Source organism: Gossypium hirsutum, chromosome D02 (assembly GCF_007990345.1).
Source record: "Gossypium hirsutum isolate 1008001.06 chromosome D02, Gossypium_hirsutum_v2.1, whole genome shotgun sequence".
NCBI lineage: Eukaryota > Viridiplantae > Streptophyta > Magnoliopsida > Malvales > Malvaceae > Gossypium > Gossypium hirsutum.
This window is the reverse complement of record NC_053438.1, coordinates 64,947,362-65,019,450: the sequence shown is the minus strand read 5'-3', so window position 1 is coordinate 65,019,450 and position 72,089 is coordinate 64,947,362. Positions and strand designations below refer to the sequence as shown.

Sequence of the window (72,089 nt, the reverse complement as noted above, 5' to 3'; positions counted from 1 at the left end):
AACATTTCCTGCCAACCACAATCTCAAACAATGAATCTATCCAATCGAGCTCATTATCAAATGTCAACTTCAATTCCGACATTTAGCTTCAATTGCACTTACAAATACTTGTCAAATAAAGGATCGTCTTACGGATTTGAGTACATCGTTTGCCTGGTGCCACGATTTGCTTGAATATTTCACATTGATATAGCTCAGTATGGTTTTCTTTACGGAAATACCATACCTACTTTTCACAACTCAGTATGGTTTTCTTCACTGAAACATCATACCTACTTTTCACAACTCAGTATGGTTTTCTTCACTGAAACACCATACCTACTTTTCACAACTCAGTATGGCTTTCTTCACTGAAACACCAGACCTACTTTTCACAATTTTCCATGGATTCACCATGGGCTTATTCGTCAATTCATCACTGATTATAGAACGTATGTACTCAATCCTGCGTATCCCTTAATTTGAACTAACAATCTTATCTTATTCTCATTTTTACCATAATCATAATCTAACAAAAATATACGAATTGATACATTATATCATTCCCACATTAACAATTAATCATAAAAGTTCAGTCATATGAACTTACCTGAGCCAATTCGTAGAAGTTGTAAAAGTTCAGAAACTAGTTCGATACTTTCTCTTTTCCGCGTTTATCTTCGAATTCCCTATCTATAATATAAAATTTTCCATTTATTAGCTTCTAATTCAATACTAATTTACTTCACAATTTATGCCTTTCAATTTTTGAAAGTACACTTTTACCCCCCAAAATTAACAATTTTTACAATTTGGTCCCTACTCAATTAACCCTTCAATTGATCTAAATTTTCTCAATTAACACCTTATCCAACAACTTTAGACTACTAAACAGACTTTGATATTCATAATTTTAGTACAAAACCCCAATTCCTAACTTTTTCACAATTAGGTCCTAAAAATCATTTTCTACTAAAATCACTTAATAAGATCATAATATAATGAAATTAAAAATTAAAATATATAATAATTCATCATAAAATTCCATAAATTATTCATGGTAACTTAAAAAATAACCCATGGAATCAAAAACTAATGAATACAATAGTTGGACCTAGTTGTAAAAGTCACGAAACATAAAAACTTCAAGGAAAAAGTAAGAATTGAACTCACATGGTATAAAAATATGAGAAACCAGCTTTTTTCAGACCTCCATGGCGTTTTTGCTGATAAATTATGAAGAGATCTCTAGATTTTTCACTTTTATATTTCTTTTATATATTTAATTTGTAAAATTTCCAATTTTGCCCTTGTTTCTCCATACTTTCTTGCTGATTTTTCTTGCCCAACTGTCCAGTCCATATAATTTGGGCCTAATTGCCTTTTAAATCCCTCCTTATTAGTCACTTAAGCTATTTAATCACAATTTAACAAATTTTGCACTATTTTCAATTTAGTCTTTTTTAATTAATTGACTATACAAACGTTAAAATTTTCTAACGAAACTTCTATAATAACTAAATTACACTCCATAAATATTTATAAAAATATTTATGGCTTGGTTTATGAACTCGAGGTCTCGATACCTCATTTTAGACCCAATTTACCTATTAAATTCTTTTTAAATCACAAAATTCAATAAATCACAAATTTCACTAATTAAAAAATTCTTCTAAATTCACACTTGACCCATAATTATTATTTTATTAAATTTTAACTCATTGGTCGGATTTAGTGATCTCGAATCACTGTTTCCGACACCACTGAAAATTAGGTTGTTACAAAACAGGTAAGCACTTTGTGCTTAGTAAGGTCATGTAACAAGAATTATACTTACCTAATATTTTCAATGCAATTCAATAAACATTCATACATCCATTCAATGTATTATTTCCTTAACATGCACAAACTCAACATTCAAGTTTGTTCAATAATTTTCATGTATCAATAATATATATATCATGATTGATGAGCTCATCAATTCCATGATTTCCATTCCCTTGTTATTTTTCCATATTTATCCTGTTGAACTACTTGGAATTTTGATGGATTTTCAAGGGTACACCTAAGTGTACAAATCCGGGTCCGTCAATTCATATTCATGTGTGCACATTTCCATTTCAGAGAGCACACTCCCGCGAACCTCATCCTTACAGCGGGATTACTAGTCCAGGTTAAATCCCCTGTAATATAAACTCATAGAGTATTGTCGGGATTGTAACAGCCTGATTTAGACCCTAATCAGACACAATGGTTTTGGGACCACAAATCCGAGTAAAAAATATTTTAATATTATTTTCTATGACTATTATGTGTGAATTTGCTTGTGTGAAATTTTCGTGTTTTAATTTTATCGTTTAAGTGTCTGATTAAATGAAAGGATTTAATCGCGTAAAATAAAAATTTAAGGGTTAAATTCAAAAGGGCAAATAATAGTTGTTCTTTTAATGTGAAGGATTTATGTGGCAAATAGACCATTATTAAGGTTAGTAGGTGGCATTTGACAAGAATGACCTTAGCATATATGTTAAATATTATTATTAAAGGTTAATTGGTAAATGAATTATAATGTATATTATAATAAAAACAAATGAAAAATGTTAGTGGATTGTTCATCCACCATCACTGAATATTAAAAGAAATAGAAAGAGTTGAAGCTTTGTTCTATTTGGCCTTGGTTGAGCTTAAATTAAGGTTAGTTTTTGATCGTTTTTTTGATAATTTTTACGTTTTTGAGATCGTTGCTTCGTGTTCTTCAAAACCCATGCTTTAAGTTTTGGAATTTATGATGATTTTGTGATGCGCCATTGATGATAGTTTGTGATTTTTGTTGGTTGATGGTAGAAAATAAAAGATATGTAATAGATTATAATGTTTGTTTTTGAATTTTTGATGAATTTGATTATTTTGAGTTAAATTGTAAGAAATATAAAATTGAGGGACTAAATTGTGAAATAAACGACATGCAAGGACCTATATGAGACTAGGAATATTCGGCCAAACTACATTGTGATTAATTTGGAATAATTTGTGTTTTGTGCAATTTTGATTGAATTGTAAAAATGTTAAATATCAGGGGTAAAATGGTAAATTACCTATTTATGTGTTTTTGGATGAAATTGAATGAAATTATGTTTGGATGAGTTAAATTTTAATGTGTTTAGATCAAGAATTAAAGATGCTATAATTTCTAAATAAATATTAGTTATATATGCCGAAATGAAAGTATGCAAATATATATAGCTGAATATGTTTTAGTCGGAAAGTAGAAATAGATGTGAATGAGATTTATCAATATTTAACACTAAGTGTGCGAGTATGGGATAGCTACAGCTATATGAACGACACTAAGTGTGCGAAACTAAAATGACGATGTTGAATAATGGGCACTAAGTGTGCGAAATTAAAATGATAATGTTGAATAACGGGCACTAAGTGTGAGATACCGAGAGTAATTTGGTTAGATGAGAAAGAGCACTAATTGTGCAACTTCATTATGGTCTTGACCAATTATTTAGTACATGATAGGTCAAGTATGCAATGGTTGAATAATACATGATATCAAGGTAAGTTAGTTACTTCAATTGTGATAAGAAAATTTATATGAGGTAAATGAAAGTAGATAAGTATATGAACGTCTATATTCGGCCAAATGGTAAGTATATGTGATATTGTAATTGTGAATTATATGCATCTATATATGAATTAGTATATTTGGTAAAGAGCGGGTATATGATTTGAAAGTGAAAAAAAAAACGCTTTTATTTACATGTATATTCGGCCAAGTTGAAATTGATTCATAGTTACATATTAGATAATTAAATTTTGCAAGCTCAAATTTGTATATATATGAATATGATTGCATTATTCGATTTTGTTATTGAATTATTAACATTATTGAATTGTCTAATTGATTATGACTTACTAAGCTGTGATGGCTTATGGTGTATGTGTGTTTCCTTCGGTTTTATAGATTTTTGAAGCTAGTTACGGGCTCGGGGATCGTCAGCGACGTCAATCACACTATCGTCTGTCCTCGGTATTTATAAAAGTTAAATAATAAAATCTATGGCATGTATAGGCTATACTACCCCTTTTTGAATATATTTTGAATGAAGTGTATATATATAATAAGCCATGCGAAAATGGCTTGTTTATTTTTGACATGAATGGTTTCATGCTTTGATTAAATATTATGGTTGATGATTTGGCTATGTTTCTTAAATGGTTGAGACTAATATAAGTTATGTTATGCTTTGGAGGATTTTGAATTTTGATAATTATGAATATTGATTGTGCTAGACAAGTAAAGTTGATTGATATGATACGGTATAAGTATAAGCCATGTTTGAAATCATGGATGGAAACATTTTAATTTTTGGTAATTGAGATTGAATTTGAATTATCATTTACTATGTGAAAGTTGCATATTGATTTACTATGAATATAGAGTAGTTGAAATTGGTAAATTGCATAATGAGCATTGTTTATGGAATTGGTCTTGTAAATGACCTTTGAAACATTGAGGGATAAATAATACATAGTAAATATATATATATAGGATCGGTCTTGGTATGTTATGCATGGAATTGTTTGAGTATTGATGAATTTGACATTGGTTAAAGCATAAGTATTTAAGCTTAATTGTATTCGAATAAAGCTTGGGAAATTGGCCAAATGAATAGTTATTTTATTTATTTGATGAATAAATATTTGTATGCAATTTGATAAGTAGTTTTGAGTGTATGATTAATAATAAGTGAATATACTATGAAATTATACAAATGCTTATGGCATATTCAGCCCAATGTTTTTATTTGTTTGTATTTATAAGGGTTGATATAGGTACATATGTTAAAATATAATGATTACATGTAAAATAGGTAAAAATTTAAATATGAGTTTTATATACACATTTGTGTCATTGTTGTTTGTAATTGATTTGTTAGTCGAGTAGGCAAAATGAGGTATGACCAAAAGTGGTGTTTGAAATATTCTGCATAATTTTTTTTTAATTATGAGTTATGTGTTTACGAATTTGTTCGATGCATGATATGAAATGACTTGTAATAGGTTGATATTACCTTTTTGATTTATGACTTGGTTGGTTTAGTGGGTTGTACATGTGTATATATATGATTATTCGAATTTGAATTTGGTTCGGTAATACCTCGTAACCCTATTTCTGGCGACAGTTACAGGTTAGGGGTGTTACAGGGATTACCAGTCCAGGCTAAATCCCCTGCAATGACAATTACTCTAATGAGCTTGGATCTGAATTACCAGTCCAGACTAAATTCAGACCCTAATTCGGATTACCCGTCCAGGCTAAATCCATTTTTCACATATTCTTTGGGAGGGCTATATCAGGATAGGATCACCCGTCCGGGCTAAATCCTTTTTACCGTCAATTCCTTTTCAGAGATCCATCGAATTTTCCTTTCATTCAACCAGGATTTATTTTCTCTTTTCATCAAGAACGTCAATACTTCATCAATTATCATACAATAAACATCCAAATCATATTCACATCAAGAAAAATATATTTCAAGCATTTAAGAATATAATTCAAGTTACATGAACTTACCTCGATACTTGTTCAAAAACAAAAATCTACTAATCCCGAACTTTTTCTTTTCCTCGATCTAGCTTCGTATTTTAATTTTCTGGATCTAAATAAATAAATTTAATCATTAATCTAATACATTTCATGTTTATATGTAACATTCTCTATAATTCCATTATTATTTATAGTGCATTCAAAGCTGTCCCATTGAGTCATAGTCACTAAATTATTTATATCTTGAGCTACAGAACTCCAATTTAAGATTTTCTAATTTTTCCCGAAACTAGACTCACATATCTTCTTATCATAAAATTTTCAGAATTTTTGGTTTAGCCAATAAGTACAGTTTATTCTTTAAAGTTTCCCCTATTTCACTATTTGACAGTTCCGACCCCTCTTCACTAAAAATTAATTATCTCCTCATACAGGATTCGGATGATGTTCTCATTTGTTTCTTTTGAAAATAAAATCATTAAGGATTTTAAACGTATAAATTTAAGGCCCTAATTATTTTCCTCCAATTTTTAATGATTTTCCAAAGTCAGAATAGGGGAACCCGAAATCATTCTGACCTTGTCTCACAAAACCTATTATATCTCATGATTTACAATTCCATTGCTTACACTGTTTTTCTATAAGAAACTAGACTCAATAAGTTTTAATTTCATATTTTATTCATTCTCTAATTCAATTTACACAATTTATGGTAATTTTTCAAAGTTAACCTACTGCTGCTGTCTAAAACTGTTTTAGAGCATGATGTTAATTACCATTTTTTCCCTAAGCTTTCAGTAAATGATAATTTCATCCCTGCTCAGTTAACCTCTCAATTGAGCTGATTTTTCTCAACTAATACTTTATTCTATCACTTTAAACTACTTTATAACCTTTGGAAATCAGAATTTTAGCTCTAGACTTTGATTCCAAACTTTTTCATAATTAGGTCCTCCATATCAATTTCTATTGAAATTACCTAATAAAATCATCTCATAAACAAATTAAAGCTTCAATTTCATGTTATTTCATCATAAACTTCCAGCACATATTCATAGAAACTTTCAATTTCATTCATAAAATCAAAAACTAATGAATTTAGTAATAGGACCTAGTTGTAAAAGTCTTAGAAACACAAAAATTACAAGAAAAAGGCAAGGATTAACTCACTTGGTGCAAAAATTATGAAGTACCAGCTTGAATAAACCCCTAGGATGTTTTTTGGCTGATGATAATGAATAAAATATGAAGAGAATTCTAGATATTCCAATTTGGTCCCATTTTTATGTTAGTAAAATTTGTTATTTTCCCATTTTACCCTTATTTCACTAATTCTCTTGATTTTTTCTCAGCTTATGCCACCCAAAATATCTCCTTTTGGATTATTTACAATTTATGTCCCTCCTCATTTAACAATTGAGCTATTTAATCCTTCTAGTAACTTTTACACCTTTTTCAATTTAGTCATTTTCACTTAATTGACTACCCAAACATTAACATTTTCTAACGAAATTTTAATACCATATTACTAAAATTTCATAAATATTTATAAAATTATTTTTGACTCGGTTTTATGAGATCGAGGTCTCAATACCTTGTTTTTATCCAATTTCTTCAATAATTTCTTTTTCTAATTAACCACTAAATCGGTAAAATTTTTCTATCGATATTTTCATAAGATTTTCCTATCATATCAATATTCATGCAAAAATATTAAAATAAATTTCTCTTTAAATTGGATTAGTGGCTACGAAACCACTGTTCCGATAACCTTGAATTTAGGCCATTACAAAGAATGATAAGATTTCTTTAAGAATTTCATGTTTAGTTCATTAAAAGTGCTTGAAAATTATATGTGATTTTTGTTTTGATATTAAATCTTGTATATGTCTGATATGTTAATGAACAAAAAGAGAAGAGAGGTGATCAATAAGGTCTTGATAAGGGAAAAAGTAGCAAAAAAATTAAGTAAAAAGAAAGAAGTTCATCCAAGCACTTGATTTTAAGTACTTGAAGAAGTTTACTTTACCTAACAAAGCCTAAGTGAAAACTTGTTAAATTGGTTATATTAATACTTATGGGATTAATCTATATAAGAAAATGTTGGTGGTGATTATGGGATTTATTTAAAAGTAAAGTTGATAGAAGGTGAACTTAAATAACAAAGTGAATAGCTTATGTGTAGTGCATTTGAAGTAAAAAAGGACTAAATTATAAAGTGTATAAAATTAGATAAATGAAATAAGATAATTAGATATAAAAATTAAATTATGTGTTAAATAATAATGAATTAAATGTCAAGTGATATTTTGATGATTGTTGACTTTTATATAAATAAGGACTAAATTGTAAAAAAGTGTAAAGTTTGAATTTCCTTTAATTGTTGAGTGAATGTAAAGAATTTAAGTTTGAAATACACGTGTAGACAAGATTTGAACTAGTAGGATGTAGATGGAAGGCCATTAGAAAATTTTATGCACGCTAATGACAATGACACTTCGATACAGTTCATTAACTCTACATTTCGGTGTAAGATAGTGTATGCAAAGCCTATTTTTTAGTGGTATCAGAAACGATGATTTCAGAACTCTATTTTTCGATGGTTGAGTCCATGAGAATTATTAATTAATAGTTATGAGGTAAATATTGTATTTTATTGAATTTAAGTTTGACAAAATTGTTAAATAAGATAGTTAGTTAATAAACAAGTGTTTAGACCCTAAAGTCAATGGTGTCAAAAATAGTGGTTTCGGAACCCCATTTTTGATGAGTGAGTCCGTAAATATTATTACTTAATACTTACGAAGTTAGTATGAAATTTAATTAAAGTTTGGTCTATTGATTTTGTCATTTAGATAGTTAATTAAGGTATAATGACTAAATCATAAAAGTCATAGAAGTTAATCACTGTAGATTTTTAATTGTTAAATAACAAAACTTGTAAAGCCCTCCACCCGACCCGGTTCACCAAGTTTGGGTTTCAAGTACTAACAAAATTTTCGAAATAGAAGACAAACTTATTAGTAAAAACATGTCTCATTAGTTTGATTAAAAACTCCGTCTTTATAGAACAAAAGAAGTATTTGAAAATAGCATGTCATATCGGTCTTACTAAAATTTTATTATAACACATAAGTTACAAAAGACAAATTCAAATGGTGTAGTCCTACTAAATGTCAGTTTTTCCTATATGCCTACTATATGCATAGTATCCCCCTTAAGCTACTTCTCTGGCACAATCTTGGCATCGTCTCATCATGAATACTATATTCTATCTTAGGAAATGGAGAGAAAAGGAAGGCAAGAGAAGTGGTTATAAGATGTTGAGCTAAGGGGTATAATTGGGTAGCATTAGAGTCAAGATAATGTGCCAAACTATTATCGTGCTTAACCCGTTTTGTAAAGTCAATTCTTCAACTCCGAACCAACCTAAGCCACAGAACATTACAAGCTGAAAAGTCTTATGTGACCTAAGTGATACAACTCATGGATGAAAATTAAACTAAATATTGAAATTTTTTTCAGCTTGTATTTTTCAAACATAAAAGTATACTTGTGTACTAGTTTAGATGGAATAATATGCTTAACAGTCTTAAAATTGTTTTCGTTGTAACCTACTCTACTAATGTGTTTGATATTGAAAATCAGAAGTCAACTATATATCGTGTTAGAATTATGTGTTTAGCCACATTATCTTATTTATATTGTTCTAAACACGTCCTGTGTATGATGCGTGCTCAAGCACCGCTTAGTTATTTTATTTTCATATTTTGTTGCTTGAGGACAAGCAACGATTTAAGTGTGGGAGGGTTTGATCTACCACAAGTCATTGTGGCAAATTAGAGTCTTTTCGACACTTAACGATATTGTTTTCTAGCTCTTTTACATGTTTTTATTACGATTTTCGTTGTTATTAGTTTATGTTTAATTTTTGCAAAATAAGCGTTTTTACACAATTTTTAGCCATGTGATGACCTAATAGGCCAATACGGGCCTAAGGATAAACTAACGAGCCGATTAAGTGTGCAGGACAGTAATTTCAGGCTAAGAATGAGAAGGACGATGACAACATCGTGACACTAGCATGTGGTGTCGCAACACTAGACTTCAAAGCCTAATAATTCACTCTCGAAAGGTAGTATCGTGACATCGAGCGATGAATTGGAATTTTTAAGTCAAGGATCGTTCGTACAATGAACATTTATTAGGTTTAGGGCTGTTAATTAGCCTAATTAGGTTAGACTATTTTGGCTATAAATAGATGTGTTTAGCCTCAATTTGGGGGGCTTGGTTGATTGTGTAACACCCTAACCCGTATCCATCTCCAGAATAGGGTTATAGAGCATTACCGGTGTTTACAAATTAATTTACAGACATTTCATTTCATCAAGCATTCATATTTAAAATCAATCAAAATCAAAACATTAATGAGCTAACGTTGGCCAATTTAACTCATACATGTCATTATAACCAGAATCAAAACATCCAAAATTACCGATAGAATTAATGGATAGTGTGATAAAAATTCATACATCCATTCAAAGCATTATTCCACTTTTTATCAAATATATCAATGTTTAATCAATTTTCATACAATGAACATTCAAATCATATTCACATCAATAACATACATTTCAAGCATTTAAGAGTATAATTCAAGTTACACGAACTTACCAAACTAAATTGCAGAAATACCAAAAATTCAGGGACATTTTGGTAATTTTCTATTTTCCTCGAATTTCCACCCAATCATGATCTAAATTAATATTTCATTAATTTAATAATTTAAATAATAAAACAAATCATTTCATGCAATCTGGCCACTTTTTGACATTTTTACCAATTTACCCTTAAAATTTTACTTTTATTCAATTTAGTCCCTGAACCTAAAACATGTAAATTAGATATTTTTAAAATAAACTCATATTATCAGAATATTCACATATATTTTTCCTCCTCCTCCACCTAATTCCACATCCTTAATGTATAATATGCTTATTTGTAACATTATCTATAATTCCATCATTTATTTATATATTAATTCAAAGCTGTCCACTTGAGTCATAGTCACTAAATTAGTTCTATCTGGACCTACAGGACTCCAAATTATGCACCATTAATTTTTCCTGAAACTAGACTCATATATATTTTTACCATAAAATTTTCATGATTTTTAGTTTAGCCAAGTGGTACAGTTTATTCTTTAAAATTTCCCCTGTTCCACTGCGTACCGTTTTTGACCTCTCTTCACTAAAAATCAAATATATCTTAGTAAAAAATTATGATGGTAGTGTCATTTATTTCTCTTGAAACTAGACTCATTAAGTAATTTAATAATATAAATTACAAAGTACAATTATTTTTGTACAATTTATAATGATTTATCAAAGTTAGAATAGGGGGTTCCAAAATCAATCCAACCCTGCCTCACTAAAATTAAAATATCTCAAAATATATAAATCTTTTACTTGCTTTGTTTATTTTATGTAAAAATAGACTCATTAAAATTTCATTTAATATCTTATTCACTCTCTAATTCAATTTCCACAATTTATGGTTCAAAGTTAACATACTGCAGCTGTCCAAAACTGTTTTAGTGTAAGATGTTGATAATCAAATTTATAACACCCTCCTTTCCTTTCTCTACAATATTTTCTATCAATTCCTCTTGTTTCCCTTCACTAACATATCAAGAACATAGAACCTTATATAATAAATCCCTACATTAGCATCAATTCCCTACTTTTTCAATAATATCAAACTAAAAAATATATTGAAATCTTAATGTTCTTACCTTGCTCTATTGATTTCAATCTTCAAATTGATTTTCTCTCTTCTCCAGCCTTTATTTCTTGAATCTAACTTGATATTCTAGCTCCCAATAGTCTCCTTATCAATTTTCTCTCTTGGTGGCTATGGAAATTCTTTTGATTTCTAGATGAAAATGGTGAATTTTTGGTGGAAGAACCAAATTGTAAAGAAAGCAAAACTTTCTTTATTTCTCTGTTTTTCTCACGTTGGTGCATGAAAAAATGGTGGGTTGCATGCTTCTTCATCTTCATTTTCTTATAAATATACTAAATAAAATAATAATAATATAATAAAATATTATTTAAAAAATCAAATTAAAATACTAATAAACTAATATTTATTTATTTATTTAATATAAAATATCTCCAACATCATTATTATCTTCTAGATTTCTCTCTCTTCTAATTGACTATTTTGCCCTTTATAATCTTTTAAAATTTCATCATTGAGTCATCACCTAATTTGGTAAAATTGCAATTTAGTCCCTCAAAATTCCTTACCTTTTTCAATTTGGTCCTAATCCATCCATTTTCCTTGGTTTCTAGATCATTTCACCCTTAAAATATTTACACCACTGGTCCTTCAACTTTTTCATATTTACACTTTAACCCCTCCATTTTTCAGTATTCACTCATGGGCAACAAAACTTTTCTCACTTTTGCGATTTAATCCTTTCTTGAACTAATATGTCATAATATACTTCCCAATGTTGACATAACTCTAAAATTTCCCCTTTTTGTCGCTTTATTTCCTTATTTTATTATATCAAAGATAATATTTTACTGTAAAAATTTTTTAATATTACAGATTGAGCCACTTAGTTTAGTTTTAGGTTTTTATCTTAGTTTTTCTTTTTTTCAATATAGTCATTTTATGTTACAAAATATAATTTCTTTCTTTGTTTAACTTGGATTCGATTTCGATCCAAGATTTTAATTAAGTAATTTTTATTTATTTCTTTTCAGTTTTCAATTGCAATAGAGATCTTCTTCGCAATTGTCAAAGGAAATCAGGCTTCCGTTTGCAAATCAATATCGAAACAGATCAATTTCTCTATTCCCTTTTTTTATTTAATTTTTTCTTTGCATATTGAATATGAAATTAGGGGAAATTGCATCTAGATCCATGAGTGGTTAGTTTTCTTAGGGAGGTTAACGATCGAATGTGGGAATAATTAATAAAAGATTTAGGGTTTAATTTTGAGTTAGTTGGCTTAAATAATGTGCGATTAAACCCTAAGACTGACAAGCTTAAGAAGTAATTTAGGATAAACGAGATCAAAAGATACTTTTACCGAGTAAATTGTAATTTATCCCGATCAAGAAAGTGAGGTCGAAAGATATGCAAGTATTGGTCGATTAGTTAATTAGTTATAGTCCAAAAGGTAAGAACTGGTTAATTAATAGCTAACTTGATAAAACCTGAGTTTTGGAGTTAACTAGGAACACTGAAGTGTGTTAATCTTTTGCTTGGTTAATTAAAGTAATTTCGATTGTTAATTTGTGTTATTGACTTTTAATTAATTTATGTTATTTCGGTTAATTACTTTTTTTTTTCATACTTTAGTTTTAAGTTATTATTGTTTAGTCTTGTTAGTGTAGAAAATGAATTTTAGTTTAATTCAACCTCCCTTGGATATGATCCTACTTCCTGAAGTATTTCGTTATAACACTTTATTATATTACAATTTGACTAGTATACTTGCGGATACCGTTGCTTTATTATTTATCTTTTTGCTGTAGTATTTCTAGTTCGGACGTTTGCACATCTGGCGATGGTTAGTGTTAGACTTAGGATAAGATTGGAGGCTATTTATCCTGATTATTTATTGAAAAAGATGAGTTTATCTTGGACAATGCTGATTGAATAAATTGTCATAGTAAGCCTATAAATAGACAACCAATACGCATGGAAGATGCATATTTATAAAGGAGTGTTGTGCTGATTGGATTAATTTATCTTTGTTATTTTCTCTTTATTTTCAGACTTGATTAATAGGCATTCTTTGTGAGAGATTGAACCTTTATATGTGAGGTTTTGGTTGAGTGGTTGTAAAAAGTTGGGACTAACTATTTGGGTTGTAATTACTTCTATGTGTAAGAGTATATTGGGCTTTAGCCAATAGGTGGTTAGATCAATTGTGGAGTGAGGCTCTGCAGAGTAGGATTGTTTCCGAATTGCGTTAATAAACCACTATGTGCAAATTTCTCATTACTTTATATTTTTTTTGTGTTAGCATGGAAGATTCAAGATCATATAATCAAAATAAATTTTGGTTTCATAGAAAACTATTAAAGACAATAATTTTTTTGATAATTTTTTAAAATAATTTCAAAACATCAAAATAAATTAAATTAATTGTTGAAATTTTTATCTATTAATAATATCAATCAATTGCTACTATAATTTTGAATCTAAATATTAAATATTTTATGTATCAAAATCCAATTTTAGAATTTTTGGTAATAGGATAAACATGTACAATTTGACAATTTTTATGTATTATTTTAGTTTTTTTTCGCTTTTTCACTTTAATCCTTGCTTTTTTTACCCTAGTCAATACTTAAAAAAATATTTTTTTGGTGACCAAAATGAAAATGACCTAAAAGTTGGGTGATAAAAATGAAAGTGCAAACATGATACAGCGTGTACAGTTAACTGTGAGAGATTTAATGGTTGAGTAACTAAAATGAAAGCGTCTTAAAAATTAAATGATGAAATTATAAAAAAATTATTTTAATCACCTAAAATGAAAGGATTCTATAAGTGGAGTGATAGGGAATTTACCCTATTTTAAATTGTTCTAAAAAAAAGGGTATATGTTCAAAATAGCTTTTTGGAATTCAAAGTTGAATTTTAAATGCTTAAAAAGATTCACCTTTTAGTGTGCCGACATGATTAGTTGCTTCGTAGGTAAGAATTTCAAATTGATAAGAAACTATTGTCCGTCAAATCAAATCATGAATATTAATACAAGATAAGGTCAAGAATGAAAATTAATGGTATACTAAACTTCTTTCGTAATTTACTTGAAGAAAAAAAAAGTAGTTTAAACTTGTAGAATTTTACAAAGTAGACTTTATATGAAATATGTTCAAGTATGCTAACAAATGTTGTTGTTGATGCTTTGGCAAGTGCCAAGCTACTGGTTAAATGGTAATATGTTTATCTATATGATGCGTTGAAAGGGAAGTGCTCAAACGAAAATATGCTTGTGCTCATGAAAAAGTGATTATCGAAAGCTCGATTAGGTTGGAAGCTTATTTGAGATATATCACACTATCCATCGGTTCTATCGGTATTTTCGAATGTTTTAATTTTGGTAATAATGGCATGTATAGGTATTTTGTTTAATATTAGTTTATATGTAAATTGTTGACATTAGCCACTTATTTTAACTTGTGTTGAATGCCATGTTATAGTTTGTAGATTTGTGGATTTGTGGATTGGTAGGGCTAGGTTAGTAACAAATTGGGTGAGAAATATGGCTTGAAAATGGTTTATTTTCGTCCACACGGGCGTGTGTCTCAACCGTGTGTCCCCTGTTTCTTAAATTTGCACAAAATAGAATGCCCACACGGCCTTAGACACGGACGTGTCTCCAAACCGTACGAGTCACACGGCCTGGCCACACCGCCGTGTGACACCTGCAATGTTGAAAATTTTAAATATTTTTCGAACAATTTTTTGAATCTTCGATTTAGTCCCTATTTGTTTCTAATACGTAATTTGAGCCTTGAGGGCTCGTTTAAGGGACAATATGTATGATTTTGATTGGTTTCTAATATGAATGCTAGATGAAATGAAATATCTGATAATTAATTTATAAACTTCGGTAATACTTCGTAACCCTGTTTTGACGACGGATTTGGGTTTAGAGGTGTTAAACAAAACATACTAATAAACTAGATTTCTACGCTTACTATTTCATCAAAACATTAGTTATAAAGTACTAGCAAAGAAATCATAACGAAAAAAATTTAAAGTCAGTTTACGACACAATACTATATATATACAAGTCTAGGTACATGTCACTTATATCAACTGTAAAGTAAACTTTTTACCAACATTGTTTGAGCTGATCTTCGGTTCTTTGGATGCTCCTAGAACAACCTATCGAATCTAACTACCTGCACACAGACAAATATGCAAAGTGTACGCTGAGCAATTTTTATGCTTAGTGATGCTAATATCATATAAATCATTACAAAAGTATTGAACATAAATTAATTGATAGAAATAAATTAAAAAATGATTATAAATATCATTAATAACATCACAATAAAAGAAAATTCTAATATTAATAAACTTTAATATTTTGATATTGACAAATCAAATAAATAAAATAAGCTTTTTAATCAAATTCAAAACAGCATAATTAATTTAATTTGCACAATATGAAAATTCAAAATTTGTTTTTGCTTTTCTTTCAATTTAAACCTCGTACTAAAGTTTAGGCTCATAACTAGATACACGAATCCACCACCCCAAGTTGGTCGACAACAATAGCTATCAGAGTAGTCCATGACCCTCTGGGAATTGAGACTGCCCACAACCATCTGGGAATTGGGGCTAATAATAATAAAAACTGACCAATTTGACATTTCCTCCCTCGACCCTCTGGGAATTGGGGAGTTCTAAATCCTTTGATATAAAGATTCTATGACATGCCCAACTATATCTAATTTAGTCTAATATAGTGTAACGGGGTAAAAACCAAATTTCATGATCCTTTTCAATTTCATTTTCATATAATTCTCATTTCAATTTCGTTTCATATTCAAATCACATATCGCCTAATGTAAAATTAGGCTTCCAACTCAAAACATATTAAACATTTTATTGCTCAATCATCTAAAATCATAATACTCAAATCCAAATCATAACCATGAATTTGTTATTTAATCATATGAAAAATCATAGTCTTCATCTCGAAACATAATTTTATAATTATTAACTAAAGCATTCAAACTCATCCAGAACTCATAAAAATAAAATAAAATAAATATAACTAGTCATAGTAAACTAAATATTCTAAAGCTTTATGTAATGAAAATAAGATATTAGCATAAACTGAAATTTCAATCACTTTACTCCTCTTCGCCTTTCTCCTTCAAGATTCTCGCTTTGTTTTTAGCTACAATAGTTGCAATTCAATAAGAAACAATGTCATTTATCCATTCTAATACTAAAACTAATAAAAACAAACTGAAATATGCATGGTTAATTAAGTTGACAACTTAAGTTTCCTAGTCCGAAATTTGCATATGTTTCAACTCAATTATCCGTTTTTAATTCCATCTTTACCAGAATACTCACTACTTCACAAGCTATTATTTAGCCTCAATATTACACAAAATGGTCAATGTTCTCTACTTCCCCTTCACCATGGTCAATGTTCTCTATTTCCCCATCCATTTTTATTCATTTTTCACTCCCCATTCATTTTTATTCATTTTTCACACTTCTAATAAGTTAGAACTCATCTTCTAATCATTTCTTATCCAAAAATATACCTACTTCATTTGAGTTTTCTAAGCTTCCATCAATGTCTTTTAATGACAATTTTCAAAATATTTAATAAAATAAAAAATTATTGGTACATATATGTAAAGTAAGCTTCAAAGATTCAAAATCTATGAAAAGATTGAAGAAAAATCATACCTTAAACTTGAATTTGAAGGAAAATAAATAAAGATTTTTTTCTTTCCCCTTTTATTTTCGTGAAAAGAAAGAAAGATGAGAAAGATTTCATCTTTTCTCTTTTTTATATATTATAATATTAATTAATAAAATATTATTACTTATTAAAATAACATTTAAAAGTCATCTCATGAAACCATTGATTTTTTTAAGTAATAGTAAAATTACCATTAAGTCATTTCCATCAAAATAAAAATAGAATACTTGCACTTTAGTTCTTATACTTTCCCAACTTATTCTATTTAGTCCCTAAACTCAATAGCAAATTTTTAACTTGACCACATGCTCCTACTAATAATTCTCTATGTTTTCATGTTTAACAGTTTTAACTTAACCACATGCTCCTATCATTCATTATCCAACTTGACCCACTTCGTTAAAAAAAATTAGGCTGCCATATGGCGCTATAAGAATGCGTCATGTTATACTTGTTCATGGGCTAAGCTACCTAATCAAGTCCGAAGGCCCGCTCGAAATTTGAGAGGGTTTAGGCAAAAATATTATGGCTGAACAATGGATTTAGGCAAAAAAATTAGGTTTGTTTAAATTATGGACCCGTTTTTAAGTTTGTAATATTTTATATTATATTAATTTTATATCTTATGTAATTTATAACACATAAAATTATATCTATAGTGTCAACATTAAAAAATGTTAAGATAATTATATATAAAAATTTAACAAATAAAAATATATAAAATTATTAAATATTGTATTAAAATAATATAAATACATTTTTAAATATTTTTCTTAATAATAATATGGGAGGGCCTAAAATGGGCTTGAGTTAACCATTTGCAAATATGAGCGAACTTTAGTAAAATTTTAAGCCTATATTCCGAGCTGGGCCGGGCTTGGACAAGCATAAATTGTGTTAACATCATGCTCAGGCCTAGCCAAAACCCGACTCGACCCATGAACACATCTACGCCATGTCATGCCATCCATTTTTTTTTAGTTTTATGTATATTATATTGATTAAAAGGTAAAAATGTCATATATATATATAATATAAATAGTTCAATTTTTTTATAAAAATAATATTTTATAGATTTCTAAAATATATAGATATAAATTTTAAAATGTGTAAATAATATATAAAAATTGAAAATTTTATAAAAATTAGAATTTATTTAAATTTTAGAAAATTGCAAACAAACCTTAAAATTTAAAAAATATATATTCTAGAAAATTCGTAATGAATTTTATTCTTTTTTCCAAAAATTTTAAAATTTAAAAATCCAAAACATTAAATCAAAATTTTTAAAATTCGAAAAATTCAACTAAAAAAAGAAAAAGTCTAGAAATAAAAAAAAGAGAGAAAAGTGTAACACTAAAAATTTAAAGAAAACCAAAACGTATAAAATTTTAAAAAATTGAAAGTATGTATATTGAAAAAATATATTTATGGAAAATATTTAAAATTCAAAATTAGTCAACGACAGTCAACAGTTGTTAGTGTTGGACAATGATAAATTAAAGTCAAAGATTTTTTAATATTTAAAATTTTAATTTCCTTTTTTTTTTCTGATTTTTCTACTTTAATTTAATGATTTTAATTTTTAATAAATTTGAATGGCACATGAGATATTTTGATTGGTTAAATGTGTGATATGGTATATTCTAATTAGTCATTCCTTTTTTTTAATGTTGTTATAAAAAATAGATTAAATCAAATAACAGGAAAAAGGTTAAGTATAGTTTAGATGAAGCCGAAAATAAAATACGAAGAATAAATAATTTTCAATGCAAAAGAAAATAAGATTAATTAGCCCAAGAGTATATCGGGTCGACTGAAAACAAAAACAAAACCCAAAATATAAAACCCTAAACCCTACCTTTTCTCCTTCCTTATTTTGTCGCTAACCCCGGAATCCCTCTATTCCTCTCTTCGAAGGTTGCCATTTTGTAGGTATTTCGATCTGCATCTTCCTCTCTCTCTCTCTCTCTCTCTCTCTCTCTCTCTCTCTCTCTCTTTTCCCAAAAGAAAAGTTTTAGGTTATATTTGCTGCTTTTGTTTGCTTAGAAATTTTGGGCGGAAGTGATCAGCCTTTCGGGTGCTAAATTGAGCGGTTTCTTTTCCCCTCTTTGCATTTCTTCTTGTTAATTCGTATCTCTTGGTCAAGGCAGTGCTACCCGCCACTGTCAAAAGCGGCAGCCTCTTTTTCTTGAGAGCTAGATTGTTAGAGCTGTCAGCTTTGAGGGTCTTAGGGCCCTACTCTTTCTCTTTTACTTGTTTTGCGGTTTGATGAAATGACTGGGTTTTGTTGTACTTTTCTAAGCTGTTGAGTGAAGCCCATTTGCATTGTAATTAAAGATAGAGATTTGAGGCATGATCATGCTGGAATATATAAATATATATGATAATGTGTTTGACTCTATACGATTGAAATGAACGGAAAACTTGTTTAAATATTTTACCTTTATAGATTGTTTAGCAACATATTGTATGAGTCGACGTATTTTGGCTGTGTTATGTTCTTTGTGGAGGCAGTATATTGTATTTTCATGACAAGGAAATAGTTTGGGTGCTTAGACATCTTTCCGCTAGATATTGCTTATAATTTCTAATTATATAGGGGGGGAAATGTTTGGGGCCTCTTCTCCTATACAGATTGTAAACATGGATTGTCATATGTGAATATGTGTGTGTTCGGATAGTTTCTTTTTCTGAGTTAGAGTTGCTAAGCTATTTCTCTGACATCTCACAATGGGTTTAATGTTGATCTTTGGGGTCTTCTGCAATTTGACATCTAATGTTTAACTTTTTAGCATTGAGCAAAATGAATCTCAACAACCTCAAAGTTCCTAAGATGCCTGGAGGTGGAGCACTTCCTGCTTTGCTTAAGATTGGAGTCATTGGTGGGCTTGGCCTCTATGGAGTTGCCAATAGTCTCTACAATGTTGACGGTGGTCACCGAGCAATTGTTTTCAATCGGATATTGGGCATCAAAGATAAGGTCATAATTTTACTGGTTGTCATGTTTTTTAGAATGCATCTTCTTCCCTATATCTGTTGTTTGTGGATATTATAGTTCTTTACAGAACTTGCATACTATGGCTTCTATAAGGAATTGATTAACTAGTAGCCTTGTGCTATCCTTTCTTGAATGGCCAGATTTTTTTCTGCTGTCCTTTTGACATTCTTGTTTACAATTTTTTTTCTTTGGGCTTAGCTTCTGTCTAGCCGTATGCCATAAACTTTAATGATTGCGCTGCAGGTTTATTCCGAGGGGACACACCTTATGATACCATGGTTTGAGAGGCCTATTATCTATGATGTCCGTGCAAGACCTCATTTAGTTGAGAGTACTTCTGGTAGTCGTGATCTCCAGATGGTAAATGCTACTTTTCAATTTTCACTTAGACTTTTTTGCTATCATTACCTCGTTGCTTTTTAGTTCTCTAAATCTAAAATGATACTAACCGGGGATTCAAAAATTAAAATATACAAATATCCTTATGAATTTCAAATGCACACTAAATATGCATTCAACAAATCCATGAATTTGAGAAATAATCATAAATGCTATATTTATAGGTGTTTTATTTCACAACTACACTATTTTTTAATCTAAATTTCCAAATACAACCTAAGCATGGGGTTTAGATCCTTAAATTATGAATTTATGTTCTCAGTCAATCAGATGAATATTTCATTACTAGTTGGTACATCAAGGCTTACTAAACAAACAGCATTACTTAGATTTATATATTAATTGCTATATTTTGTGTACATATTAATTGTAAATGTAATCATTTCTTTTCCTTCTATGTCATACCTCCTATCAAGCTTTTAATTTTAAAAGTTTATGTAATGGTTGTTCCATCTTTTAAGAATTATTTATTTGTGTATATTCAACCTCTGATATGGACATATGAGCTATGAATACAATATATGAAATTTGCATTCTTTTTACGCTAAGTGAAATGCTTACATTTCATCTTATCATTTTAAAAGGTTCCATAACAGAGTACCCGTGAGGCATTTTTATGCTTTTCCCTTTCTTGTTGATGCTACAGCATACATGCATTTGCAGAGTTATATTAGGTAGAAACTTAAAATAGGAAAATCTTGTGGGAAGTAATGCCTTAATTAGACACTAAACCTGCTTCTGAACTATATCCTCTGCAGGTCAAGATTGGGCTTCGAGTTCTCACTCGCCCTAAGTCAACTCAGTTAACTGAAATTTATCGAACCCTTGGTGAGAACTATAATGAGAGGGTCCTGCCTTCAATCATTCATGAAACTTTAAAAGCTGTTGTTGCTCAATACAATGCTAGCCAACTCATTACTCAGAGAGAGGTAGATATCCTGTCATACATTTTAGATGCCCCAATAATAGCATAGATGGTTTGGATTAACTGTCTGAAGTTGAACTGTTGTGCTTTTAGAATGTCAGTAGGGAAATCCGGAAGATTCTGACTGAAAGGGCAGCTTACTTCAACATTCAACTTGATGATGTGTCCATCACAAGTCTGACTTTTGGGAAGGAATTCACTGCTGCAATTGAGGCGAAACAGGTGGCTGCACAAGAAGCTGAGAGAGCTAAATTTATTGTGGAAAAAGCTGAACAGGACAAGAAAAGTGCTGTCATCCGAGCACAGGTGAGATACATAAAATAGACCCACACTCTATGGCCTTGGTAGTTATGGATGTAAGGGGGGAAACGAGGAAGTAAAATTAAGGACCAAAAAAGAAGTCAAGGTGCTGAAATGGATGAGTTTTTTTATAATATTAGATGATAAATGCAGCTTAAGGGAATATCAAGTAGATCTGGTAAAAAGGATACCTTTCTTATAAAGGGTAGAAGATAATCTGAAACATACGTGAATTTCAGTTTCAGCTTCTCTCAGAAAATTCTGATATTTGGCTTAATATGATAAAATGGATCTTTTTTTCTCTTCTGAAGTAATTTATTTGTTTTTCTGGTTTGCAGGGAGAAGCCAAGAGTGCCCAACTCATTGGTCAAGCAATTGCAAAGAACCCAGCATTCATTACATTGAGGAAAATTGAAGCCTCTAGAGAGATTGCACAGACCATTGCAAATTCAGCCAACAAAGTCTTCTTGAACTCAAAGGATCTGTTGCTGAACCTTCAGGAGATGGATCTTGAATCCCACCCAAAGTAAAATGGTTACCTTTATTTCACACTCGGTTCAATAATTCCATTGTGAGAACGTTAAATACAAACTTGAAGGCTTTGCTGTCGTCTCATGGATTTTGGAAGGATTTATTGTCTTTAAGGATCAGTGTTCAAACATCATATCAGTTGATCCATATGGGGCTGTTTATTTGAGGTAGAGAAGAGCTATTGGATATATGGTAGTGGGCAATTTTATCTTTTATTCAAATTAATACCTTACCCAATGGAACTAATGGACCTGTTGGATGTGGATTTATGTAACTTGGATTAAGGTCAAGGTCGAGTTGTGGAATGATAGGAATCCCATGGTGTTTCGGCTTTGTCTTATGTAATTTGCTTCAACTATTTGACCCTGCCAAATAGACCTGAAACAGCCCCGGATAGTTTGATCCGGTTTATGGTTTGGTTGGCCACCCCTAGCCTAGACCTGTACTCCATTGTTTGTTCTTGTTAAACTAGTTTGAATTGCTTCAACTAAAATTAGCTCCCGAAATATCTGGCCGAGGCTACCAGAATAGTGTGTTCATACGAACAATCTTGACGGTGGCAGCCAAAATCATGTGTCTAACAATGTCGACTCTTGCAAGTTGTAAGATGTCTCCTATTATTGATTGACATCGGCAATGAAGTCCCGCATTTCGTTTTAAGAGTAATTTAGATGTGGTGTGATTAGTTGTACATAAGCAGTAAGGAAAGAGCGTCTCCCAAAATTTAAAGTTTGATCCGTGTGGTATTGTTGAAGAAAATCAGTTTTTGAGGATTGAATAAGAAAACTTTACCAATGAGGCTATTTTGACCAAGGTAGTCAATATTGTTTCGGATTATATTTTCAGTGCTATTGGTATGCATAGATAACAATATGTTTTGGTGTACTATTTCGTATTTACCGTTGTTTTTATTATATAATTACTGGTTAAACTTTATATGTAATAGTAAATATATCATATTATGTTTCATATTATTTTTTAGGATAAATTGTCTAATTAGCCACTCCATTTTTTGGATGCTTTCATTTTGGTCACTCGAACGAAAATGCTAGTAATTTAGTCACTATTGTTACTATAATTAAACATTTTAGTCACCGTTACATATTTTTTTATTATTTTTTACCCCTGGTTACTGTTCATCTTTCTTGACGCTTCCACATTCTTCTTCTTCCTTTGCTCCCTGCTTCCAGCTGCAATCTCTTACCCTTAATAATGGGTTTCGCCTAGTTTCAGAAGACAGTCAATCTGTTTATCAGGTACTGTACCAAATACTATCAAATATTTCATTTTCTTGCTTTTCTCTGTTGTTCATGTAATGTTTGCTTTGTTTTCTCTACTTGTCTGAGAACATCGAGAAAGATTACATATGATAAGCCTCGTTAATTTTATGGTTTGTTCACAAAAGCAAATCCACTGTTGTGAATTATTAGAAGCTAAAATATCATATTTTGTGGATAACAGGATGTTTGGTTTTAGGATTATATATTATGTTGAATTGTTTGATCACTTTCAGTGGAAAAAGAACTGAACTTTCTTACTACCATTTGGTATTTTCTGTTTTAGCAACTCTTGAGAAAGAAAGCAAATGAAAAATAGCCAAAAGTAAAAATCAAATGAAACTGTACCAGGTTTGAAATTTCTCTGCAAGGAATTAAATTATGGTTTTAAACTTTTTTAAGGGTGTCGATGTTACTATATTTTACAAGCTTTGTAGTTGGAACTCAGTTGCGAGTGTGCAATATGTTTGATCTTGTTGAAGTTTTTCCATGTCACTAGAGGAGTATATCCCTATTTCGAATATGGGTATTTCAAAAAAGAAATAGTTGGAGCAACATAACGATGTAGTTGCTATTTGGAACTTTTCTTGTCTTGGTGACATCGATACTTGTTGGATACATCAAGTTGCTGCTTTGGTTCGGTATTAATGGCCCCTCTTGTGTTCTGAAGGGTATTCAAATCAAACTAAAAGTAGCGAAAAAGAAGTAGATAAGTTAATAAAGGTTGAACCCCACGGAAGTGGAGCATGTGGGGGTAGCAAAGCTAGACTTCTCAGAACCCCAGTATCTGGGGGAGGGCACAGTACAACTTCAGCGCATGGATTACCTCGGTCGGCCTTGGCTGTCGTAATCTGATGGAACAACTATGGTGGAGATTGAAGGTAAATATGATATAAATATAAGTAATAAAAGAAATGGACCAACCCTGAAAAAAGATCTTTTCAATTACAATTCTTTAATATCATAATTTTTTTTTTGTTATACTTTAAATTGTCATATTTGTGTATTTATGATCTTTTAAGTAAATAAGTCATCTTAAGTTGCACATACAGTGGATTGAACCAGCTAAAAAATATTGATAAACAGTAATTGGGGTAAAAATAAGTCAAAAATGATAATGTGGCATGCGCCATCAATAGTCGTTAGGAATTTAATAATTGGGTGACTAAAATGTTTAATTATTGTAATGATTATGACTAAATTATAAGTATTTTTATTCAGATGACTACACGTGTTATGTGACTAACTAAATAGTTTAACCTATTTCTTACTAATAATAAATGTAATAATATTTTTTATTATTTATTCATTTATTAACATTTTTAACTATTATCAATATAGATATTTTTTAAAGATGGAATATAATTCTTATTTAAATTAAATTTTTAAAATTTATCTGACGTGATGTTTTGTTTTACTTATTCATTTCAACTTTTTGAATGTTACTTTTTTTCTTTCCATACCTCAATTTTTGAGATTTTAATGTTTATTGTATTCTCTTTTTTATTTTCTTTTCTCTCTTCTATTTTTTTTCTGTTCTCTTCTCGCAGCTGGTTCATTTTTTTCTGTAGTTCTTTTTCTTTTCACTCACAAGTTTTAACTCAAGTTTCACCGGTACATCATTTTTCGGAAACAAGTCGAAATATGTCGATACATGCGGGATAGGTCGGAATTTGAGTCAAAACGAAATCTATATTATATTACTTCAGTTTATGTCCGGAACGAAGTGTACCGGCTGATACAATTGGTATTGGAACAAAATCGACCACCATGCTTTGACCCTTCTTCCATGCCATTTGAATGCTAAAAGAGTTAAGGCCGTGGGTAGTGCTTCTGTTTTGATCGAGGGTTGTATTATAGGCCGCGAATCAAATCTCATAACCATTGTGTACAAAATCGCCCTTAGAGGTTAAGTAATTAAACGAGGTTCATTTGACCCACTTGAACTAGCACGATTTGTGGAACACATGAAGAAGTTTATTTATTTGAACCATTGGCGGTTTATTGAAACACTCCAGTAAAATTAGAATTGCTATGGTGAATATTGTAATTCCTAATGGATAAGATTGTATAGAATTCAAATCTCTTAGGATTCTCATATTGTAGATATGCTTTAATCTCAACTGCCGATGTAATTCAAATTGTATTGTTGGATTTGAGGGAGCTCAACTATAAATGGAGGCATTTCCCTTCATTAGTAATCACTCAGTTGCAATTCTTCAAAGTAATAGAATGCATTGAAAGCATTTACTCAAGCACTTGGTAGTGCATTTGCTTTTTTTGTCACTTTTTTGTTTGTTTGTTGCTTCTTTGCTTTTGAGAGTTTGCTTTTGCTTTATTTTGGTGCCTTAGAAATTTTTTTGAGAGTTTTTGACTTTTCGAGAGAGAAGTTGATTTAGGCGAATTTGAAGCAAAGGAATTGTCTAAAGCTGCGTGGTTTGCCAGACTATATTTCTAACCTCGCGACTATTGGTATTAGGAGCCAGTGTTCGAAAAGACGTCGATTGAGATGATGAAAGGAGTAGATGAGTAGATTGAGCCTATGGTGTAACACCCCTAACCCATATTCGTCACAGAAACAGGGTTACGGAGTATTATCGGAGTTCACGAATCAATTACAGACATTTCATATAATTTTACATTCATATAAAAAATCAATTATAATTAAATCATATTGCCCCTTATATGAGCCATCGAGGCCCAAATTATGCAATAGAAACAAGTCGAGACTAAACTGGGTACTCAGAGAATTTTTCGCAAAAATATCAAAAATTTTCTAAGGTGCAGGGGACACACGCCCGAGTGGTCAGGCTGTGGGTCTCACACGGTCAAGAGGCACGCCCGTGTCTCAGGTTGTCTGGGCATTCAAAATAGGGACACACGGCCGTGTCTCAACCCGTGTCCAAATTAGGGTGATCACTGACTTGGGTCACACGGCCAAGCTACACGCCCGTGTGCTTGGCTGTGTGAAAATATCTGAGCATTTCGTTTTGAAATTTTAATAATGCAGGGGACACACGGGCAAGCCACACGCCCATGCGTGAGACACACGGCTGAGACGCATGCCCGTGTCTCTGCCCGTGTGGACGAAAATAGGTCATTTCCAATGCCACATTTCTCACCCAAACTTGGAATCAACCTAACCAAACATCTTTGGACATCAATAGACCATAATAAGACATTCAACCAACCCAAAATCAAGCTTTATACTTAACATCTTACCACACCCGTTCAAGAATCTTTACTTACCGACTTGACCATATATATATAAGCTCATTTGTACCAAATTTACCAATTTCAAACCAACCATCAATATTTTTATAAGTTATCCATCATTCAACCATACTAGCACACATTAAGTAAATTCCACATTCGTGTAACAACTAGTTCATGCTTCATTAAATCAAGTAATATCATTTCTATGTATTTTAGGTGTATACGGGTATAGTTCATTTTAAATTCAAGTTGTCTCATGTCAGAACTTTGCCCGTTGAACTATTTAAAATATCGATGGATACACGGGTAGCACACACGAAGTGCACAAATCTGAAATCCGTCAATTCATATTTGGGAATGCTCATATGAGCACATAAACGGAAAGCTCTCATTCGAGCCATGTAATAGGAAGCTCATGTGAGCCATGTAACGGGTAGCTCCGAAGAGCTATTAGTTGGGAAGCTCATGTAAGAGCCTTTAATTGGAAAGTTCAAGCGAGCTAATATCGGGAAGCTATGAAGAGCTAATTATCGGGAAGCTCATAAGAGCCATAAATAGGAAGCTCGCAAGAATCATATAACGAAAAGCTCGTGAGAGCAAAATATCGGGATACTCATGAGAGCTAATAACGAGACGCTCTTTTGAGCTATAGTGTGTCCGCAACACATGCAAGACCACAACCAATTCGGGAACCCGGTATCCATCGAACTTCATTCATCCATACGGGGCTTAATGCTTTTCAGACATTATTGGATATGTGATTGATTTTCATACATGTCAATTACACAATTCACATACATAACATTCAATTCAAACATATAAATTCTCAATTTAGTTACACGAACTTACCTCGACAAGTGTTCGTGTCCGCAAAATCTACTAATCCGCTACTTTCTCTTTTCCTCAATCTAACGTTGTATTTGATCTATCTGGATCTATACGAATGGATTTAACATCAATTTAATATAATTCATATTCAATTCAGTCCAATTCATATCTTAAGAGAAATTACCATTGTCGAAACCACTTTTTGGAATCAAAAAATAGCGTTGACTTAAAAAATGAAAATTGGAGTCGCCACCAATCTTTTTTATTGAGGTGTGATCGGATCACCTCCTAATTTAATCACTTTAATAAAAGTTTAAATTTACTGAAACGATAATTTTTGGTCTACAAAATTTAGAAAACGGGTTTGGGAGTCAGTTACGCACGAAGAAGGATTAGCACCCTCGATACGCCCAAAATTGGTACCTAGTTGATTAATTAATGTCATAATATCGAATATCGAAAACTCAAAAAGATTAAAAATACGATATTTTTATTAAAAATCTTGTATAAATCAAAATGCGTGCTAAGACCCCCTTTATTTCGGGAGATAGAACATCACATCCAATGAGTTAGGATGTGATGTTTTGCATCCTCGAAAATGAGCTTGTCTTTTGATTTTTAAAACTCATGCAGTGAAGTTTAAAAAGGATATTCAATTGTTTAAGTCAAATGAAAAATCGAAGCCCAATACATTAGGGCATAATTTCTCAAAATTTCAACCATTAAATATTGCCTTTATTATTTTTTGGAAAAAATCCTCATCTCGAGAAAACAACATGTCATATCCAATGCGTTAGGACACAACGTATCGAATTCCCGAGAATGAGCTTTTTATTTATGTGTTTTGATCAAAGAATATTCTCGATTATTTAGATTTAACGAGGAAAATTGGAACCCAATACGATAGGGCTCAATCCTTTCGAAGATCCCAAATACTGAGTATTGCGTAATCTTGAAAGCTTTTGAATAAAATGATTCCCAAAACTTAAACCATATTAAACATAATTTTTGAGCAAATAAAACATGATGGAAATGATAATATGCAATGCGAGGTAATAATTTGTAAACCAAAAAAGTGCTCTAATGGATGACAAATAATCGATGAGTACAAATAAGCAATACAATACACATAAGGGCAATAGTCACATATTATGTAAATACAAACATTAATCTTTGCGAGCTAATCTAAAAAAAAATACCAAACAAATTAACAAATATGAAATGTGACAAGTTTTTGAAATAACTAAAAAACAAACAACGTGCAAGAAGGGAAATTATAATCAATAAATTATACTTACAAACATGAAAATTTGAAATAAATCGAAATAGCATTAAAAATAAATACCACATAAAATAATAGTATTTAAATAAATTTTAAAGTAAATTGTATAAGTAGAAAATCAAAATAAATAGTACACAAAATAACATACATTATATTAATCTAAACAAGTAATACATGAAAACATAATATAAATTATAATGTATGCATATAATAATTTATATAAAAAAGTTGAGACAAACCACGTATATGATAAAATAGGGTTTTAAGATACAAATCATGTATAAATAAAAATAGGTTTTAAAATTATATATATATATATATAAACACATTTGAAAGAAAACTTAAAGTTAACAATTATAATAATATGAAATCAATAATATATATATAGATAAAAATACTTTAATATAAATTATACATGTATATAAAATAATATAATAAAAATATTTTTATATAAATCTTCAAAACATAGAAATATATAAAGTGATTTTTTAAAAAAATACATTACAAAATAAAAATCATTAAAAGTATATATATTATATTGGATTTTAAAGAATAATACATTATAAAATATAATAATAATATATGAAAATAATATAAAAACCTATGGTAGAATAAAATTACGTATATAAAAAGGTTAGATTAATATAAAAATATAATAATGATACTAATAATAATAATAAATTAATATTAACCTCATTAATTTAACAGCAAAAATCACGAAACAATGGACTAATTTGTAATGAAAACGGAAATTTAAGGGCAAATCTGAAATAAATGAAAAGAAAAGGATCGGATCGGATCGAATCGAAACACGCTATACTAGCGGAGGGACCATTTGCACAAATATCCCCCTGAAGTAAAAACACGCGGATCCTTCCCCTGGGTCGGGTCACCGCGTGGGTCAAAAGCCACCACACGTCTTTTTGGCGCTATAGACCTTAGCTCAAAACGGCGCCATATTATACTATTATTTAAACAAAACCTTTTTTTAAAAAAACATTTGCAGCCCATTTTTTTAAAAATTTGCACTCTTCCGCTAGGGTTTTTGAAACCCACCCTCAGGCCGTCACCGACAACCAGGCCGCTCTAAGGCCTCCGATCCTTACCCGATCTCCGATTGCGACGGAGTGGGCAAAGCCAGGTAAACTGCTCGTCCTTTAACTCTTTTTTTCTTATATATGTATACGATAAAAAAAAGTAAAAGAACAAAAAAGAAAAACGCAAAGAAGAAAAAAATAGAAGGAAAAGAAGAAGGAATCACCTTCTTTTAAAATTTTTTGATTTCTTTCGTATATTTTTTTATTGATTTCGTATTGTCCGTGTAAAAAAAATTACAAAGGTCTTCCCTTTTGTTTTATAGCCTAAAATATCCGAAATAAATAAAAAAATACAATATATGTTTTTTCTGTGTTATTTTTTCGTCCTATTTGCAGGTACGGAGGCCAGTTGGCGGTGTACGGAGGTAGTGGCGCAGCACGCTCTTGGCTGAGGCGACTGGAGGCGTGCGGTGGCTAGGTCTGCTGTGTAGTTTCAGGGTTTCTGTTTGGGGTTTGTCATTGGATTTTGTTACTAGGCTTGGGATAGTGTCTGGGTAGTTTAGGTTAAAAACGATTTGGGCCATGTTGGGCCTATGTATTTGGACTGTGGACTATTTAAAATTAGGTTTTAATGTTTGTTCAATATTTGGTTTGGGCCCCGGGAAAAATGGGCTATTACAGTCATTTTGCCTCTATCCTTTTAATTAATTACGATTTCATCCTTAAGCTCGAAAAATGAAATTCATGCAATTTAATCCTTATTCCAAGCCAAGCCAATTTTTACATATAACATTAGCAGCCCATGTATGTCATAAAATTTAGAATTTTCCATGAATTTGACATCTTTTCAATTTAGTCCCTAAATCATAATTTCATCAAAATTTCATTTACAAAAGTTGTTTATCTATCAACAACCTTTCATTTTCTACCATAAAACTTCATAATTCATGCATACTCATCCATGGTAAAACCTTAAAACTTTGATAACTTTGCAAATTAATCCCTGAGATAGCTAGATTAAGCTATTACGATCTCGGAAACATAAAAATTATTAAAAACGGGACAAGAATAATTACCTAATTAAGTAAAATAAGTTGGCTTGAGCTTAGGTTTCCATGGCTAGTATTTCCATGTTTTTAATTTAGGAAAGATGATGAAATAAGATGATATTTTCTTATTTAATTAATTTATCATCTTTTATTATTTTATTTTTCCAATTTAGTCCTTTTCTTTAATGAATTTTCCATTGATTAATCACCATACTTATCTACTAACTCTTCTAAATGGTCTATTTGTCATATAAAGACCTCAAATTTTGATTTTCAAAGCTATTTGATCCCTTTAGCTACTAGAATTCAACTTTTGCATGTTATGCAATTTGGTCCTTTTTTATCAATTAAACATGTAATCGGTAAAATTTTCTTAAAAAAATTTTTATACAATATTTCTATCATTATGCAGACCGTGTAATAATATTAAAATAATTATTTTTGGACTCGAATTTGTGGTCTTGAAACCACTGTTCCGATTTCACTGAAAGTAGGTTGTTCATATGGAGACCCGAGGTGGGGGCAAGAAAGTTAATAGATCGAAGGATAGTTGTTAGCTTTAGAAGGTAAGGTTGTAACAACCTATTTTTCAGTGTTGTCGAAAACGGTGGTTTTGGAACCCTATTTCCGACGAGTGAGTGAGTAAATATTATTATTTAATATGTACAAAGTTAGTTTATGGCTTAATTAAATTTTGGTTTTATAATTTTGTTAATCAGATAGTTAATTAAGATAGAAGAACTAAATTGTAAAAGTGGTAAAAGTTAATCGTTATAGATTTTCAATTGTTAAAAGACTAAAATAGTAATTAAACCAAGGCCTAAAGTGAAAAGTAAACCATGTTAGACATTAGTGGACAGTTTGGTATGTTTTAAGTTAGAATAACGTTAATTTATAATTAAATTATTATATGTATAATAAATAAAAGAAAAGAAAAATATAGTAAAACCTCGATAAATAAATATTTGATAAATTAATAATCTTGGTTAAATAATAAATTTTTTTGGTCCCGACTTGAGCCAAGGGTCTAAAATAATAATCTCACTAAATGTATAAGATAATAATTTTTAGAAAAATCCTTAAGAGCCCAAGGAAAATATAAAATAATAATTCATTAAATATGCTAAAAATTTTATATACAATATATAAAACTAAAGTATTTTCTAGACAACTTTTATTTTTTTTCAATTTTATTCTTTGCTAAAACATGCATCTATAGTTAAATGCTTCTTCTTTGCATGTGAATCAAATACAATTTTATCTTTAACTTTTTGAAGGGCTTAAACCATATTTGGTATATTCTTCTCGTGTTATATTAAATAATTCTTCAAGGTATCCACAGCTAGAAAAACCTCTTTTGGAGATACATGTGGTAAAACACTACTGTCATCTGGATCTTACTCGTCATCAGTTGGCACATCCATTACTCCTTGAATAATTTCTTCATCCGTAGGTGACTCCATCAAAGATTCTTTTTCACTTGGATAATTCAAAATTTGCTCAACATCCATGGCATTTCTATAGTGTAAATAAGAAATTACTTCTTTTAATTTATGAATGCCTTCAACATCACCAATTTCTTGTTTGAAAGGCATATCCTCCTCGGGTCGAATTTTGCAATGTCGGAAAAAATTTGCAAGTTGTAGACTTCACATCAATATTCCAAGCAACATTAATAAAATGTATTGCATCCAATACATTAATCTTTTCAAGATCTATTTCTCTTTTCTCGTAACCTTTCAAGATGCTAGAATAAAAACGACGTCGATAATAAATCTGAACTGCTCTAATAATTCTAGCATCATATGATTGAATTTTTTATGTTGAATTTGGAGGCAAAAAGAATAATTCAACGTTTCTCAAGCTTTCAATAACCTTGAGATGGGCTAGGCAATTGTCTACTATAAGTAACACCTTTCTACCAGTCATTCTAACATCAAACTAGCGAACAAAATCCTGAAAAAGTAATCCAGTCATCCATGTTTTGTTGTCAGCTCAATAATGACAGTTAAGATTGTCAATATTCACATGTTTAAAGCATTTAGGATTAGCAAACTTATTAATAACCCAAAGAGACATTTTATCTGAACTATCTCCACTGCAACAAACCACAACAGTAAGTCTTTCATTGTCCTTTTTTCGTCCTTCTAATTGCTTTGTAGCCAATGAATGATCTACTTGCAAATGATAAAATAAGCCTTTTCATCCATAATATAGATATCCTTCCGATTAAAATTTTCCAATTTAGCTCTTATTTGAGGTAAAGCATCTTTAATATTCTCCGTAACAACTTAACCACTTTCACCAAATCTTTTATAAGACTTAATCTCATGCCTTGCCTTGAACCGTTCTAGCCAACCAATTGAGAAGTTAAATTCAGAATTTGCATCACCATACATATTCTATAGAAATTCTTTTGCTTTAATTTGAATCATTTCTCCAGTCATGTTAAGTTTCTCTTGATATTGGAGAAATCACTCATACAATACATTCTCTAATTCAGAATATTTGGCTGATTTGTGCCTTTTAACATTGATATTCTTTATCTCTTTTGATAAATATTCAGATGACCTTTTAAGAGTATTTGATATTGTTGATTGGCTAACAGAGAGATCAAATGTTTGTTGAACCCACTGTTGCTAATTAAATGCTAAAAATGCATATTTTATGTAATTAAATTGGTTAATTTATGATAGTGCACCACTGATTTTTCCATGTTTATATTGAATTTTATATAGGGGTGCAATTTGGGGTCAAAAGAGAAAACAGAGAAGCAATTGGGCTAGATTGAAGAAAGGAGCAAAGAAGAAGGGCCAAAGCAGAATTTTTCTAAGATTTAATTAGCTGAAATTTTATGTTGACTTAGTGGGATATTATGAAGGGATTTTTATATCATGGAATATTTTATTTCCTTGATTTTCTATTGCTAGTGGCTCTTAATTTGGCAAAGCCACTAGTATAAATAGGGGTTACTATGTTCATTCATTTATCAAGTCATAAATCAAGTTTTCATCTTTGGAATACAATTCTCCCTTCCTACTCACGAAATTATTTGTTGTTTTTAGTTTCCTTTACTTTCAATTCATTAATTTACAGCTTGTTACCAACTCAAACCATTCACAATTTCTATTTCAAACATTCTTTTCATTTCCAATAGCCAAACCATTCCACTCTTATCCCCAACCAAAATTCCAACCCCCATACTTAAAACACGCCACCCATTCTTTTTACCTATTTTAACCTCATTTAATTCATCCAACTCCAACATGCCCCAAACCTTAGTCAACTAAACCCATTTCAACATTAGGTCGGTGTTAACTTCGTCAAGACCCGTGAGTTACGAACCCGAGCAATTTAACTTCTAAATTCCAATACTTATTATTTCTCCGGATTAAGAGTATGATTTTGTTAACTCACAAAGTCAAATCAACACTAAGTCAAAAAAGACATCATTTGAGTTAGTGTGGTCAGACGTACAGTTGGGATTACGAAAGGATCGATTGTCTAATCGGTTTTCCGTGAACACAGTGGCGTGCCAAGTGGGGATTGTTGTTTGGTTCCGTCAAGGGAAGTAGTAACCGGATTTAAATGTCCCACGCGGTTAAGGGCATTGGTTCGAGCTAGGCTCTTCTAGAACGCAAAGCTGTCGGCGTTCTAAATCACAAACGTTTCGTAGGTTGTTCGATCGGTAAGGGTTAGTTATTGGATGTTCCATAACTAATTTACACAATGAAGAGTTGGTGTCCGAGGCGTCCTTGGTAGCTATAACTAGCTTATTGGAAAAGAGGAGTTCATCTAATTTTGAGGATCGGTTCAAAGACGAGGAAAAACCTTTGCCTAAAGCTGAGCCTAGTTTAATTAAATTTTCGTCAGATTTATTTAATTGCTTTTATTATTTTATTTCCAGCATTTACTTTTCATGCATTTTTTTCCTGTTTGTTTCAGGTTCCATGTTTTCAAATTTTATCCCCCCAAATTTCTTGGGCACAACAACTGCCAAGACATGAATCTAGTCGAGAAAGAGCAACAATTTTCAGTAAATCCGGTCTCTGAGGGATCGACCCTACTCCCTATACTGCTTAATTTACAAGTTAGACGTAGGTTTATATTGGTGAACTCGACACCCATCAGTTTTGGCGCCGTTGCCGGGGACTGGCAACACTTACAATTGTTTAAATCATCTTCATGACCAGGTCTTCATCCGGAGATCTCGAATACGACCCAGAGATCGAGAAATCGGCACGAGCACGACGAAAGGAGACAAAATCTCTTAAACGTGCAAGTAAAGCAGAAGTTGAGCTAAGTCAAGGGATCCTAGAATCTGACGTCGAAAGGTTGAGCCAAGCAATTAGTACAGAGACAATTCGACGTGGGAAACAAGTCGAAGTGGTTGAATATGAGACCGAACCACTTTTTGAAATAAAAGAAGCGGAAGACAACCTCAGTGAACCAGAAAGGATGGCAAACCGAACCATTCGTCAACTAGCCGCTGCTCCCAACGAGCAAATACCGTTATGTATCAATTATCCAACCGAAGAAACCCCGTTCGAGTTGAAGTTAGGCTTAATTCACCTTTTACCCACTTTTCGAGGGTTGAAGAACGAAAATCCACACACTCAATTGAGAGAATTCTACATGGTCTGCTCAAGCATGAAACCTCAGGGAGTAACCGAAGATGAAATTAAACTTCGGGCCTTTCCTTTTTCTTTAGTTGATACAGCAAGAGAATGGTTATTTTACTTACCCCCGGTTCTATTACAACGTAGGATGACTTATCTCGTGTTTTTCTTAACAGATTCTTCCCAGCATCGCGAGCAGCTGAACTTAGGAGAGACATAGTAGGAATTCGTCAAATAGAGAGTGAGTCGCTCTACGACTATTAGGAGCGATACAAAAAACTATATGCAAGTTGTCCTTAACACAGTTTGACCGAACAATCACTTCTTCAATATTTCTACGAGGGTTTGCTCCCTATGGAAATAATGATGATTGACGTTGCTAGTGGAAGGGCGCTCGTCAATATGACTCCTCAAAGGGCAAGAGAACTGATATCCACTATAGTGGCAAATTTTCAACAGTATCGACCGAATTCGAAGCCCACAAGACGGGTTAATGGGGCAAACTTTTCATCCTTAGAAGGTAAATTGGATAAGCTTACTAATATTGTTCAATGTTTGCTTACAGAAAAGAAGAATCTAACCCAACTGTATGGAATTTGTACTATGTTTGATCACCCGACGGATTTGTGTCCAATCCTTAACGATAATTCAACGGCACATGTTGATGCTATAGGAGGTCTTCTAGGACCTCCGCAAAGACGCTATGATCCTTTCTCCAACACTTACAGTCCCAGGTGGAAGGATCATCCTAAATTGAATTACGGAGCTAATCCCCGATATAATCCATCATACCAACCAAGACCTCCGTAACTGCCATCCAAGCCGAGCAAATCTCTAGCAGCTGTTATGGAAAGACTTGTCGTCGATGTTACAAAATATCAACAGATGACAAACACATCAATACTAGAGTTAACTAATCAAGTTAGTAAACTCTTGATGGTAGTTAATCATTTGGAGTCTCAAGGTAAATTACCTTCCCAGACAGAGCCGAATCCTCGGCAGAATGTAAGTGCAATATATCGGAAAGGTTCTAGAAATAGTTTCAGATAAAAGTCATGGGCAAGACAAGGAACGAGAAAAGTAGATCTCTGATCCAACAGCCAGACCGGAATCAGAAATTCGAAAACTAGTCGTGACGCCACCTTCTTTTCCAAGGAGGCTCGCAAAGGATAAGAAAGTGAAGGAGGAAAAAGAAATCCTCGAAACATTTAGGAAGGTGGAGGGAAATATCCCTTTGCTCGATGCTATCAAACAAATCCTTCGCTATGGAAAATTCCTCAAGGAATTGTGTACTAACAAAATGAGGTTAATAGGTAACGAAAGAGTAAATGTAGGAGAAAGTGTCTCCGTAGTACTACAAAAGAAACTTTCGCCTAAATACAAGGACCAATGTATGTTTGCTATTTCCTGTGAGATAGGTAATGTAGGCATTAAGAAATCCATGTGTGATTTAGGGGCTTCCATTAATGTTATGCCTTATTCTATTTGTAAGTTGATTAATGCGAGTCCCTTGAAAAAGACAGGAGTAATAATCCAGTTGGTAGACAGGTCAGTCGTCTACCCTGAAGGGTTTCTTGAAGACGTCATTGTTAAAGTTAACGAATTAGTTTTCCCTGCAGATTTCTACATTATTAATATGGAGGATGATAACTCAACTAATTCATCTGAAATTTTGCTTGGAAGGTCGTTCCTAAGTACTGCAAGCACAAAAATTGATGTTCAGAGCGGAACACTGACAATGGAGTTTGATGGTGAAATCGTGAAATTCAACGTCTACGAAGCTATGGGTCATCCCAACTCACTATCAAATATTTCTAGTATCGATATTATGGATTGTTTAACTCAAACTTATTCTGAATATCATGACTTTGATGAGTTGAAAACTGTCATTTACAGAAGCATTGACATGGATGTTTTAAATTATCTCGGGGAATTAGCAATTATAGAAGAACCGTTGCGAGAAATTATCAAACACTTGGAGACGCAACCATCATTGACAAACCGAGGTAATCAATTTGAACTATTACCTTCCCAAACTAAAATGTTTCCTTCGGTTTTGCAACCACCAACCTTGGAGCTTAAAGCATTACCAGACCACACTAAGTACTTTTTTTGGGAGAGAATGACATTTTATCGGTGATAGTGTCAAACAAACTAACCAAAGATAATAAAGAAAGTCTAGTTCGAATTCTGAGGAATTATAAGGAAGTTATTGGTTGGACGATAGCCGATATAAAAGGGCTAAGTCCATCCACTTGTATGCACAGAATTTTCGTCGAAGATAACACGAAACCAAAGAGAGATGCTCAGAGGTACCTTAATCCACCCATGATGGAGGTAGCAAAGAAGGAAATCCAGAAACTATTGGATGCTCGAATGATATACCCGATCTTCGACAGTGATTGGGTTAGCCCGGTTCATGTCGTGCCCAAGAAAACTAGCTTGACAGTGGTGAAAAACTCGTCAGGAGAGTTGGTCCCTACTCGGGTCCAGAATGGATGGAGGGTTTGCATTGATTATAGAAAGTTGAATGCAGCTACTCGAAAAGACCATTTTCTACTTCCCTTCATTGGTCAAATGCTCGAGCGATTAACTGGTAAGACCCATTATTGTTGTTTCAATGGGTACTTAAGATTTTTCCAAATTTCGGTGGCACTAGAGGATCAAGACAAAACAACTTTCACGTGCCCCTTCGGAACGTTTGCATATAGACGAATGTCGTTTGGACTCTGTAATGCTCCGACTACTTTCTAGAGATGTATGGTAAGCATATTCTCCGATTATGTTGAGAAAATCATTAAAGTCTTTATGGATGAATTCACGGTGTACGGTAACTCTTTTAACGAATGTCTCGATAATCTTGCTAAGATATTACAAAGATGCCTAGAATTTAATCTTGTTTTAAATTATGAAAAATGACACTTCATGGTTGACAAAGGATTAATTTTGGGTCATATAGTTTTCTCGGAAGAAATTAAGGTCGATAAGGCAAAAATGGATATTATTAACTCATTACCTTACCCCACATATGTGAGGGAGGTTCGTTCGTTTCTTGGCTATGCAGGATTTTACAGAAGATTCATAAAAGATTTCTCGAAAATCGCTCAACCGCTTTGCAGTCTGTTACAAAAGGATAAAGAATTTAAATTTGACCAGACTTGTAAAGACGCATTTGACGTATTGAAGAAGAAATTGGTCTCTGCTCCCATAGTGCAACCACCAAATTGGAACTTCCCGTTCGAAATCATGTGTAATGCAAGTGACCGAAGTGTGGGAGTTGTTCTTGGCCAAAGAATAGGGAAAGAGCCTCATGTTATCTATTATGCTTCGAAGACTTTGGATGTTGCGCAAAGCAATTACACAACCACTGAGAAAGAATTATTAGTTGTTGTGTTTGATTTAGATAAATTTAGATCTTACCTATTGGGAACTAAGGTGATTATTTTTTCTGATCATGCAGCTTTGAAATATTTAATAGGGAAGAAAGAGGCAAAACCTCGACTGATTAGGTGGATTCTAGTCCTAAAGAATTTTATTTTAAAATTTGGGATAAGAAGGGATGCGAGAACTTAGTAGCCGACCATTTGAGTCGATTACTGATTCCAGTAGATGACACACCATTGAAAGATAACTTTCCACATGAAAACCTATTTTCAGCAAATGCGATTCATCCTTGGTACGCAGACATAGTAAATTACCTCGTTATAGGTACTGTTCCTTCGGAATTACCAATGTCTAAAAAAGATAAGATAAAAAAGGATGCTCAATGCTACATTTGGGACGATCCTTACCTTTGGAAGTATTACTCCGATCAGGTAATTCGACGGTGTGTAGCAGAAACAGAGGTGCAGTCAATCTTAACTTTTTGTCATTCTTATGCATGTGGAGGACACTTTAGATCTAAACGCACTGCACATAAAATTCTCGACTGTGGACTATTTTGGCCAAACATATTTTGTGATGCCTTTTTATTCTGCAAAACATGTGAAATGTGCCAAAAATTCGGCAACCTTATTCGTCGAAATGAGATGCCCCTTACTCCTATTCATATTTGTGAAATTTTTGATGTGTGGGGCATCGATTTTATGGATCATTTCATTTTTTCTTTCGGTAATTTTTATATACTCTTAGTTGTTGATTACGTTTCTAAGTAGATAGAGGCGAAGGCCACTTGCAATGATAATGCTAAGACCGTAGTTGACTTTCTTAAAAGTTTTATCTTTTCCAGGTATGGCACTTCACGAGCATTAATCAGTGACAGAGGAACTCATTTTTGCAATAAGCTCGTAAGTGCACTGATAGAGAAATATGGAGTGACTCAACGAATTGCCACTGCTTACCATCCACAAAAAAATGGGCAAGTTGAAGTGTCAAATCATGAAATCAAGTTCATCTTAGAGAAGGCTGTTAGACCTAACAGAAAGGATTGGAGCTTGAGACTAAATGACGCACTTTGGGCTTATAGGACAGGTTATAAGGGACCAATAGGCATGTCACATTACCGACTCATTTTTGGTAAACTGTGTCATCTCCCGGTCGAATTAGAGCATAAAGCATTTTGGGCCGTTAAGCAGTGTAATATAGAGATGGAGTCTGCAGGAAAGTCTCGAAAGTTGGACATTCAAGAACTCGAGAAAATTAGAAACGATGCATATGAAAATGCTCGAGTTTATAAAGAAAAGACGAAGGCGTTTCATGATAAGTTGATCATCAGGAAGCAGTTCTCAATAGGACAAAAAGTTCTCCTATACGACTCCACCTTGAAAATTTTTGCTTGTAAGCTTCGATCCAAATGGATAGGGCCATTTACTATTACAAATTTATTCTCGAATGGTGCAGTGGAAATTCAAAGTGAAGAAACCCAGAAGTGCTTTAAGGTGAATGGTCAACGACTGAAACCCTTTTACGAGAATTTTCAAACGCACACAGTTGAGGAGATTGTTCTCGATGAGCTTAGAACTTGAATAACAGGTCGTCGAGCTAACGACGTTAAACAAAGCGCTGTTGGGAGGCAACCCAAATTTTTCCCTTTATGTAAATAAAATTTTTGGAAAGTAAAACGGAAAGAGAAAATGCATGTCGAGGATCGGTTCTGTCTAAGGAAATACTTGGTACTTAAGAATGTCCATTGTGACTCACCTCTCTTTCCTGGGAACTTACCTGGTGCATTTATCATTACTACTTTACTAAATCTCATAATCTTGGTTTTTAATAACTTAAAGCATAACATTAGCTAAGCTATAAATTCGAGAAATAAAAATTACACCTTTTATTTTATGTTATTTTATTTTATTTTGCAGGCAGACCTTCCAAGACAAAATTGAAGTCCCCATGTCAACCGACAAAATTCCTTCAATTTCAGCCAAGGACCCACCATTTAACACCGTGGACACACCTACGAGGCCATCCTTCACGACGTTGAAATACATGGAGAGTTTCTCTCTCTCTTTTCTACTTATCTTTACTTTTTATTCTTTAAATTACATTGGGACAATGTAAAATAAGTACGGGGGAGGGGAACATAAATTGATTCTAATTTGCTTATCCGTTGTCGCTTTTTGTATGTTTTCCGTGAAAGGTAAAATTTTTCTTTTGATAAATTGGGATGGAACACTTATGGTTTGACCTATTTAGCTATTTAGTTCTTTACACATAAACTTTTCAATAACCTAGACTTAGTGGGTAAGAATTTTTTTAGGAATTATGAGTTTGTTTGACTGCCTACCCTATATCACATTTGAAAAAAATAATAATAATAATACTCCTCTGGTACGAATGTTAAGAGTGAAAATTGGAGTTGTACACCGGGCCGAGTAACCAGAATGTGGTGCTTGGGTTGTTATTACATCTCACGTAAAAAGGTTCGTGTGACTGTCTAATTTCTTTGCATTCTCTCCGCTAACAAGCTATCACGAGTAGGGCGAAATAACCTGCTTAGAGACATCCAAATCGAGTAACCGGAACATGGTGCTTGGGTTGTCATCATGTCTTGCGTAAAAAAAATCGAAAATGTCCTAAGTATACAAAAATTATTATTATTATAAATAAATGAGGGGTAGGTCTATCAAGCTCTAATAAATTCTGAAATATATTTACTTATTTCTTAGGCTAGGTTATTTGAAATGTTACTATGTAAGGGCTAAATTGTTGAATTGTGCAAACCATGGGGGACAAGTCCTATTATGGAGGAAATTTTTCCTTTTGCAGATACATACAAAATGCTCGAGGACTAGCATGAATTAAGTAGGGGGATTTGATTAAAAGCTAAAAATGCATATTTTATGTAATTAAATTGGTTAATTTATGAGAGTGCACCACTGATTTTTTCATGTTTATATTGAATTTTATATAGGGGTGCAATTTGGGGTCAAAAGAGAAAAAGGAGAAGCAATTGGGCTAGATTGAAGAAAAGAGCAAAGAAGAAGACCCAAAGTAGAATTTTTCCAAGATTTAATTAGCTGAAATTTTATGTTGACTTAGTGGGAGATTATGTAGGGATTTTTATATCATGAAATATTTTATTTCCTTGATTTTCTATGGCTAGTGGCTCTTAATTTGGCAAAGCCACTAGTATAAATAGAGGATACTATGTCATTCATTCATCAAGTCATAAATCAAGTTTTCATCTTTGGAATACAATTCACCCTTCCTACTCACGAAATTATTTGTTGTTTTTAGTTTCCTTTACTTTCAATTCATTAATTTACAGCTTGTTACCAACTTAAACCATTCACAATTTCTATTTCAAACTTTCTTTTCATTTCCAGTAGCTAAACCATTCCACTCTTATACCCAACCAAAATTTCAGCCCCCATACTTAAAACACGCCACCCAGTCTTTTTACCTATTTTAACCTCATTTAATTCATCCAACTCTAGCATGCCCCAAACCTTAGTCAACTAAACTCATTTCAGCTTTAGATCGGTGTTAACTTCGTCAAGACCCGTGAGTTACGAACCCGAGCAATTTAACTCCTAAATTCCAGTACTTATTATTTCTCCGGATTAAGAGTATGATTTTGTCAACTCACAAAGTCAAATCCAAACTAAGTCAAAAAAGACGTCGTTTGAGTTAGTGTGGTTAGATGTACAGTTGGGATTTTGAAAGGATCGATTGTCTAATCGGTTTTCCATGAACACAATGGCGTGCCAAGTGGGGATTGCTGTTTGGTTCCATCAAGGGAAGTAGTAACCGGATTTAAATGTCCCACGCGGTTCAGGGCATTGGTTCGAGCTAGGCTCTTCTAGAACGCAAAGCTGCCGGAGTTCTAAATCACGAACGTTTCGTAAGTTGTTCGATCGATAAGGGTTAGTTATTGGACGTTCCATAACTAATTTATACAAGGAAGAGTTGGTGTCCGAGGCGTCCTTGGTAGCTATAACTAGGTTATTGGAAAAGAGGAGTTCATCTAATTTCGAGGATCGGTTCAAAGACGAGGAAAAACCCGTGCCTAAAGCTGAGCTTAGTTTAATTAAATTTTCTTCAGATTTATTTAATTGTTTTTATTATTTTATTTCCAGCATTTACTTTTCACGCATTTTTTTCCCTGTTTATTTCAGGTTCCAGGTTTTCAAATTTTATCCCCCCAAATTTCTTGGGCACGACAACTGCCCAGACACGAATCTGGTCGAGAAAGAGCAACAATTTTCAGTAAACTCAGTCTCTGAAGGATCGACCCTACTCCCTATACTGCTTAATTTGCAAGTTAGGCGTAAGTTTATATTGGTGAGCTCGACACCCATCAGTTGCAAATCTTTTTTACTTGAAGAGGGATGCTCATTTTTGTACTCACATAATGCTTTTCTCATCTCATCTATCAATGTAGACATTTTTACACCTTTCAAATGGGAAGCCATGGAGGAAAAGATTATATGAATTACAATATTTTGATACGTACATGTGTTTATTTATAATAATATTTTTAATCTATCTAATGAATATATACATATTGGATTTTGAAACCATTAACTCTTTTTTCTTTTTGGTTACATTAACCAATTAATTAACTCTTTTTTTTGTTACATTAACTAATTAGCTTTGATTCATTGCACCTACATGCATATTTGATTTTGATTAAAAAAAACTCATGCATAAAGTATGAAATATTCTTTAAATTAATATTAATTTATCGATAAATTAATAAAATATTCATTTATCAATAAACTAATAACCTCGATAAAATAATAATTTTTCGGATCTCAAGGGTATTATTTTATAGAGGTTTCACTGTAAAGGCATTTTGCTCATTCATTATTTCATCTCCCTCGCGAAACTAAAGAGAAAAGATAGGTTTCAATGTTTTCAATTTTAAGCTTTAAATTGGTAAGTGATTTTAGTCTCTTTTTTTTGTAATTTTTATGTTTCTAAGATCCTCTGAGCTTGATTTAGTTGACCTATGTACTATTTTGCAAAATTGTTAAAGTTTACAAAAGTTTTCATTGATAATTTATTGAAGCTTTTGGTATTAAATTGTTAGGTTTTAAGCTTAGAAGTGAAAATAACTAATTTGTAAAGTGAAAGTTGTTAGTTTTGAACATAAAGACTAAAGTGTAAATATTTCAAAATTGGTATGAAACTTTTGTAATTATTGATAATATAGGGCTGTAGAAGGATGGAATTGAGATCAAATTTGAAATCAAAGCTCAAATTTGAAAGCTATAGCAATTTGTGTTTTAGGGACTAAATTGAATAAAATATAAAATTTTAGGGATCATCTGAAAAAAATTGAACTGCCATATGCATTCAATTAGAGGTTATAAGGTATTTAAAATTGATAAACTGGATGAATTATTGTATAAATTGATAGTTGAATAAACCGAAAGATACTTGCAGAAAAGGAAAATTGCACACCTTGCCTAACATGAAATTAATTACACTATAATAAGATTTTAATTTGACATTTTAACTCGATTCAATTCGACTTGACTTGAATTTCATTTCACTCGACTTGATTTGAATTTTTTCAAATCGAGTTAAGATGATAAAATAAGACTCGATTAACTCGAAAAAAATTCACTTAATTCGACTTGATGTGATCGAACGCTCACCTTTAAGCACTGTGACAGTTGCAGGTGCTAACGAAATAGTGCGTGGATTAACTCTAATTGCATATCGGTACTAGTGCGGCAACATCAATCTAAAAACTGAGAATTGTAGCTTACCTTGAAGCAGAGGTGAAATTGAAATGCTTTCTTCATCGTAGAAGCTAGTTAAGTGCTTTCTTCACGATACTCCTTCAAACAACGTGTAAATGGCAGCTCAGAAGCGTAGCTTGGCTTGCTGGTTGGGACTATTTGGCCAATTATCATTCCTAACATACGAATTTAATTAAAATATTACATGTATAGATGAATTAGAATTAAAATTAACAATTAAATAATCGAATCATTTTACATCATAAAAATAACACCAACTACTTTTTTTTAATCAAATCGCTCTTATAATTAATATATGAACACATGAGTTATTATGTAAATAGCATAATTACGATACAAATATGTGGGTGTGTCATCATTTACATGAAAAAATTATTATAATTTTATAATATTTTAAAAAATAAAATGCATACTTTATCTCTTTTAAAGAAAAAAATCTTCCATGCAACGTGGCAAGCCAAGGCAAACTCAGTTTCTAAGATATAAGAATTAGATTGGGATGGGGATAGATGAATCACATGTTCCAAAGCAATCACGCTTTTTTTTTCTTTTCTTTTGTACAACCTTAAATGCAAACATGGGTTCACTTCCCCCCACTGCCCATAACACATTTCTGTGCTTCCATAACTGTCAGATATAGGTACTGTGTTTTAATTTATTTTAATTAATAAATTATAATAATAACTGATATCAAATGATGTGAATGTTTAAGCGAAAAGACGAAGTTCTCAACATTTAAATAAATGTGAACAAAGATAAAAGATGTAAAGCTAAGGGTGCGTTTGGTTCGCTGTATTGGATTAGAGATGTAATAGCAAATCAACTGTTTGGTTGAATATAATTGAATAGAGGCGTAATAGTAATCTTGTGTTTGGTTGAATGGAATAAATGTGTAATAGCATAATGGAAAAAACTAAAATGACTAGAATACCCTTAGCATAAATTTGTTTTGGTAAATGATTATTATTATTGTTATTTAAATTTTAATAAGATTATTATTATCAATAATAAATATTTTAATCATATTTAAACATAATTATTATTAAATATATTTTAATTAAAATATATAATTTAATAAAATTCTTAATAATTAGCAGAAATTTGTTTTGGTAAATTATTATTGTTATTGTTATTTAAATTTTAATAAGATTATTAATATCAATAATAAATAATTTAATCATATTTAAACATAATTATTATTAAATATATTATAATTAAAATATATAATTTAATAAAATTTTTAATAATTAATATTCTTATATGAATTTACTCAAATCATAATATATGATACTGTAAAATATAAATTAACATAATTATTATTAAATATATTATAATTAAAATATATAATTTAATAAAATTCTTAATAATTAATATTCTTACATGAATTTACTCAAATAATAATATATGATACTGTAAAATATAAATTAACATAATTATTATTAAATATATTATAATTAAAATATATAATTTAATAAAATTCTTAAAAATTAATATTCTTATATGAATTTACTCCAATCATAATATATGATACTATAAATGAAAATTTGAAATAATTAATATTAAATATATTTTAATTAAAATATATGATTTAATAAAATTTAAAATAATTATAACTAATAAATTATATTTTATGAATTTGTATAATTTAAAATAATAATTCTTACATATAATTTAATAATTAATATTAAATTTCATAAAATTCTTGATAATAAATTTTCTTATATGAATTTATACAATTTAAAATAATTAATATTAAATGTAATTTAATAGTGATATATAATTTCATAAAATTCTTAATAATACAATGTTCTTATATCAATTTAGTAAAATCAATATATAACTTGAGAATTATATTCTGCATAAATATAATTAACTTATATTAAGAAAAGGTTAGATGAAAATGAAATTGTACATCATAATCAATATGTTATATAGTTTTACAACATCAAAAAGTTTGAACATTGATATTTAATGGTGAGAAAGAAATCTTCTGACCCATTCCAATCGGGCAACAGAAGGTAAACTAAAGAAAACGATCATTTGAGTTGGATGATCAGGAATTTTACTCAAAGCATCATACCGCTGATCGTCGGTTAAACCTTCAATTGACCATAAGGCTGAATATAAATTTGAAGCTTTCTCTTCCATCTTTTGATGTTCTTCTGACTTCTGCTGAACTACCACCTCGGAGGCAATACTCCTACTGATTTGATCGCCAACGGCCTGGATTTTTCCCCCAACAAAGTGGCAGCCTCATCAAATGAAGAATACACATTATCACAAGCATCAGATTTCTTCTTTCTCTTGTTTGAAGATGAGGAACCCCCTTGGTCTCTATCTCCTCACGATCTGTACCAGAAACATCCATGTTGTCTAAAGAGACGTCGGCTTCGCAGTCATAGAATGTGTTTCTCTCTTCATTCATATCTGTAGTACGTTCATCCTCAGCATGTATTTCTTCAAGAACATCAGCAGCTATTTGAGCGTCTTTCCCAGTCGCCCGATCTCTTGCGTATATGGCAGTAAGCTGGTTGTAGTAAGGGAAAGAACGATGTCTGAAATGAGAGGCTTCTTTGTGACTCTAAAAAAAATGAGGAAATCATATTAGTTATAAGTTTTGTAAAAAAACAAATAAATACTTGAAATACATTTTACCTTTACATAGGATTCCCAAACTGCATCTTCAGCAACAACGAGCTGCCTCTGCTCGTCCCAACCAAAACCGCTGTTGTTTTGGCCATTAAGCATGTCGTAGACGACTGACCATTCCCTTTTTAGGCACCTAATCCGAGATTCAATATTTGGCTTCGCCTTCAACATTGCCCTTGGTAAAGCCTTTTCTAGCATTTTCTCTAGCTCGTTCAAATAACCGGCTTTGAACCCGGTATCAGCATTAAATGTTCCTACATTGTGCAAATCCACCATGCAAGAAACCAAGGCTGCATCTTCTTCTGGAACCCATTTTCTTTTGCTTCCTCGAGAAGCTTGAGAAGAAGCATGTGATTGTGGAACACCTGACATATTTATCTTAAGAAAAAAAACAAATTAACATTATTTAATATTTTTAATATCATGAATCAAAAGGTGAACAGTTTATAATATTATATCGTTAGTTTGATATAAATTTAAATTTATAACACATCCTGAATGAAAAGATAATTAAATTATAATTCAACAAAGTTTAGTACAATACAGAATTTTAATCAAACACCACCAAAGTTTCATAAACTAGATACCTAAAGTAACATCAACAAATCAATTCAAACTCAATTTGTCCCTAAACCTAACTAATTTCTAGATGTTTGCCATTCATCAAACATTTGGTTGGCCAGTTCCATCCTCCAAGTAGCCCAAGCATCCGATGGATGAATATTTGTGATATTCAGTTCATCGTCATCAACCACATTACTAGGTAATCCTTCTCCCACCTCCGTTTCAATGGGATCAATACTCATATGGGTTCGAATAAAATTATGGAGCAAACAACATGCAATAATAATTCTATTGTGCACCCTAACAGGATAGAACGATGGACTCCTAAGTATTCCCCACCTAAGTTTTAATAACCCCGAAGCATCTCTCAATAACATTACGTGCTGAGGCATGTTTCATATTAAAAAACTCTTGCGGAGAACTTGGCTGATAACCCTGACGCCACTCGTTCAAATGATATCGCTGTCCTCTAAAAGGTGTAAGAAATCCCTCACAATTTGTGTATCCAGCATCAACTAGATAATAACAACCTATAAAATAAAATTGCTACTTAAAATGATTAATTCAGCAGAAAAAGTTTGATCTTAATGAACAATATCAAAGTCCTCTAACTATCCACTTTACCATGAGGAACTTGTAGTCCATGTCTTCTACTGATGGCATCTCGAAGAACCCGTCTATTGGCAACTGAACCTTCCCAACCAGGAAGAACATAAACAAATTGCATCTCAGGTGTACAAACACCTAGCATATTTGTTTCTATGTCACCTTTTCGCGTTCGATATCTAGGTTTATCAACTGTTGGAACCCTAATCTTGATGTGGGTTCCATCAAGAGCACCTAAGCAATTCTATATCACATGATATAAAACTTTGTGTTAGAATACTAATTTAAATCTAAATCAACTAAATGTTGTACAACCTATATATAAAACTCAGTCCAATACCTTAAACCATTTCCACCTTGTGTCAGAAGAATCGGCTGTAATTGGCTCCGGCTTTTTAAATAAGACATCTTTCAAGCGTATGACAGCATTTAAAACACTATGAAATGCTCTACTAACAGTTTCCCCGGACCTTCTAAAGTGATGCTTGATAACTCGATTTTTCAGGTGATGGGAGATGATATGTAAAAACATTGCTACTTGCTTATCAACAAGCATGTTTCTTGACGACTTCAATCCCCCTATCGATTCTAACATCTCACATAGTTTAAAAAAGGCAGTTCTATTCATCCTAACTTGTTCAATAAAAGTCTCGTCACTAGCATATACAAGCCTTTTCACATAATCCCGTTTTGCATAAAAATCTAAGGTATATGACCTAATCCTTGGTCTATAAGTCTGTAGGCTAAGGCTGGCACCCATTCTAAATAAGAACCAAATCGCAATTCTACAGATTTCCAACCATATTGTCAATGCAATACCAATCTTTTACGCCTCTCACGTTGTGCAATTAAAGGCAGACGAGCCATTACTACAATTAGACATTATCAAATGAAAATAAACAATATTAATTTAGAACACACTATCAAAGAATTGAAGCTGCAAATTAAATTTTATAAAAATAATTTAGAGTCAAACAAATTAAAAATGAGAGCAACTAGGTTATTAATTTTGGGGGAGTTGATAGGATTATATGGGGGATAAGAAATTACAGGAAGGAACATTGAATCTAAAAGAATCAAGATGGCACGTGTTTATTTTTAATTAGTAAAATTATTAGTAAAAATTTGCATAAATGATTGATAGCTACTAACAAATTTAATATTTTAAAGGTAAATAGTTAATAAGAATATAGTAATAAACTTTATCATTGTAATTATAAAAATCTATATAATATATTGATTCAGCAGAAAGTGTATATATTTTTATAAATATTACCTAATTGAAAATGAATTCTAACTTAATGTCTAAATGTAAATACATTATTTTAATTAATAAAATATTATAAATTCCACATTTTTGAATAATTCACGTAGATAAAATTTATTAAATAAATAAATATTAAATATGTTTTTATATTAATAATAAATTTTAATTGTTATACCATGTTTTATTTATATTTTGGATTTAAATGTATAGTTTTATATTAATATTATATAATTATACAGATTTTAATTATATTTCAATTAAAAATATTATATAATCAAAATGATTTTAATTATATTTTAATATACCTTAAATAACATAAATAAAATTTTTATTTGAGCTTAAAGTTAGCACAATTTATTTTAATAATGTTTACATTTGAACGAGATCTTTGAAAGTATAAAAATCGTTATATTTTTATCATAATTGAAATTAATACAAGAATTGGTACTAAAGTTTGATGTCCTTTTTAAATTATAACGATCTCATCATTTTTTGATCCATGTAGTACTCACATTTTTTTATATTAATACAAGAATTGGTACACCATTATCTTTTTCATGAATTGGTACATCATTTTTTGATATTAATCCTTTTTATAAAAGTATTCTGTCCGTGAATTTCCTTTTTTTTTGGTCAGCAAATAAAAGTATTATTAAAATCCAATGAGTTAAAAATTAACCACAAAGTTAATAGAACACACTTGAAACACATACCAAAAATAGACAACTTAAGCTCCTATAAACCCACCATAAATATTCGACAGTTGCATGATAACTTTTTCATGATTGTTTGGAAAGAAAGGAAGTACAAAAGTAGAACACTAAGCTGATTCAGAATATATGTTGGAATGAATCAAAACAAAGCAGCAACCATGTGTTAACTTTTTCATGATTGTTTGGAAAGAAAGGAAGTACATCCACAATTGAAAATTGGGTTAATGTTTGATATTTTGACAGATTATTTAACGAGAATAAATGGGTATATATATAATTTACCTTAATGGAATCCAAATTCAAAGACCAAATTGGAAAGAAGTTATCAAATTCCAAGAATAATGTGAACCAAAACAAAGGTTATGTATCAAAGTTGACATAGTTGCCAAGTTCAACAGCCAAAACTTACATTAACCCAACAAGTTAAAGTATACTCCAACTCCCTATACTCTTTTTACATTTGAAATTTAATCCCTACTTTTATTTCAAACAATTTAACCCATACATTTTTCAAATTTACCAATGTAAGTTCAATTGTTACTACAATTGAGAAACCACTTCAGGAAAGCTTAGGATCAAGAGAAACACTTTATAGGGTGAAAACAAATCCATATTATAACAGCGGGTCCATACCATGAATGGTGTTTCATCATCCTCTTCATTCTAGAACAAAGTGGCACAAACATTTTTTACTACTTTACCCTATTTCAGTTCCCAAGCTCCTTCAATTTTCCATGTAATAATTTAATAAACTTTAGGAGAATTCACAGTTAATAAGCTAAAACTACAGAGATGAAGCCCTCCTAAGCAACAACTATCAAATTTAACCCATACACTTTTCAAATTTACCAATGTAAGTTCAATTGTTACTACAATTGAGAAACCACTTCAGGAAAGCTTAGGATCAAGAGAAACACTTTATAGGGTAAAAACAAATCCATATTATAACAGTGGGTCCATACCATGAATGGTGTTTCATCATCCTCTTCATTCTAGAACAAAGTGGCACAAACATTTTTTACTACTTTACCCTATTTCAGTTCCCAAGCTCCTTCAATTTTCCATGTAATAATTTAATAAACTTTAGGAGAATTCACAGTTAATAAGCTAAAACTACAGAGATGAAGCCCTCCTAAGCAACAACTATCAAATAGAAAAAAAGACTACAGGAATAAGAGCTAATATCATACACCTAAAATACACAATTTACCTCTAATCCATTAAGGTAAAGTACATCCACAATTTACCTCTAATCCACAATTGGATTTCATGAATCTCTGTCTACTTACGATTCATTCTGAAAACAACCACCGAGAAATTTTATGGCAACCAGGACTATTTTGTGGACATTTTAAGCAGTATGCTGTCATTCTAGAGCTCATTATATGCATGTTAAATTGCAATAGTCATGACAGAATTCTCAAAAAGCATACAAATCCAAATAGGACATGAGCATTCATAGTCATTTGTTTTCATTTCTGACTGATCAAGCAGATGGAGCCACTACAAATAAATTATATACCCACTGCAAACAATTGTAATGGGGGGAAACTAACCTGTAATGAGGAAATCGGAGAGGAGACCGATGAAGAACTGCTGGAGCAACGAACCTGTAATGGTCAACAACCAAACAAATAATGAAAAAAAGAAAACCATAACCGGCAAGAAACGAAATGCCAATTTGCCAAGAACTGAAACAATCGCATGCAGAGAGGAAAGAAATAGGTTACTCAAAGGCGGAGATTACTGATTCAAGTCGTCCGGAGATCTGACACCGTCGAGTCGGAGAAAGATGCAAAGTTGAAATCGGGATCGGCTGGAGGTTTGGTTCGCTGGGAGGGAGAGGGTCGGCTGGAGTTAATTTCGGCAAGGGGAGGGTAAATGAGACACCGATTACCTAATCTTTGCTTTTGCAAGGGATTAGAAATTGGTGGTGAAGCAGCCAAAATGCGGAATCCGTCCGCAATGGATTAGGCCCGTATTAGGGCAATACAGCTAACCAAACGCTGTATTCAGTGGGGCCACCGATTCGGGGTGTAATGGCTAATCCATTACACCCAACCAAACAAGGCCTAATATTTATAACTGTGTGCGACGCATTCGGAGCCACTATCATCTTTTGTGTTTTCATCATACGTGGCGAAAATCTACGGACGATGCTGCCACAATTTCCTTACGCTTAGCCTACTGAGATATGGGCCTAGTTTTTTTAAGGAAATGGAATATGAAGGTTTCCTTTTCCTTTTAACTTGCTCAACAATAAGTGCTACTTACTATTCAAGTGTATTGAGTTGATTCACCTTTAACCGAGCCACCAATTATGGAAATATTTTTTGTAATTTTAAAAATTATATTGTTCGAGAGTATTTTAATATTTTCTATTATAAAAAACTAATTAAAATATACATATGGTGAGATTTAAACTTATGTTAATTGGATTATTAAGACCTTAGATTTACCCATTAGCCGAAGTTTCATCTCAATATATGTTTAGTTTATTGTTGTATATATTTCATGTATTATTATAATTAATTAGTTTTAAATCATCCATTTCATTATTTATTGTATGCTACTTTTAAATAAATATGTATGTATTTAAATCTGTAGTTTTCATAAATATACGTGCGTGATAAAATTTATAATAAAAACTAAAAAGTTAGTTCAATTATTAAGTATTAAATTATTAATCTCAAAATCAACAGTCAAACAAATTCATATATTTAGTAAGAACTAGATTAGCTTTTTAATTTTCGAACTAAATTCTAAAAAAACTAAATAAAAGAAGTAAAAAAAATTAAAAAAAGATAATTATAGGAATATCCATCTCCTTTTCTAGTCATCATTTGTAACCACCCATAACCCTTTTTGTTTAAATTATTTTAAATAACTTTTTCACTAATGATATTACTTATTACTTTATTAGTTAGAAAAAAAAGGAGGAGGAAAGTTTGATGGAGAAAAGTGTGTGCAAAAAAGTATATTTTAGCTTGGGATCTTTCTAAGTGTTTATGATGAGGGGTCTAAAATTTTAGATTCTGCAAATAAGATTAAGTTTAATAAAATATTTTAAAAAATACATAAATAATTTTATAAGTTTAATGATAAAATAAAAATATATATACTGTGAATATATCAAATACGTAATTTCTTTTTTATGTTTATATTAATTTCAGTATATATTATAATTAGAAAAATAAAAGGAAAAAGGCATAAATGTAGCGGCTGAGATCTCTCCAGATCAGTAAATGGAAGGTGACCAATCCATTCGCTCTTCTAAATCCATGGTGTAACCCATCGGCATCGCGAATGCCATCAGATCAACACGACAGCCCACAGACAAATATATATATATATATATAAACACCTGTTTGAATTTAATGGTTTTGAAGAAACAGCTTTCCTTCTAAATTGGGTTCTATAGTATATCAATTTATAAACGAAACCAAAGAGGTGAAGTTGGCGGAGAAATAGTGGTGGATGGCAAGAACCAACAAATATACCTCCATTAATTTCAACCATGTCCTCGAGAAAAATCTGACTCCTTCTTCTTCCTCATCTGGTTCCAACAAGAATCCCCAATCCAATCACCAAACCCATTCCTCTTTTGCTTCTTATTCATCCGCAGGCAATGTCAAAACCCATGGCCGTATGCTCGTCCTGACCCGTCCTTCCCCTAAGCCTATTTCCACTCCTCCTGTCGTTTCCCCAACACTTCCCCAACACCCCCAACCTCAACCTCGTTCTGTTTTAGTCCCAGATCAACCACCTTCATCTGATCAGATTTCTTTACGACCCGGTTCTGGGACATCAATTCCCGGTCTAGAGAAGGAGGAGAAAGAAGGTGTGCCCGTTTCTGGACCGCTGAAGCCAGATCGATTCGTTCCGCCTCATCTTAGGCCGGGTTTTGTTGGGAGAGAGGAGAAACCCGAACCCAAGGTTTTGCGTGGAAGAGAACAGGGGTTGAAGCATTTTGGGTCGTCGGGTCATTATGGTGAAGATAGGCGGCCCAAATCTGGCGGTTACGAGAAGATCAGAAAAAGCGCTGAATCAGATTTGGGTTTGATTCCCCATCCCAGATCCAGTGGAAATCGCCCTAGTTCTAGTGGATGGTATGTTTCCTTTCTCCTTCTAATCCCCTTCCTTGTTGGTTATGATATTGAAATCCAATGTCAGGTTAATTTTAGGGGAAAAAAAACAATTTGTTAGCTTTCTAAACTACGAAAAAAGAAAACCCAAATGCCTGATTTCAGTACAGATACTCGTTTGCAGGGATAGCTACTTGTTAAGGTTTATTTATATGTTTATGCATGTACGTATATGTCCTTTTGAACATAATTCTATTGTAAAATGAAAGCTAGTCTTTTACATTTATTGTTTTTCTTTTACTCCCGATATGTACTTGTTCTGATTTTAATCTTTGTACTTGTGAACATATCGCTTGGTCTCTGGTCCCCTCTCTAGATTGAGTCAACACTGAAGTAAGCAACCGGGGCTGTATAATTTCACTTTATAATGCTTTAATATAGGGCTGTGTTTGTGTAATCCTTATTGTTATGACTGATATGGATTGGGTTATTGTTACTGGTCAAAATGGATTTATTAGGATTGCATTTAGGGGCTGATTGTAGCATTTTCACCTCATCCTAACGTAAAACATCAAAAAGGGTGTTAAACAGAAAAAAAAAAAAAAGCCTTGTTAATCTTCGGGTGTTTGAGTTTCACGTTTTGGTCCTTTTCTAAGACTTGTGGAAAAACAAACAATAAATTGTTGGGAACTTTTTCTAAAGGAAAATTTGTTGTCACCTCCCATTGTTTTCTTTTCTTTTTTCTTAATTATTGCTCAGATTTGAACGTAGATGTACGTCTAAGGATCTACAAGGTTCACCCCTCTTTGAAACAATTGAGCCAAACATGCTAAAGCATTTTGATCCTAGATGTTTTTAAAATTTCTGGGTGTTAGAATGCTTAAGTGTTTGATGGGGTTGCTGAAATGTTGTTTCACTTCTTACCAAGAAAAAGGGTAAAGATAATAGGTTCTGTCAGTCAAGTACTTATTATATTTTTATCATTTTTACTTGAATATAGTTGTGAATATACATTTTATTTATACATATGCCACTTATATGGAAACTGCATACCGAGATTTTGAATTGGTGTGAAAATATTTAGTAATTCATATTGGCGCTATAAATGCTATTATATGATAAAAGTTATTATTGGATGTCAACATCTGACTTGAACCAAGGCATATGAGGCCGAATAACTAAAAATGAATTGGGATCCTGTTTTATGGTTGTGGGGCTTGAGGTTTTATGGTAGCCAAATGAGATGATTAATGGTGCTTGAAACTTTAAATGAATTGAAGGGAGGGTTATTTCATATTTACCCCCATCCTTTGAACAAGTTTGGGGATTTGCCATCCTTCTCAAGCTGTGTAAGATTGACATTATTACTCTTCTTTTTGTTTTTCTAAATTTTGCCTTCAAATTGAGTTGCACCTCTTGTTTGTTGGTACATGTGGCTGTGATTGGAGTGAGATTTTACTTGGTTTATGTCTTCAAATTGCCAACTAAATGAGTGCCCTTTTTTGCAGAATTGGTGTGAAGAAGTTGTAACTTTGTTGAAGGCATAGATGGATGCTGTATTGAGAATGGCTGCCGTCTGTGTCCCTTAGTAAATTGCATAATTTTTCAGAAGTTGGATAGAATCTGATTTTGTGGAAGGTAAAATTACAGATAGGGTGGGCAGCTTTTGAGGAACATTCATGGCTGTCCTATTCTAAAATAATAATAAAAAAGGTTTTGAGGACCAAACTCCCTTGAGAGCTCAGAAATTAGGTGACTGTTTAAGAATTTGAGAGTAAAAAAGGTTGATATGGAGTGTAGAATGTATTTATGTTGTTTAAACTGTTCAATCATTTTAAGTGTTGTTTTGGAGGAGGAGGGGTTTAAATGTTGCCTCTCTCCATGTTCTATGTCTTGGCTGTACTTTGAACATCCTTTGAATTCCATAAAATTCTATTCAATGCTTCTTGAAATGACTGACATGATGGCCTTGTGTTGTGGTAATATGGTTTTATAATTTACTACTTATTATTCAAAGATGGAGCAGTGCTTCACAAATTACTTGACTTCCAATATAAGTATTAGGTCGTGTCCCTTCGAAATAAAAAAAAAATCTGTGAGATGGCTCACTTTGGGCTCAATATATAGAATTTGCTCTCCGTACAAAATAATTAATGAATTGTTGTAGGGTTTTTTACCTAAATAATATAAAGTAGTGGAGGGACTGTCACAGGCGGCATCAATGGTGTCAGTGGCAAATGGTGTCAGTGGCAGAGGCGGCACCAAAGGTGCCACTGCCACAGGCGGCACTCTCTCTTTATTCGTATTTTTTTATTTTCGTATTTTTTCATAAAAATAGTATTAAAAATAAAATACCGAAAAATATGTTTATGAAAAAATAAATACGAAAAGAAATAAAAAACGAAAACAATAAATTTACGGAAAGTAATAAAATTCGAAAAAAAAGAAAAATACGAACAAATGGCCAAAATAAGGGTTTTTCACTAATTTTTTTTATAAAAAACACACTAAAATAATACATTTCAAACATTATTTACTAAAATAATATAAAATAATAAAATACAAAAATAATATATTTTTTGAAAGTAATAAAATTTGAAAAAAAAATAGAAAAATACGAACAAAGTGCCAAAATAAGGACTTTTTACTAAATTTATATAAAAACACACAACAATAATACATTTCAAACTTTATGTACTAAAATAATATAAAATAATAAAATACAAAAATAGTATATTTTTTAAAAGTAATAAAATCCGAAAAAAGAGAAAAATACGAACAAAGGGGGTGCCGCCTATATAAAATAATATAAAAATTAATACACTAAATTAATACATTTCTTATTTTCGGATTTTATTACTTTCAAAAAATATACTATTTTCGTATTTTATTATTTTATATTATTTTAGTACATAATGTTTGAAATGTATTATTTTAGTGCATTTTTTTTATATAAATTTTGTGAAAAACCCTTATTTTAGCCCTTTGTTCGTATTTTTCTTTTTTTTCGGATTTTATTACTTTTAGTAAATATACTATTTTCATTTTTATTTCTTTTCGCATTTTATTTTTCATAAACATATTTTTTTGGTATTTTATTTTTAATACTATTTTTATAAAAAAATTTGAAAATAAGAAAAATACGAATAAATGGGAGGTGCCGCCTGTGGCAATTGCAACTTTGGTGCTGCCTCTGCCACTGGCACCATTGGTGCCGCCTGTGGCAGTCCCTCCACTACTGATTGTATCATTTTGGTAGATAATAAAATGCTTGTACTATTTTAATTTTTTTTTTAATTTTTTTGTATTATTTGAGTAAAAAACATCATTCAGGCGCATCCAAAATAACTGGAAGTATGCATTTCAACAATATATTGCTATTATTATTGATAATGTTGTCTGTACATGCATATTAAAATAATGATTGTAGCATCATACATATCACTGCATAATAGTACTTACGATTTCCATTAAATTAGTGTTTCTAAAATAAGTCAATACGCCTTGGGTCAATTTAGATTTGAATCAAAATTAGGATTTCTTTTTTATGGATAAATAATGGAATAAGAATTAACATGTCTAAATGTTACCCGTACTCGTATATCTGAAAATGGCAGTGAAAGTGAAGGGTAGCATAATAGGAAAAGGAGCACCCATTCCAGACAGGCCAATGCAACTCCTTTTCCGTATCAGTCACTCACCTGGGCTTTGCATACGTTAAAACCAAGCAGCATTGGAAAGCAAATGAGCACCCATTGATTTGTACATATAAACTAACTAGAAGGGCGAGTGTGAGAGAAAACAATCCACTGCTTTGGATTAATAATAAACTGCATCAAATATTAGGGAGAAATTAACATGTTTCCCTACATAAAATTTTCTTCATCTACAATTTACCATTTACCTCCCTCCCCAGTTTAATATAATAAAGGTTTCCGCTTACTCTAACTGTACATAAACACCATATAAGCAGTAAAAAAGCCACCAAGCAGCAACTGAAGGAATAAAGGAAAAAAAGTTCTTTTAAGAAAATGACACTGCAATCTTTGGTCTCTATCTATAGACCAACTACAGCAAAGCTTGATGCAGAATAACACTGGATGCCAAATGCACAACTAGTCAATTTTCTTCTTTCAGAAACATTATAACCATAATTCACCTCGTCAGTCTTACCGCTCATCTAATCTTGAGCAGAATTAACATTTGCCGCTGCAGCAGCAGCCGTGGCCGCTTTCTTGTTTGCCTTTGTCTTGCCCTTACCAGGAGGTTTGTCATCTCCAGGGACTTCAGCAGTGAGCCTTCCCATTTTCTTCTGTAGATCAGCAAGCGAATCCTTTGGAACTTTTGCTTTGGGACTCTTCTTTTGATTCGCAAGCTTCAGCTCCAGTCTATATAAAGCAAAAGCATCACAACCATATATCTCATATTCGAACAAGTGCCATTCATATTTGCCAGAAGGTTGCGGGTCCATGTAGTATGACCTCTTTTGGCCCGCAAATTCCTTCATCACCTGCTTCCTCGATTCATGCCAACCACGTCCAGAGTAATCTGGTAATGACCTTTGCTTTCTGTTTCCACTCTCAAATGCCCTCCTAGGCTTATCAAAGAAGAGCCACTCCCTGATTATTTCACCCTCGAGTAAAGAAAGATCAAATAGCTCTGCAATAGAAGAGATAGGCTTTCTTATAGGACATATAATGGCAAGAAAAAGGACAAAAGAAAGCAAGGTTTTTATTTTCAAAGCAAATACGCAAAAGCCAGAATTACCAAAAGCAAAGTTGCACAGAGAAAACTTCACACTATTTCAGATATGTAGCCGCAAACCACATCATACCACATTATCCACTACACTTCCAAGATAACAATGAATATTCTTTTTTAAGAAAAGAAAAAAGAGAGACAAAACCATGTTAGCTTACCAGTAGCATTCCAAGGAGATTTCATGGTAGCGGCTCCTTCACATTGAGGGATGCCAACATTCTTACCCTGTGCCTTTGCTCGAACTGCATCAAGTAGTAAATTATCCTTTAAACTAATTCCACCAGGGCGTAGAATAGGAGTTGTGCCAGGGGGGTCTTCATTCAGAGCTAGGGTAGCATGAAAACTGCTACAGTAGTCCTGAAACCAGTCAGATCCTTGAGCAGGCCTTGTACAATCCCACAGTGCACACTTCGGACCCATGAAAGCAGATGGTGGAGGAGAGATATTTGGCAGCATGTTGGAGTTAGCATCCTTCACATAATCTTCAGTGCCATTGGCATCGAGGAGATGCTCATGGTCAAAATCTTGTTGTAAATCAAATGGATGATAATCCAATTGATAATTTATGTCAGCATTAGCCGAGGTAGAAACTTTGCATAAATCAAACCCTTGAAATGATTGTTCTTGTGGCTCATGAGTCACAAAATAGTCCTGAGAAAGAAAATGTGTTAGTCTTCATCGCCAGTTCCAGGCAAACATTGGGTAAAAGATGAAACAGGTCAACGTTTTATGCTCAGATCAATGTGTCACTCAAACAAATCTATGTTTCATACTTTGGCTTTAAACAAGTATGACAAAGAAGCATAATGAAAATTTTACTTAATTGGATTTAAACAAGTATGAAACAGAAGTATAATGAAAATTGCACTTAAGTTCAGCTAAATATCCAAAAACCAACGCAATCATCACCTAATTTACTTTTAATATAAAATGGCTAGTATTAGGAGAAAGAAAATCAACATGCAAGAGCTACCTAAAAGAATATATATTCAACAATAATGGGTTTATCAAATGAAATTAAAATTTTGGCACATAGACTCTCCAGTGTCCGCCAGAGTAGGATATCTACACTCACTTTTACTTTATAAAGAAATAAATATATATTTATATCGAACCAACAATAAGGAAAAATATTATAGAGTAAACCCAAACATAAAATACTTTAACATAAATTTTAATTTACATTTAATTTCCTTTCTTTTCAGAGTAGTAGTGTTTTAGTAAGAAAAGAATGGAGAAAAGAAAACCTAAAGCAAACGAGTTAGTCTTTCTCCATATTAGCATCACATTTGGGGATCAAGGTCTCACCTCGGGAATTACAGGTAAAGTACTGGGATTTAGGCTTTGATCATCAATCTCAGGCTTCAGCACAGCTGGCTCCTTTAATGGACTAGTGGCATCATCTTCCTCCTCGTACAGTTGCAACAATCGGTTTATATCATCAGAGAATGATCCAAGACTACCCTACATAAAGTTCATCAAGGTCACTTCACGTTTAGGCACAGAAACACTATCCAATATGTTCAAAAACAGAGCTTACCCCCATTTTATTTACAGGTAGATTGATGCAAAGAGTTTAAGCGGTGTTGATAAAATAGAAAGATACAAACCAATAAAGAAGAGGCCGGGGATGGTGTGCAGAGCTCAGCTTTCCACTCACGAAGATTCTGATAAACTTGCTCCTCTAACACTGCAACATCACCGGCTCGACCTTCCTTCCTAGCTGCTTGAAGATCAGTGAACTGTTCTTGGAGAAAATTTAGCCGGTTCTTGGCATTGTCCACCATCTGCTGGTGAGATGCAGATGAACATTTGTTCTTTGATGAATTATTCTGCATTGCCTCCTAACACCAAAACCCTATTAAACCACAATGGAGGAATTTAGAAGACCTAACATATCTAAGAATTTCGACCCTTAAATCACTGAACACAAAAACACACACATACACACAATTTACACTTAAATAAACAAAACAATGAGAAAACTGAAGATAAATCTTATAATGCTGTTTTTACACTTAAAACGGAGACATAAATAAGAACCCTTTTCCGTAGTGATCCCAAATCCACCTAGTTTTCACAGTTTCAATCCTACCCAAAAACCCTAAAACATAACAAGAACTTTTCCAAATCGAATACTGAAACCCCTAAAACTTAAAAAAAGAAGAAGAAGAAAAAAATCAAGTCAAAGGGACGACTTAAAGAAGAGAGAAAAATGGGTTACGCATTTGATCTCACAAATGTTATCCCAAAATTACAACCTTAAATAAATAAGTAAAAAAACAGAACAGAAGTAGAAAACAGAAAAAACAAAAGGGAAAGGGAAAAAAATACCTAAAAAGAAAAGAGAAGAGATGGAAGAAAAGAGGAAAATATTACATGCAATAGGAAAAGGAGGAAGAAGAGAGGAGTGAGGGTCCAGCGCAGTCTCCAGATAAGCAGAGGGGCAACCGCGACAAATACGAAAAAGACCGCCCCCAACTATTTAGGGCACGTTTGGTTCGCTGTATTGGATTAGAGTTGTAATGGATTAGAGGTGTATTGGAATAGAGGTGTAATAGCAAATCAACTGTTTGGTTGAATGTAATGGAATAGAGGCGTAATAGTAATCTTGTGTTTGGTTGAATGGAATAGAAGTGTAATAGCATAATGGAAAAAACTAAAATGACTAGAATACCCTTAGCATAAATTTGTTTTGGTAAATGATTATTGTTATTGTTATTTAAATTTTAATAAGATTATTAATATCAATAATAAATAATTTAATCATATTTAAACATAATTATTATTAAATATATTATAATTAAAATATATAATTTAATAAAATTCTTAATAATCAATATTCTTATATGAATTTACTCAAATCATAATATATGATACTATAAAATATAAATTAACATAATTATTATTAAATATATTATAATTAAAATATATAATTAATAAAATTCTTAATAATCAATATTCTTATATGAATTTACTCAAATCATAATATATGATACTATAATTTACTCAAATTCTTATATGAATTTAATAAAAGATCATTTGAAATAATTAATATTAAATTAACATGTAACTGTTTGTTACTCATTCTTTGTTTCTTATTCTTTTTGTTTTGATCATGTATCAATCATTTAAACCAAATGCTTGGTTGTATTGGACAGTGTTTTATTACTTTATAAATGCATGATTTTATATACATAAATACATATGTATAGGAAAATTATCTGAATGAATGGTTAATATTTATTATCAGCAAAACTTAGTATATACACACATAAATTAAGGTAAGATAATTAACTCGATATCTAGCTTGAGCAGCTCGAGTTTGTCTAAACAATACATCAAAACTTTTTATTTTGAAGCTTATAAACTTAAACAGCTTAAGTGTCTTATTTTTCATTATGCTATAAAGGGAATATAAATAAATACCAGAATTTTGATACGAAAAATTGCAGCAAGCAAAGCAATATCCTGCTATTAAACTCACTATAAAATATGTAATATAGCAAACAAAGATCTCTCAACTGATCTTTAATCTTTTTAATCATTTGTAAATAAAAGAAAAAATTACAAAAAAGAACAACCTGCAGAATGTTTGATGACAAAAACTAACAAAAATCCATGATTCAATATCAAATTCAAGATGCATTCTCCTTTTTCAGCTTAGCAAGTTCTTGCTTGATGACTCCAGACCTCTGTAAAACCGTATTACAGCTCGTCAAGCTTCGATTGAAGTTTTGAGGAAGTGCTTTCAAGAAAAGAACTCTGGTATAAAACGGGTAGACACAATAGGGGGTGTATCGGAAACTGACCTTGATCTTAGCCAACATAAGCTTGAACCTATCAAAGTCGTTGAGAGATGCTCTTCTCTTCTGGACAATCAACTTTCTACCCCACGAGCTACTTTCCCATTTGTTCTTAACATCTGTAAGTTAACATAAGAGTGATAAGAAAGAAAACATATCTTCAAGAAACAACATTACAAATGCTGGTGAAAGCTGTCGTCGTCCTTACCAGCCTTCTCCATAGCTTCGAACCTTGGCATCCTTATCCTTATGAACAACTTATGAAAATTGTTGTAAATGCCATAGCATTTATGAGTTCCTTATGAACAGATTTACAACAAGTATTACTCTTATGACCAAGAATTGGAAACCACTCTCAGTTAATCTTGGAGCTTCTTTATCTCTGTAGAAATAGACATAAATACATCATGACACCAATCGTGAGATATAGAACCCTCAATATCTATTGCATAAAAGAAATGAAGCTAAAGTTCATGGCATGATATAACACCTCTGACGCAAAAGACTACGCTGAAAAATTCTCATCATGGAAGAGCTGAAGCTCGTTGATTTTTCAGCTTGTCCTGAACTTATAAGTTGTAGCAAGAAACACTGCTTAACAAAGCTGAAGTAAGAAGCAGCTCAAACATAAAAACTAAACAGTTGAGCAAATTCAAAACTAATTGCATAATTCCGCATCACATACACTACCATTAAGAACATAAATTATGCCAATGACAGTTCTAACTTTTTCCCTATAAACATACTCATGCATATACAGTATCTCACAAAGGTTCTCTAAAAAATATTTATTGGATGGGCAAAAGCGGATAATAAGTTCTAATCCTTCCGATTAAATTTAGAAAACTTAGCAAAGAAAAAGCCTTTTGACTGATATTTATTTGACCAAGGGCAATCAATACCATTAAACCATTTATGTCTAATATATTGCAATGTAAGAAAATCTATACCCCAGCATGAAAGGCTGCATAAAATTTAAATATTTGATAAGTGAATGGCTAGTAAGACCAAATTTGAGAGGTATGTCCCCAGAACAGAAGGTGAAAAAAGAGAGAAAAAACTGACAAAACATAAGGTAACCTATTAATCGTATTGCAAGGCAACCTGGAAAACCAATGGTATGAGATGAATGAAGAAACAAAACAGAAAATACTATATGGTTTGTACTCACTCTCAAATTTGATTAGAACAGCCATTATCCACCAGTGATATCTTGAACTAAAGTAGCTCAGAAGACTACCAAACGAAGATGACAATGACAATAGAAACAAAGAATATAAAGGTAATAAAAGACATTCATGCTCGACACATTGTAACGCTGGAAAACCAAATACAGCACAAAGAAGCACTAATCAGGAAATGGAATCGCATTCCCCCTTTTTTAGAAAAGAAAAATGAATAAGATTCCTTAAACTCGTTTACAGTACAGAAACAAATTGAAGAAACAAATCTTCAACCCACAAGCATTATATTTTCTTAAAAGCACAAAAATAATTTTCCATTCTTCTTTAACAGAATCATTTCTGCAATTCCAAACATTACAATCACAAATTTATATCACATGCACAAAATCATTAAATTGTACCTGGTGCAACATTTTTATACTTGCTGCTCCACATGTATACATTAGAAATGTTCGACAACCTCCACATATGAGTTGAGCCATTTCCATCCCTGCATGCTTATTTACAAACTTGGTGATCAAGCCATAATAATTTGATTCAACTTATTTACATATCGAAACACAAGGAATATTACTGACCACCCCATGTTTAATTTTTCTTTCACTTAAATTTTTTATTTCTCTAATAAATTCTAGATAACAACACCATAATTAGCATTAACAGATGGTTTCGAACTATCTATCAACAAAGGAAACCGACATGAAAAAGGAAAAAGAAGATTCATCAATTGAATGCCGAAATAAGAGAACTTCCCAACCAAATAAAAAGAAAAGAAAAATACCTGCGTGAGTGATTTGGTGTTAGAAAATTGATGGAGGTGAGAGAAGAAGAGAGTCGTGGTGAGGCTCTCACAATTGCAACAATCCTTCCAGTCGTTGCATAATTACTGTCCAAATCAAATACCCAGAATCAATACTTTATCACTCTATCCTTAACATTAACAAAATATAAACAGATAAAAGAGTATTGAAAAAGAGAGAAAGAGGTGAAAGTAGCCATAGATTTGAGTGAAACAAAACAGCAGCCTTGAGAAGAGAAGATATGCGACGGACAAAGCTAAGGAAAATTGGAAATAAAAGATGAAGAACGGAAGAAATAGAAGGAGGAAAGTTACCTGGATGAAGAAGGAGAAGAAGATGAAGAACGCAATAAGGAGAATGAGGAAAAAATAAAAATTACCTTAAATATCTAGGTCTCCTCTGCAATCAATGGAAAAAAAGGGAAACGTAGAGATGGTTGGAAAGAAAGTTACAGAAGCAGAAGATGAAGCTGAGGGCAAAAATTGAAAAAGAAAATCAAAACAGAGACGTAATAGCTAATCTTTGTTTTTGGAAGGATTAGAAATCGGCGCTGAAGCAGAGAAAATGCCGAATCCGTCCGCAACGTAATAAGCCTGTATTACGGCAATACAGCGAACCAAACGCTGTATTCAGTGGGGCCACCGATTCGGGGTGTAATGGATTAGCCATTACACCCAACCAAACAAACCCTTATATTTACCCGCATGCATCACAACACTGACTAACTCTTTCTTTTAATATATACTGCTTTTTTTTTTTTTGGCTTTGCCAGCCAACACATTTTTCCCTTTAAGTCTTAATTTTCCAGTCAATAAATAAAAGAATAAATTACATATAAATTATGGATAAATTTTTTTTGTCATTAAACTATTTGAAAGTTTTTATTTAAGTTATTAAATTATTTGAAAATTTTATTTAAAACACCGGGCTGGTAAGTTTTTTTTATTTTTTTAAAGTTCTATTAGGGACTTCCAAGCAATGATTCGACAACTAATACCGTGGATTAGTACCCATCGATGAGTAGAAGAGCATATCTTAGATCCAAGTTGATCTGATAGTCATTGTCGGAGATCGAAGAAAAAAATTGTTTGAATTTTTATTCATAGATTCATGACGTCTAAAGTTATTTCATGAAAAAGAATCGAATTGTAGAAAAGATGAGAAATAGAGTTTTTGATTTGTGTAGACAATACGAACAAAAAAAGTCGTATAGTATCGATTTTAATAACGTAGTGACTTAAATGAAAACTTTTGAATAATTTAGTAATCAAATTATAATTTTTTTAATTAAGTGACAAAAAAAACTTAACCATAATTTAATGACTAATGATATAGTTTATCCTAAACAAAATTTTGGATGAGATTTTTTTAAAAGTCTTTGTTGTAATTTGAATTCAAGATTCGAGGATAACTAAAATCTAAAAGATATGATTTGATGTTATATAGTAAAAAATAGGAAATTGTTAATAAAAGTAATTATTATTAATAATAAAAAAATTACTAAAAAATAATTTATTAATATATAAATACTAGTAATAAATAATAATTTATTGATTTATTAATAAAAATATTTAGAGTCTGTTTGGTAAGCACAAAGTAATTGAATAAAAATGAAATTATTACGGTAGTAATTACACTTTTTTATAATTGCAAAGAATTGTAATTTCCTATATGCTTACAATGTGTAATTACATTATAATTTTTCATGTCATATTTGACGGTACAAATTGTAATTACACAGTTATTTAATTTATATTTTTAAAAATTTAGTTACTACAAAAAAATTATTAGTGTGACAAAAATAATTTTTAAGTCAGTAACAATAATTAAAATCAAATCATCATATGCATTATTTTAGTCTAAAACAGTAGTTGATAATACAATTACTAATAAAAATTATAAGAAGAATAAACATCATATGAAATTTTATCTAATTGTTCTACTGCATATTTGTTGGGTTATTTCCTCCTCAATATTTAACATATTCTCCTTATTATCATTTGTTGATCCTTAATCGAGTTCATCATCATCTAAATTGGAATCTGTATTATTAAGATTTTCAATTTCTCCTTCTTCCATGTACTCTTGAAAGTATGAATCATCTCAATTTCACCTATAATTGAAGTTATAAAATATGCAACATGTTAGTATGATTCAAACTTTTTTTTATGCTATCTTAAGGTAATGTTGTTAATATTAATTTTTTTTAAAACAATACAGCACGTTTGGTTCGCTGTATTGGAATAGAGGCGTAATGGAATAGAGGTGTAATGAAATAGAGGTGTAATAGCAAATCAACTGTTTGGTTGAATGTAATGGAATATAGGCGTAATAGTAATCTTGTGTTTGGTTGAATGGAATAGAGGTGTAATAGCATAATGGAAACAACTAAAATGACCAGAATACCCTTAGCATAAATTTGTTTTGGTAAATGATTATTGTTATTGTTATTTAAATTTTAATAAGATTATTAATATCAATAATAAATAATTTAATCATATTTAAACATAATTATTATTAAATATATTATAATTAAAATATATAATTTAATAAAATTCTTAGTAATTAATATTCTTATATGAATTTACTCAAATCATAATATATGATACTGTAAAATATAAATTAACATAATTATTATTAAATTTATTATAATTAAAATATATAATTTAATAAAATTCTTAATAATTAATATTCTTATATGAATTTACTCAAATCATAATATATGATACTATAAAAGATAATTTGAAATAATTAATATTAAATACATTTTAATTAAAATATATGATTTAATAAAATTTAAAATAATTATAACTAATAAATTATATTATATGAATTTGTATAATTTAAAATAATAATTGTTACATATAATTTAATAATAATATATAATTTCATAAAATTCTTGATAATAAATTTTCTTATATGAATTTATACAATTTAAAATAATTAATATTAAATATAATTTAATAATGATATATAATTTCATAAAATTCTTAATAATAAAATGTTCTTATATGAATTTACTAAAATCAATATATAACTTGAGAATTATATTTTGCATAAACATAATTAACTTATATTAAGAAAATGTTAGATGAAAATGAAATTCTACATCATAATCCATATGTTATATAGTTTTACAACATCAAAAAGTTTGAAATTGATATTTAATGGTGAGAAAGAAATCTTCTGACCCATTCCAGTCGGGCAACAGAAGGTAAACTAAAGAAAACGATCATTTGAGTTAGATGATCTGGAATTTTACTCAAAGCTTCATACCGCTGATCGTCGGTTAAACCTTCAATTGACCATAAGGCTGAATATAAATTTGAAGCTTTCTCTTCCATCTTTTGATATTCTTCTGACTTCTGCTGAACTACCACCTCGGAGGCAATACCACTACTGATTTGATCGCCAACGGCCTTGATGTTTTCGGCCAATAAAGTGGCAGCCTCATCAAATGAAGAAGACATATCACGAGCATCAGATTTCTTCTTTCTCTTGTTTGAAGATGAGGAACCCCCTTGGTCTCTATCTCGTTGCGGATCTGCAGCAGAAACATTCATGTCATCCAAAGAGATGTCAGCTTCGCAGTCATAGAATGCGTTTCTTTCTTCATCCATACCTGTAGTAGGTACACCCTCAGCATTTATTTCTTCAAGAACATCAGCAGCTGTTTGAGCATCTTTCCCAGTTGCTCGATCTCTTGCGTATATGGTAGTAAGCTGGTCGTAGTAAGGGAAAGTACGATGTCTAAATTGAGCGGCTTCTTTGTGACTCTAAAAAAATGAGGAAATCATATTAGTTATAAGTTTGGTAAAAATAAGATAATAAAGACTTGAAATAATCTTACCTTTAAATAGGAGTCCCAAACTGCATCTTCAGCAACAATGAGCTGCCTATGCTCGTCCCAACCAAAACCGTTATTGTTTTGGCCATTAAGCATGTCGTAGACGATTGACCACTCCCTTTTTAGTAACCTAATTTGCGATTCAATATTAGGTTTCGCCTTCAACATTGCATTTGGTAAAACCTTTTGTAGCATTCTTTCCAACTCATTTAAATAACCGGCTTTAAACCCGGTATCAGCATTAAATGTTCCAACATTGTACAGGTCCACCATGCAGGAAACCAACGCTGCATCTTCTTCTGGAACCCATTTTCTTTTGGTTCCTCGAGAAGATTGAGAAGATGCTCTTGATTCTGGAACAGCTGACATAATTATCTTAAGAACAAAAAAAAATTATATTAATCACTATTTTAATATCATGAATCAAAAGGTGAACACTTTATAAAATTATAATTAAGTTGAATATCATGAATCAAAAGCTCCAAACCACAACAAATTTAAAATTATAACACATGCTGAATGAGAATAAATTAAATTATGATTCAAAAAGTTTGGTACAATACAAAAATCAATACAAAAGTTTCACAAACTAATTTCTAGATACTTGCCATTCATCGAACATTTGGTTGGCTAGTTCCATCCTCCAAGTAGCCCAAGCATCCGATGGATGAATATTTGTGATATTCGGTTCATCGTCATCCACCACATTACTAGGTAATCCTTCTCCCACCTCCGCTTCAATGGGATCAATACTCATATGGGTTCGAATAAAATTATGGAGCAAACAACATGCAATAATAATTTTATCGTGCACCCTTACAGGATAGAACGATGGACTCCTAAGTATTCCCCATCTAAGTTTTAATAACCCGAAGCATCTCTCAATAACATTACGTGCTGAGGCATGTTTCATATTAAAAAACTCTTGCGGAGAACTTGGCTGATAACCCTGACGCCACTCGTTCAAATGATATCGTTGTCCTCTAAAAGGTGCAAGCAATCCCTCAGAATTTGTGTATCCAGCATCAACTAGATAATAACAACCTATAAAATAAAATTGTTACTTAAAATGATTAATTCGGCACAAAAAGTTTGATCTTAATGAACAATATCAAAGTCCTCTAACTATCCACTTTACCATGAGGAACAATTAGTCCATGTCTTCTACTAATGGCATCTCGAAGAACCCGTCCATCGGCAACTGAACCTTCCCAACCAGGAAGAACATAAACAAATTGCATCTCAGGTGTACAAACACCTAGCATATTTGTTGCTATGTCACCTTTTCGCGTTCGATATCTAGGTTTATCAACTGTCGGCACCCTAATCTTGATGTGGGTACCATCAAGAGCACCTAAGCAATTCTATATCACATGATATAAAACCTTGAGTTAGAATACTAATTTAAATCCAAGTCAACTAAATGTTGTACAAGCTATATATAAAACTCAGTCAAATACCTTAAACCATTTCCACCTTCTGTCAGAAGAATCGGTTGTAATTGGCTCCGGCTTTTTAAATAAGACATCTTGTAAGCGTATGACAGCATTTAAAACACTATGAAATGCTCTGCTAACAGTTTCCCCGGACCTTCTAAAGTGATGCTTGATAACTCGATTTTTCAGGTGATGAGAGATGATATGTAAAAACATTGCTACTTGCTCATCAACAAGCATGTTTCTTGACGACTTCAATCCCCCTATCGATTCTAACATCTCACATAGTTTAAAAAAGGCAGTTCTATTCATCCTAACTTGTTCAATACAAGTCTCGTCACTAGCATATACAAGCATTTTCACATAATCCCGTTTTGCATAAAAATCTAATGTATAGGACCTAATCCTTGGTCTATAAGTCTGTAGGCTAAGGCTGGCACCCATTCTAAATAAGAACCAAATCGCAATTCTACAGATTTCCAACCATAGTGTCAATGCAATACCGATTCTTTTACGCCTCTCACGTTGTGCAATTAAAGGCATACGAGCCATTACTGCAACATATTAAAATTAGAACACACTATCAAAGAATTGAAGTTGAAAATTAAAAATAAGAGCAACTAGGTTATTAATTTTGGGGGAGTTGATAGGATTATATGGGGGATAAGAAATTACAGGAAGGAACATTGAATATAAAAGAATCAAGATGGCACGTGTTTATTTTTAATTAGTAAAATTAGTAAAAATTTGCATAAATGATTGATAGCTATTAACAAATTTAATATTTTAAAGATAAATAGTTAATAAGAATATTGTAATAAACTTTATCATTGTAATTATAAAAATCTATATAATATATTGATTCAGCAGAAAGTGTATATATTTTTATAAATATTACCTAATTGAAAATGAATTCTAACTTAATGTCTAATTGTAAATACATTATTTTAATTAATAAAATATTATAAATTCCAGATTTTTGAATAATTCACGTAGATAAATTTTTTTAAAATAAATAAATATTAAATATATTTTTATATTAATATTAAATTTTAATTGTTATGCCATGTTTTATTTATATTTTCGATTTAAATGTATAGTTTTATATTAATATTATATAATCAAAATGATTTTAATTATATTTTAATATACCTTAAATAACATAAATAAAATTTTTATTTGAGCTTAAAGTTAGCACAATTTATTTTAATAATGTTTAAATTGGAACGAGATCTTTGAAAGTATCAAAATCGTTATATTTTTATCATAATTGATATTAATACAAGAATTGGTACTAAAGTTTGATGTCCTTTTTATAACAATATTCTGTCCATGAATTCCCTTTTTTTTTGGTCAGCAAATAAAAGTATTATTAAAATCGAAAGAGTTAAAAATTAACCATAAAGTTAATAGAACACACTTAAAACACATACCAAAAAAGATAACTTAAGCTCCTATAAACCCACCATAAATATTCGACAGTTGCATGTTAATCTTCCAAAGATCCTAGAATTCCAGCGATTTGCTTGAAAGTTGGACAATGGAAGGTGGAGGAGAGAGAGCAAGTGAAAGCAGCAACCATGTGATAACTTTTCATTTGTGTTTGGAAAGAAAGGGAGTACAAAAGTAGAACACTAAGCTGATTCAGAATATATGTTGGAATGAATCAAAACAAAGCAGCAACCATGTGATAAATTTTTCATGATTGTTTGGAAAGAAAGG

The 72,089-nt window shown here is 31.6% G+C and overlaps 3 protein-coding genes and 2 long non-coding RNA genes across 10 annotated transcripts; 2 read left to right on the top strand and 3 right to left on the bottom strand.

Moving 5' to 3' along the window:
• Positions 1 to 18,810: 18,810 nt before the first annotated feature.
• LOC107909497 (prohibitin-1, mitochondrial) lies at positions 18,811 to 22,526 on the top strand. 3 transcript variants are annotated; one of them, XM_016837034.2, is made up of 6 exons: positions 18,811 to 18,965; positions 19,826 to 20,013; positions 20,275 to 20,391; positions 21,189 to 21,359; positions 21,449 to 21,661; positions 21,994 to 22,526. In XM_016837034.2, exons 2-6 carry the CDS (start codon positions 19,837 to 19,839, stop codon positions 22,183 to 22,185), a joined length of 870 nt encoding a protein of 289 aa, XP_016692523.2. In that variant the 5' UTR covers positions 18,811 to 18,965; positions 19,826 to 19,836; the 3' UTR covers positions 22,186 to 22,526. The 3 variants fall into 3 exon arrangements, with proteins under 3 accessions (XP_016692523.2, XP_016692524.2, XP_040944944.1); XM_016837035.2 differs by having other exon boundaries at positions 18,830 to 18,961; XM_041089010.1 differs by having other exon boundaries at positions 18,854 to 20,013.
• A 31,143-nt stretch (positions 22,527 to 53,669) lies between these two features.
• Positions 53,670 to 56,485, top strand: LOC107909501 (uncharacterized). The gene is made up of 2 exons (XM_041089009.1): positions 53,670 to 54,557; positions 56,042 to 56,485. Coding segments are annotated over exons 1-2 (633 nt in total). The 5' UTR covers positions 53,670 to 53,925; the 3' UTR covers positions 56,043 to 56,485.
• Positions 56,486 to 58,325: 1,840 nt separating this feature from the next.
• Positions 58,326 to 61,773, bottom strand: LOC107909498 (transcription factor VOZ1). Of its 3 annotated transcripts, none has more exons than XM_016837038.2 (5): positions 61,674 to 61,773; positions 60,905 to 61,152; positions 60,603 to 60,758; positions 59,453 to 59,945; positions 58,326 to 59,192 (listed from the first exon to the last, which is right to left on the bottom strand). In XM_016837038.2, the coding sequence occupies exons 2-5, from the start codon at positions 61,130 to 61,132 to the stop codon at positions 58,714 to 58,716; spliced, it is 1,356 nt and encodes a 451-aa protein (XP_016692527.2). In that variant the 5' UTR covers positions 61,133 to 61,152; positions 61,674 to 61,773; the 3' UTR covers positions 58,326 to 58,713. The 3 variants fall into 3 exon arrangements, with proteins under 3 accessions (XP_016692527.2, XP_016692526.2, XP_016692528.2); XM_016837037.2 differs by having other exon boundaries at positions 61,629 to 61,744; XM_016837039.2 differs by lacking the exon at positions 61,674 to 61,773 and adding an exon at positions 61,311 to 61,591.
• A 970-nt stretch (positions 61,774 to 62,743) lies between these two features.
• Positions 62,744 to 63,425, bottom strand: LOC121214782 (uncharacterized). Its single transcript, XR_005910532.1, has 3 exons — positions 63,309 to 63,425; positions 63,107 to 63,219; positions 62,744 to 62,989 (listed from the first exon to the last, which is right to left on the bottom strand). It is a non-coding gene; the product is annotated as an uncharacterized lncRNA (long non-coding RNA).
• Positions 63,426 to 64,634: 1,209 nt separating this feature from the next.
• LOC121214781 (uncharacterized) lies at positions 64,635 to 65,752 on the bottom strand. Of its 2 annotated transcripts, none has more exons than XR_005910531.1 (3): positions 65,399 to 65,752; positions 65,066 to 65,170; positions 64,635 to 64,774 (listed from the first exon to the last, which is right to left on the bottom strand). It is a non-coding gene; the product is annotated as an uncharacterized lncRNA (long non-coding RNA). The 2 variants fall into 2 exon arrangements; XR_005910530.1 differs by having other exon boundaries at positions 64,636 to 64,774; positions 65,464 to 65,751.
• Between the last annotated feature and the right edge of the window lie 6,337 nt (positions 65,753 to 72,089).

Coding starts and splice junctions, on each gene's coding strand:
- LOC107909497 (XM_041089010.1), top strand. CDS start 19,810: ATGTTTAACTTTTTAGCATTGAGCAAAATGAATCTCAACAACCTCAAA. Junction 20,014..20,274: donor TATTGGGCATCAAAGATAAG/GTCATAATTTTA, acceptor ATTGCGCTGCAG/GTTTATTCCGAGGGGACACA. Junction 21,360..21,448: donor AACTCATTACTCAGAGAGAG/GTAGATATCCTG, acceptor TTGTGCTTTTAG/AATGTCAGTAGGGAAATCCG.
- LOC107909501 (XM_041089009.1), top strand. CDS start 53,926: ATGGCAAGAACCAACAAATATACCTCCATTAATTTCAACCATGTCCTC.
- LOC107909498 (XM_016837038.2), bottom strand. CDS start 61,132: ATGCAGAATAATTCATCAAAGAACAAATGTTCATCTGCATCTCACCAG. Junction 60,759..60,904: donor CCCCGGCCTCTTCTTTATTG/GTTTGTATCTTT, acceptor AACTTTATGTAG/GGTAGTCTTGGATCATTCTC. Junction 59,946..60,602: donor CTTTACCTGTAATTCCCGAG/GTGAGACCTTGA, acceptor TTTCTTTCTCAG/GACTATTTTGTGACTCATGA.